Source organism: Durio zibethinus, chromosome 21 (assembly GCF_047325235.1).
Source record: "Durio zibethinus cultivar Kanyao isolate XHJ-2024 chromosome 21, ASM4732523v1, whole genome shotgun sequence".
Classification (NCBI taxonomy): domain Eukaryota; kingdom Viridiplantae; phylum Streptophyta; class Magnoliopsida; order Malvales; family Malvaceae; genus Durio; species Durio zibethinus.
Genome location: NC_143182.1, coordinates 6,808,274 through 6,869,221, shown reverse-complemented (window position 1 = coordinate 6,869,221; position 60,948 = coordinate 6,808,274). Strand labels below are relative to the sequence as shown.

Here is a 60,948-nt window from a genome sequence, read left to right as displayed (position 1 = left end):
TTTAAAAAAATAATTTTATTTTTTATTTATCAATAAGTCATTTTTTATTAACCATCTAATTTTTTATTAAATAAATACTTGAAAATACGAAAATTATTTTTAAAAAATTATTTTTCGTAAAACAAATGAAATCTGAACGGGGTTGTTGGCTGGAGTTTATTTACAAGATAGTTTCATCAAAGGTAAAAGCAATTTCTTTTGGGCAACTGGATCAATCAGGATAACTCAGAATGAGCCATGCCATTGTGAGCTCAATTTGGCAGGTTGGTGGAGCCATTTTCAGAGCTATGACTCAACCAAGCCAGTGTAAAAAGGCATATAACTAGGAACATTAAAGATAAAGAAATTCTATATATATATATATATTTATATATCGAAGATGCTAGGCACTTAACTGATGGGTAAATATAAATTATCATGAGGTTTATTGATGTTCATTCCTACTAGAGATTGAATACACCTAAAATAACCGGCCAATTAGAAGTATACAAGTTGCAAATAAGGATGACTTGGCCGATGAATCACGTGGCATTTAGATGGACTAATCAATGGTTTTCAAGTGGAAGAATTGGAACACTTCAGCCACTAATATTCTGTTGAGAGACTTGTTGAATGACATTTCATTTTTAAATAAATAGGCATCCGAGTCAGCCACTCAAGTGCCTATTTGGATTAATAAGGGAGCTACGCGTGGCGGAAACCGTTAAGAGAAGGAAGCGGTTGTCAGCCAACTTCCTAAAGTCTAGTGAGAAATCTGGAAATGGAGATTTAAGCAGCCGTTGGGGAATCTACTATAAATAGAAGGAAGCCCCCAGACGAAGAACACACGCAATCACCAACACCACAACCATCAGCTCAAAACTCAAAGCTCCACCAACTTTTTTCTTCATTTCCAACTCTTTTAATTTGTTTTATGTTTAGTAACGCTCTCCATGACCGAGTTTCCTTGTAAACAACTCTTGACTTGTTCGATTGAATTCTAAGCTGTCTAATCATTTAAACGATCAAGAATTGCTTCTTAGCAAAGTTTCTTTATCGAGTGCAACATTTCTGGGAGATCTAATACCAATAAGCTTTCTTTTTTCAAGTTCAATCGATTATTAAGTTGTTTTTAGTGATAGATTATTACATTCTAATTTCAACTTTTGATGATTTAAGCAATTTATTTGCAGCTTCAAAAAAAAAATAAAAATCCATAGATTCATAATCCTTGAGATGACCTTAATCCAGTTTCAGCCTACCATTTCGCTTCAAAAGATAAAAGTCACCAAAACTACACTTTGAACCTTCGTTAATTTATGTTCAAAATTCATTGACACAACTGATCAATTTAATACAAGATATCTTATTAAATTATTCATCCATACATTATACATGAATCACATGTAAAACATACAAGGTGGACATGCAGGACTTTTGGCCAGAGTATATTTGAAAAATATAGTCGACACTATGACGTGTAATGTTACATGTTCTCGAAATGGGACAGTTGGAATCACTAAAATCCGAATTTCCTTAGATTATTGTAAGACCAGAGTACTTAATGCATTTGAGTTCTCACTACTGAATTTTGGTGTTAGATTGAAGACCTGATTGAACTTTGCTGTGGAAATGTGCTTCCAGTCTGCAATCAACTTTATTAAAGTCAAAATCATGATGAAAGGTAAATAAATAAATATATAAGGTGAAACAGATGATCACAAAGGAAATGATATCATGCCTGGTTGCACATTTTATAGTCCTGATCAAAGAAAAATAAATTAAAAAATTGGAACAGATAAGCACAAGGAAGTGATCATGCCTTGTCGCACATTTATAGTGTATAGTATCAGGAGAATTATATGTGCGTGCATTGGCAAACATCCTCTTGACATCTGCTACAAACATCTCAAGTGTTACATAATATTGCTCTGATTCAACTCTTTTCAACATAGTCTTCAGATCTGCATTACAAGGATATACAGTCAAGCATAACAACATTTACATAAGTTATCATGAGGTATAATTTGATGATGGTATTACTATACCACCAGAAACTGTAATAAGCTTGGCTGGTGGTATAACTAGGAGTTGTTTATGCACAAAAGAGCACTTTAACGACTCACTAAGCTGCAAACATTTGGAATGGAAACTTGAAACTTCAGTCAAGCTGCTAGATTAAAGTTCATGTCCCTAAATTTGAAGATTCTGATTTCCAAATAAACCATGAAAATTATAACATAAAATTAATTCCAAAGTCATCGAAGTCAAAATAAATGACATCCACTGCTTTTATATAGATTTATAGTTTTCCGCTTCCATGTGAGATTTGGCCTTTGAATTCCATCACTTGTAGTTTCTAAATGAAAAATCACAAAGTAAACAACTTTCTCACTTAAACCAAAACCCACAGAACAGGTATACCCTCCTATCTATGCTGTTTACAAGACCCATAAACGATTATTCCTCTACTCTCATTACAAAGGTTCACTTACGCATCATTCAGGTAGGTCTAGTTTATAACTAAAACACTTGCCTCTTCAGTAGTTATTGCACTATATGTACCATCTAATGTTCTGTGGAAAAGGGAACGATAGTTTGTAGAGATGTGTTTTTTTTTTGGGTGTGTGTGTATGTGTCTGTGCATGTGAGTGTGCACACAGGAGGAGACAAAAATTTGATAAAACCTTACCCATGGGATCTTTGATGATTTCACAATAATCAGGGACATCACGGGCATCAACTGGCTCCTTGAATGGCCAAGCATCAACATGTTCATGCATTGACTGCTTGAACAAAATCAATTTGCTTAGGATCCAATGAAAATGTGCTGGCAGGAGCTGCTCACATACACATCTAATGCAACCAATCATTCGTGGAGAACCTAGCTACATGAGAAAAAGGCAAAGGGCAACAATCTGTTAACACTTATGCTGTAATTAGACCATAACAAGAGTCCTGAAAGTTTCCTTCAAAAGGCAAGTGGAGAATAGCTTCCCCTGCATCTTAGACACTGATCCATTGGATCCCAAAGGTATTTGAAGATAGAAAAAAAGTGTTTTATTGCTAGAAGAAAGGCACAAACATGCTCCTTTCACAAACCTTCTGATCAAATTCATTTTCAATATGATGAAACACCATAATGAATATTCAGAATTATACCTGACAACAACTTTAATAGGAAATTAATATGCGTACCGATTAAAAGTTTAGAAACCAGCCCTTAGAAGTAAGCGCATGAAACCAGTTAAATGTTTCTGATTTGTGGCATTGTCTGGGAAAACAATTATGGCTCTGAATCTTGTATGGCCACATTGATCAGGAGTCCATCCAGCTTCCTCTGTTACCAAATAAACCACAAATTTAGAATTCAGTTAGTTAAAACTTACTGTATGCAGACCCAGTCCTTGTATATATATATATATATATACCCAACAACAATAAACAAAGAAAGGGAAAAAAATTGCAAGTTGTTAAACGAAACATAAACTTAAGATATCTTCCTAATTGGAAACTGAAAGTTTATAAGGAAAAAATATATATTAACCCAACTTCGTTAAGCTAGGAATATGAATACAATTGCAGTACATTATCAGATATAACATAATACTTATAAAAACACACAGAAAGTAGTAACAGACAAATTACCTAATACAATGTCCACCTACAGCCAAGAATGAATAAGCAAACACACAAAAAGAAATTAAATGATACAATAAGAGGCCAAAGAACTTACTCAAACCAGGGATATCCTCAACTTTGATGACTTTTTCAGGAATACCAGCTTCTTTCTGAATCAAATGAATTTTCATTACAGCAATGTTTAAAATATTAAATTCATCATTTGCAAAGACTCAACCATAAAAACATTATTACAAAGAAAAGCAAAGTAAGAAAAATGAAATAATCTTGATAAAAATTTTAGAAACCTACAACTGAAGTGGGAGATTTGTGCATTTCACTAGATCTAACTTAAAATGATCTGTTTCACTTACTGATTAGAACATTAAGAAAAATGAACAATAAAGTGACAAGAAAACAGAGCCCAGCGAATAGCAATGCAGTTTAAGAACAAATATAAACAGGCACGCAATATACATAGACAAAGTAAAATACACAACTAGAATACCGAGAAACAAGTACCTCCTCAACAAAATGAACTATGATAGCCTTGGATAAAATCTAAAATGCAAGACAAACATGCAAAACTTTATATTGTACATTTGACATTGAACATGATTCAAGGCCTGATAATAGACTTCAATACAAAATGTAATTTATTAACAAACATTGGATCTGAATTAAATCTAAACTAACAGCACACAAACAGCAAGAGATCCATGTTTACCTTCTGAAAATCAATTCCTGGGTAAACAATTTGACAGTTTGAGAGCTCCCTAATCCTTTCAGCAATTGCCTATTAATCCCAAATAGCAAAGAATAAAGCACATCTTAATAAAAGTTTAACAAAATGAAGTCAGAATACACATGCGAATAGCAAGAAGGAAAAGATACACATAATGGAAGGAAAGAACTTTGGTTAAAAGTTCTCAACTGATTGCAGATTGGTTATCAATTTCTTCACCCACCACTGGAACTAACATATTAAGTTTTGATACACCGTCTCCATTGGTTTTTGATAACCATCTTGTTCAGTTATCCATCCTCATTGACATCCCAAAAAGTTCAACACTGGAACCTAACATGCATGCAAGGTATTACTGAAGGTCAAATAACGGGAGTAGAACACTTTGGACAGTGACAACAGTGTTGCAGGCCTATCCCAGATTTGACCCAAGAAGTGAGGACAATGTGGCTTCCAGGTGAAGACAGCAGGGTTTGACAGGAAGAGATTTCAACCCTACATGGATCCCGCATCAGATGAGCACTAGGAGGATTCAGTGTTATTTATAAAGGACATTAAACCCAACTTGTTAGGTGACTTTTGAGAACAAAATCATAAGATCCAACAGGCAAAAGCAAACAATACCTCACAAGTTAAATTGGGTCATTGACAGAAAAAAAAAAAAAGGTTCATTGACTGAGCAAATAATAATTTTACCTGCCTCTGACGACGAATCATGGTTGATAAATCAGTATATGGAAGCTTTGGATCAATTTTACATTCAATAAGAATACCTCCAGCATAGTCTTTAATATACCTAGAAAAGTAAAGAATTATTTACATATAGCCTAGAAAGATATCAAAGACATATTTAACAAAGAATTGACCAAGGAAAGGGTCCCATTACAAGGTTAAATAAAAAAATCCCCCCCCCCTTCCCCCCCCACCCAGCAAAAAAAAAAAAGGAAAAACAAGGCCAATAAGGATCATCTCATTTTAGTTCTCAAATATCCCATATTCCATTTTTACCGCAAGCCATTCATCCTCTGCATCCCAACACTGGAAATCATATATAAGAGGGAAAAGGTTCCATCCACTCCTTGATTTCTTGTTAATAGCATAAACTAACTGGCACTTGAGCTATAAGGAGGAAGAAAAAGAAAAACGAAAGGGTGTGGTTGCACATTAACCATACCCTTGCCATTGATCCTTCTCCAAGTGAATCTCTTTGGTAAAACCCTGCAAGTAGATAAATTGACAAGTCACTTTAGACCACATTTATTCAATTCAGATGATGAATACAAATGATAGTAATAAAAGTAATAGTTCAAACTCAGCAAATTACTTATATAAAAAAGAAGTGACAAAAAAATCATAATTCTTTTGCTATATCTAGCAAGTTATTTGCGTAGAAGATTCATGGTGTGACAAAACAGAACCATAAAACACCTCCAGCAAATTCATTTTTGATATATCCACAAAAATAGTTTACAATTCCATTCCAGCTGGATAGATCTATCCTCTTGAAAGCTTACTAAAGCTTTCCTGTGTTATATATTTTCTTTAACCTGATTTTCTTGCAAAAAGAAGCATGCCACATACTTATTCACTTTATATAATGTATCTTAGGAAGATAAATGTTTTAGTGCAGTAAATTTATGCTATGGCAAGCATGAAAAACAATAAAGCAGGACAATCACAAGAAAGACACATTATCAGACCTGTTTGATAAAATAGCCAACAGCATTATTGTCAGCATATGTCAGAAAATGTGTTAGTCCATCAACATGCGCACATGCTGTTTTAAATGATTCATCAGTCTGGTGCGATAACCTTTTACTTGTTCATCTGCTGTAATTGCACAAAAAGCTATTTCCCCAAACTTTTGGCTGATGTTTACCAGGAAAACAGGTATCAGTGAACAGTGCAAATGAAGCATTAACTAATAAAAAAATCTCAGATTATCACATCCACTGCAAGAATAGAGCTGTAGAATGAATAAATAAATAAAATATATTAGAGTTGTTCCGAAACTGTTGAATGAGAGGAACAGACAGCCATACAGCCATACAGTGATTAAGCCTTTCCATTAAGAATCTCAAATTTTTTATTGTAATACCGAAGTAGAACTCAATATTTAGAGAACAAATAATAAACAAAAATTTAGCAAAGAAGAGAGGAACCAAAAGAGGAAAATATACTGTATAAGGAGCAGAAAAGTGATTGACTCACAATAACATAAGAGCAGGAATGCAAATGATACACAAGAACAAATCTTACCTCACATATGGGCGATATGTGATGCCGCCAACGACCTGATTGCATCTGATAACCATCACAGACTTATGGCTTCTACAAAATACAAAGTAAGAAGCATAGTGAGATCTCAAAACGCACAACAGCTCGTGGCTTCGTCAGCAAGCAAACTTAGAGGTTATTTAATTAGAAAAGTATAATAACTCAGCAAGATGCAGTAGGAGAATTAACCAAGATATTCAAACATTGAGTTTATGTCATTTGTACAGAACGTCAACCAGCAACTCATATTAAGATGCCTGAACATTTGAACCAACTAAGAAACCCAAACTAAAGTGAGGTTTCCCATTTAAAACTTATTAGAAGTGTGTGACTTCAAATTTTCTATCTGGATACCTGTCCATCACAAGGCGAACAATGTACTCTTTTGGCATGTTGGGTAGTTGTCCAAATATATTCTTCAATCCAATCAACCTAAGAAATTAACAACAATAGCATATATTTTTCAATCATCAGTTCACAATGATTGGTTATGGTGAGTTGCGAGAAAGCCAAAACCAAATCACCCCACCCCATAGTCATCAAAGGCTACTAAATAACTAAAGCAAACGGGCACAATAGAAGATTTAATAACACTTGCAGGAGAAAAATGTAACATGAACGCTTAAGAAAAAGAGAATACGATACCAAACCATATGCTCATCAACACCATCGTTTGAATAGCAAACAAACTTGAGCCTTCCCGCTTCCTCCTGCAAATTGAATTTTCTTAAAAAAAAAACCATATACCATAATTCACAAGCAAAACAACCTATTTAGAAGAAAGAACGTGCATCTAGTTTTTTTTTTATCAGTGCACCTCAAAAAGTTGAAAACTTTACCTCTCTTTTCAAGCTCTCTTCTCTAGCACTATAAGCTCCACTAGTCTGTATATTCTCGCTAAATATCTTAACGTCTTCCTTCGTTGAAATCCCCGCCACTGAGCTTCCACCTGTTGCGGCAGCACCCGTGGGACCAACCGACCCCAACCCCGACCCGGGGGCTCCACCGTCTTTTCCTCCATCTTCATTGTCAATCTTAACTGTGGAATTCTCGGTCTTGAGCTTCGTGTTCCGAGCCGAACGGGAGCCGCCACCGCAGGCGGACTCGAGGCGAGCGGCCGTGAAAGTGCGCATGGAGGAATCATTGTCGTGGTCGAAGTCGTCCTCATAGTCGTCGACGACGGCGTCCTCTGAGTCGTCAGCATCAGAATCAGAGTCGGCGCCGCGGACGGATATGCTCTCGAGGTCGTCATCGGAAGGCGCCGTCGCGAGTGTCGGCGGAGAAGGACGGAGCGAACGAGGAAGGGGGCGCGTGGCCCTCAGACGCCGCGGCGGCGAGTTTGCGCTTGTGGATACAGGAAGTGGCAAAGGCGGAGGCAGAATTAGACGGGGACGGGGTCTGGGAGCTGCGAGAGCGGTTCGGTGCGGTTAAGTGCGAGTCCGTCATCGCAAACTGGGACTGAGTAAACTCGATGCCAATTAGGGTTTTCTTTTCACTTTCTGAGTTGTGGATGAGAGTAGGGGAGAGAAAACATGCAAATTGGATCGCTAATCTCAGCTCAAAATTCGCTGGTTTCAGTATTGGCACTTCGCAGCGGCGTCGGCTGTCGTCTCCTTCCGTGTCCAAAAATAATGAGGCCATTACAGTGAGCCCAAAAAGATGGGTCAGATCTGTCATCTATGCAGATGTTTAGGTTGTAGGTTTTGGAGATAGCCTTTCATTATTTATGAGCCTGGAGTAGCGGATCTTTAAAATCTTAATGGGCCTAAGAAAATGGCCTTTTGGCCCAATTCAATTTTATTAAACCTTCGAATTATTCTTTTCCGTTTCCAACTTCTCTTCTTCTCGGATAGATGAAAAATTAAATCAAATTAAAAAAACAAATTAGCCCTATACACATCTCGGTGAAGTTAATACTTGATCATTTAGAATAAAAAAATTTAGATAACTTAAAATTGTTTTAAGCTATAAAAGAGAGAAAAATATAAAATCTTTTTTTCTAATAGAAAAAAAAAAAGTATGAAGTGGATTTTAAAATTGGATTCTTTCTCTTGAAAAAGAAAGTAAATTTTCATTATAACCTCATTAATATATATTTTTTATTGCATAATTTATCTTTCTTTTTTTTTTTTTTATCAATCCATCAAGTGAATTTGGTGTCTAGTTAATTTTTGGGAGAAAACTTATGAGAAATTTTTTATGTGAAGTTTGTGAATTTTTTTTTTAAATAATTTAATAAAAACTTTAATAAAAATTCTAAACCAATAAATGGATAGAATTTAGTATAACAATCAATAATATGAAAATTATTAAAAATGTTATTTATAATTCAAATTTAATTGATTTTTAACGGTAAATATTTGTAAACATTTTTACTAAAAATATTTATATAAAAAAATATATAAATTTTTTTTCAAATTTTGCATATTTAATTTATGTAATAAGATTTTTTAATTTATCGATTTTAATTTTAATTTAATTATTTTTAATTAGGAATTTAATGATTTTCGTATAAGAAACTTCATTTAAGTTTTTCTCTAATTTTTGACACCATCTTAAATATAGTATAAAATAGATATTTAGTTTTCAAAGTTATTTAACTTTTTAAAATAATGACTTTGTTTATTATATAATTTATCTTTTTCTGTACACACATACACAAATAGTGATCAATAAAACTATGCTAATTATTATCCAATTGTTTGATTTGATAATTTAACCTTTTATTTGCTCACTTACCTACTAAATACCAAGACAATATAGCCTTTAAGAAATCAAATCCATAATATCTCAAAAAAAACCCCAATGCTAAATAGATTGCATTGTTCCAAACAACAAAGACACATGAAACTAAATCACTTGAAACAACAAAGACAGAAACGACATGAGAAACTGAATGGAAAAACACAAGAGCAAGCTAGGTTGCAAAGTTGCAATTGATAGATAAGACGGGATCTCTTGTTTTCAGCATCCCCAAGAGCTTAGTTTTGGTTCAACCTACACATTAAAAAAAAAAAAACCATTAACCCCATAGTCAAGATCGTACCTAAGCTAAATGACCCCAAAGCAAAGGATAATTGTGAAACTAACCGAATTGCAGCAGGTATATATTACTAATATTAATAATAATAATAGGCATCTTTCCTTGTCTCTCTAAATGCCAGAGGTATGTAGGAACTGGCTGAACCACTTCCGGCAGGTTTTTTGGACTTCCTCTTTTTAGGTTCCGGCTGCTGGACCGGTGAGTATCTTCTTGGATGGATTGGTACTTTGGTGTCCGACTGATGCCGTTTCTTCTTTTCCTTTTCAGTTTCACTAAACCAACTATAAATATATTTCGTTTTCTAATGATCAGTTCAAGGCTAATGTTGCAGAGATCATACGCACATGCATGGTAAAAACTTTCAATCCTAGCTACTGATTAAGAAATATATAGGGTCATTTTGAGATGACAAATACATATGTAGTTGTTAAAAAGAAAAAGAAGTAATTATATATAGAATCAGATTGTCCATTTTTAATCAAAACCCTTCATTAATATGTAACTAAATTCGGTACTGTTTTTTAGGGTTAATCATAGAAATAGTACACTGTGGACTATAATTCACTGTTTAATTTGGTATTTCATTGGAAAAAAAAAAGGGTTTAGTGTTAAATTTAGAGAGAGGTTGTTTATATGTGGTTGAGACTACAACTGAGTTACCTAGGATAAATGCGTTGGAGATACTCAGAAACTAGCAGTGCAGGGGCCACAATTTGTTGTAATTCTTGATAATCCACTTCCTCAGAGACATCATTGTCGTAATCTATCTGCAAGAACAATTATTAAGATGTTATAGTACTGCAATAACATTGTAAAAAACCCAATAAATCTGTCATGTTTGATGATAAATGAAGGATAAACAGATCCCCCATTTCACAAAATTTCTACAAGACGATATTGGTTTGGAAATTAGCATTTTTTAGCTATTAAAAAAAAAAAAAAAGGAGAATCCAAACCTTGTACAATTTAGTTTCACCAAAGTAATTTACAACCCGACCCATGTATCTGTTGCCATCCAATTCTCTACATACCAGAACTCCAATCCATTTTCTAGCTTCGACAACCATCTGTTCATTTAATATTAATCAATTAGTTAGGAACAAATTAAGCGTCATATTGATCATGATTAAGAAGTGATAAGTAGAGTAAAATTAGTACTAAAAACATACATCGAGGTCATGGACAATGATTTGTTGATTTTCATCTTTGTTATTTGCATTCGATGGGGAGGGTTTCACTGCACGTGATCTTGATTCAGACTTTGCAGTTTGCTCCAAGATGGTGCCCCGAGCTTGATTTGGTGCAATGCTCGAGCACTCTACCAAATTTTCAACTCCATCTATAACAAAAAAACAAACAAGATTGATACAAGATTTTGTTAGAAATTTTAGTGGTTATGATAATTAACAAGTATTAGATAATGAGAAATTATTTGATAACGAAAATATCCCATTTTCAACTTCAAAAGGAATATTTTTTATTTCTATATATAATTGATGATACCTTATATGAACAAAAAAATTATAGATCTTAATTGATTTAGATAATTTAATCATTATCAACAATATCTTATTATTAATGTAGATCTGTAAAATAGATATAATTATATATTGTCATGATATTCATGCACTAATTAACTATTAATCAAACAAAAATTTAAATTGGCGGCAAATAACTATTATTCAAATAAACCGTTAGAATATATTTGTGTTATATTATTGTGATATTCACGTGTCATATATTCACATACCAATTAACTATTAATCAATTGACGCCAAATAACTATAAATCAAATAAACCGTTAGATTATATTTATAACATATTATTGTGATATTCACACATCACATGTTTATACACCAATTAACTATTAATCAAATAAAAATTTGATAGACAGTTAATTAGCGCGCAAATAATTATTAATCAAATATATCGTTAAAATATACTTGTTACATATTATGAGTTAAACAGAATTAAACCAAAACTTAGACAATCCAATAATAGTTTTAGGGGGGAAATTAATATATAATCTTTGTATCTACAAAATTTATTCACGGTTCAATCTGTGAGCACAATAGCCGGCAATTATATTTGATCAGAAATTTCGAACAATGAGTACTCATCAAAAGACAAAAAAGGATAATTTTTATATTAAAAACAAAAAAATTCGATTGATTTATTATTTATATATATATGAGCATTTTATTCAAGATTGCTATTTTCAGTTAAGAGTCTCATATAATATAATGATCAGAGCTTTCAAACAACAAGATGTAAATCAATTTAGACAAAAGTATCACACATGAAAATGAAAAAAAAATGTAGACGTTTAAAACCCAAAACTAATCAAACAGTGAACTAAATCATTTAAATGCACTGTGGCATCAAGATCTCACCTCTAGGGTTGCTTTTAACATCCGCAACTTCAGCCATTTTCAGATGAAAATCTCTTAACAAGTCCCTCTACAGCACTATAATAATAAACCAAATCAAAATTATCAAACGATTAGTAATAATATATATCCATTGTGGCAAATTATGGGGAAAAAAAAGTTTGAAAGGGGTAGTTGAAAAAAAACTTATGCTACAAGCTGAAACTTGCCAGAACGTTGATAATTATGAGAGTAGTTTGTTTCGGCAAAATGACACCATATTTATTATACTTGGTTTCAAACGACACCTGCAGTTGAGATTCGTTGCAAGAGTGGGCAAAGGCATGTATTTACAACTTCACTACAAAAAATGAAAGGTGGATTTAATTAAGGGAAATTAAAATTGACAATAGAAGCCCCACCTACTCACACTTGGGTTGTCAGCTATGTCATCTGTAAATTTAAGATGGTAAAAATTTTGTAGTCAATGAATCATTTTGGTAAAGGATTTGGTCCAAATCCAGCGACGTCCAAAAGAAGAAATATTGGAAGCAAATCGCACAATAGTAAAATAGGAAAAAGGTAGCTGTAGTGTCTCCTCGCAAGATACATGAATTGGTGACGTTTTCGAAGCGCGCCTTCCTGCTCAATATGCTTTGTAGAGACTATTAGTATCGAATTTGAACGTCACAGAAACATGGCGCTTTTACCGACATTTTTATTATATATCTTGACGTTTTTCAAAGATTATACTATAGTTCGAAATTCGGAGAGGAAAAATAAAAATAGAGACACTTTGATTCGTGTAAATAATGATTGTTAAGTTCACATTATATAAATTATCAAAAACAAAATTTATTTAGTTTGAACATTACATTATATGGAAACAATTTTGAATAAAGATTGATATCAAAGTTTTAATTGAAATACTATATAAATGGGGTCCAAATATAATCAACAAAATCTATTCAGAGATCTCAGTTTTATTTTCCTATTTTTTCTAATCAATCAAAAGTAAGTGTTAGTTTTGTTGCTTCAAAATCAATTTAGATTGCCAAAATAAGTGTCATGGATAAGATTTAAGGTGTTCATGGGTTGGGTTCGGGTTGGGATCATGTTTAATATTAATAGCTTAAATGCTTATTTAGGCTTAATCCGACCTAAAATTTCGAATATAAAATTTTTTTTCGAGCTCAATCCAAATTAAAAAATAAATTTAAGTCCACTTATTAAACTTAATTTATATAATAAAATTTTTTTAAAAAGTGTGATTAAATTAAATTTAATGAGATTATATTTAATTCACATATATATAAAAATTAAAAATAAAAATTATATAAAAAAAATTAAATTTGTAGACACCTTATTTAATCCGAGATACTTTTTAATTTAATTTTAGGATTTTAGTATTTTTGTTTAAGATTATTTATTTTGTTAATTAAATGATTTATGGTTTAAAAAAAAAAAAAAGTTTGATTCAGTTTGAAGTCTAGTGTTCTAATTCAAAAAAGAAATGTATTAATTTGAGAGGTGAATTTGGATTAAAAATCTAAAATTGACTTTGATTAGGAGATTGAAACTAAGAATCCTATTGCGATTTGGATTAAAGGCATATAAAAAGACCCCATTAAGATCAATTAGAGACAACGAAGAATCAATAAAACAAATCAAGAGAGAAAAAGTAAAAAAAAAAAAAGAAACAAAAAAATTAAGAGTTTTTTTATAGTTTTTTTTTTTTTTTTGGTGTTTTGGGTTTAAATAATTAGGATTTTCCTTTAAAAGTTTTGTTTTGAAAAAAAAAAAGTTGAGAAGAAACACAAAAAGGAAGCATTCAACAAAAGGTTTTGATGGTAAAATTTTTTAAGGTTTTGGAGAAACAAGAAAGAAGACAAGGGGTTGAAAAGCAAGAAAAGTAAAAATGTATTGACCTCATTTGAAGATCCAATCCAATAAGAAGCTTAAATTATAACTGGTTCTAACAACCGACAAATTGAAGTAGGTAAGCGTAATTACAATGGTCCACGTACTTTGGAATCAATTATAACCTAATTTATTTGGTAATTTCTATTTTTTCTTCTTTATTTGTATATCTATTTATGTTACTTAGTTGTTTCTCTTTCTTCTTTTATGCATATTTAAAATAAATTTTTATAACAAATTCATAATTATTACCAAGCTATTAAAAAATTTTCATGGGTTTAAAAATTTTAAATTAAGTTCTACCAAACGATTAGAGTATTTAATAAGTTTTTTAAAAAATAATTTTTCAATCCTACCAAATGATTGAAAGATTCAAATTTCTATTAAATTTTATCAAACTATTGAATAATTTAATGACCTTTATTTTTAAAGAAGTTCTAAAAAAATCTCACCAAACGATTGGGAGATATGCATTAATATAAAATCTTACCAAATGTTTGGAGAATTTTATTGATTGATTTTTAAAAAAATAATTTTTTAGAAAATATGTTAATGAATCCGATGATGGAGCCTCTTCATAATGAAACACAAGTTTATATGAATACTCATGAGATGAGAAAATTATCTTAAATCACTACCAAACGATTGGAGTAATTTAAAATCAATTTCTAATAATTAAATTTACTTGGAAAAAATTCAAAAATATTTTAAGGCTTGGATAATATGAAATCAAATTGGTACCATCCTTCGATAGGCTTTGTGAGGGTACTATAACCTTTCTCACACGTAAATGTACTCTCAAACTTAGATATGATTTCATGAATTAAAATATACCTTTTAAAGATACTTAAGTTAAGTTTGAAATTTCTCTTTAAAAAAGGATAGATTCAGTTAGATAACCAATCACATCTAAATAAAAAAGATTGGTGGTGACTCTTTAAGTTATACATTATTACAGTTTGGCAACTCTATTGGGGATAGCCGAAAGTCAGGCCAATAAATGAATTTGTGTTATCCAAGCCGAATGTTTTCCCTAAAAAGATTTTTTTTATTTATTTGTCAAGCTTTTAATATTTATTTTTCAAGTTTTAAATATTCTATTCTCTATTTGCATGTACATAACTTGAGCTTTATATCTAGGCTACATCCCTTAGGAGGGAGTAAAGTACCTATGCTTTTATGAGATTTTATGTCTCTGTTTGGGTTAGTGAAATGCTCTAACTCAAATTGAACTATTTTCACTTATAATTTATAATGGGCGAAGATTTGAGTGCCTTACTAATCTGTGATGGATAATTATGTAACAAATAATTTAAAATCTTTATATTTCACTTTAACCACATGTAGTTAACCCTAAAAAGCCAATCCTAGATTAAAGCCATGTCCACCCATTGTTAGAATGTAACCCAAGTTAGAACACATGAAAAAACTTTGGTAGTGTCATTTGTATGAGTTTTGTGATAAAGTTGAAAGAGTTTGAGTTTTATTCACTCTTTTATGTGTTGTTATGTGGCATTCATACATTTATTCATCCATGCATCATTGAATTTTTATGTATCCAGCATTTAATGCATGTATTCATCATTCATGCATCATTATGAGGTAAAAATTAACTCATGCATCCATTCATGCAGTCATTTGTCAATCCATGCATCATTAAATTGCTATGTGAATGTATTTATTTATCCATTCTTGCATCATTGAATTGTTGTATATTACATTCAATATGTGCATTCATTGATTCATTCATGCATATAGAAGAATGTTTTTAATAAGTTCGGATGATTCTTGGCATCTAGCAACATATCATTCTAATTATGGTAAAAAGATTCGAAGATAGCTCAATCTCTGTATCAAGCCAGAATTATGGTAGAAAAACAAGCTCTTTGTTTCTAAAATATGAAAAGGGCATAAGAAGAGATGAAAAGGTAATTGAAAGATATGGCTGAATTGCTGAATAATTTGAACAAAGATAAAACAGTGACTGAACAGATTAATGATCCAATATACCTATCTGGCTTTGGCACATATTCCAAACAGATATCTTAAAGGGCTTAATATCAAATGTCATTTATGGTAAGCTACCTTTACATGTATACTGACATGCCTGTAACTATTGTTCTTGCTCACACAGCTATTATTCTTGATCCAACTCAAGTTTTTAATTTGAATGATCCAAAGGACAAGAAAAGCTGAAGACAAACATATTAGAATTAATGAAGGCTTTGAATCTTAATAGAAAATGGATCTTATTGAAAAAAGGTTTCAAGTTATTGAAGGGATAAATTTTTATGGTTCAATGGATGTTGTTGAACCATGCTTGGTTTCTGATATAGTCATTCCACCCAAGTTTAAAGTTTTTAAATTTGAAAAGTATGATGGAACCAAATGCTCCATAATACATGTCACTATATACTACTGTAAGATGATCGCACATGTATATGATGAAAAGTTGCTTATTCATAATTTTTAAGATAGCTTTATTGGATTTACTTTAAGGTGATATATCTAATTAGATAGGTCTCGCATCTATGGTTGGAAAGAACTAGCTAGGGTGTTACATCACACAATACAAACATATCATAGATTTGGCTCTAAATCATTTATCTTTATAAAGCATAAAAAAGAAAGACACTAAAAGCTTTAAGGAATATGCCTAGAGGTGGAAAGACGCAACTGTCAAAGTTCAACCATCACTCATTAACAAAGAGACCACGGTTCTATTTTTTAATACTCTTAAAGCTCTATATTATGAAATGATGATTAAAAATGCCACTAAAATTTTTACTGATATGATAATTTTTTTAGAGATAATAAAAAATATAATCAAGAATAGCAAACTTAAGAGAAATGATACAAATTATGCAAAGAGAAATGATGTGTCAAAGAAGAAGGAAGAAAATGCTCAAGTTATGATTTATGAAGGGCAACAAGCTGGAGGCTTCACCCCATGTCAACCTTATTCAATATACCCACCTTATTACCCTTTTATAAAAACCTCTCCCAAAATTTTTATCTTTGCCAACCTATGCAACAGTTAGGCTTTTATACAAATCATTGTCCTCAAACAACAATCACTCAATTTGCTACTTAATTAAAGTGCAAGCTAAAAAGGTTAAGGAATAATCAAGAGAGAATTCTAATCCCAATTCTTGACCTTTTGCCTTTATTAATAAAACACCAATTCTTCACCCCTATGCCTTTAGAAACAACCCCAAATCCATCAGTAAAAAATTATGATATGAATGATAAATGTGATTATCACATGAGGGTAATTGGGTATTCAACTAAAATATGCAGGTAATTGAAAGAGAAAATTGAAAAACTTATCAATAATGGCACTTTAACCATAGAGCTTATAGAGTAATGAAAATTTGCTTTATAATAGTTTTTCTTTTGGATATGTGAAGTATCAAACAATTTATGGGAAGATTTAAGAATTTTGAGTTTGTTGTCTAATTTTTGCTTTAACATATGCATGAGTTTTTGCCTAAATTTTGCTTTCAATTTTGTTTGCATATGAATTCCTGCATTACATGTGAAAATAATCTCGAAAAAATTGATAATTATTGTCAAGAATGAACATACCCAATTATAACTAGTTCGTACTCCAATTTAGTTGAGAATTACACCATTCTAAAGCCTAACTTTTTAAGTTTCATAAACTTGATTTTCACTTGACCGAAAGGAATTTTAATGATGATAATCTTCATTAAGGCTATGAGCAATGAAATTTGTAAAATCTTTATAAGCCAATACATGAGGTATTCTCTTAAAGATTTTGAATTTTGGGTAATTTGATAAGTATCAAGGCAAGCTTAAATGCAACCTAACTTTTTCAATTTTTTTCTTGAGATATAATCACTAAAAAGGCCATATCCCTTAATATCCTTGTTTCATATCTTGATATATATAATATCCTTTTTATTTCATTGTCCTAAAATTTTCTTTTGCCCACATTTTGGGGCAAGTTTACCAAAAAGTCAAATTATCTAATTTTTCATTATTTTTTCTTTTGGATGGTTTTGATTTTATCTTTTGATGTGAGTTGTGAAAATCAAGGTTGTTGCATTGGGACTTCATTTGATGCAGTAATTTGAGCTTGAATTACAAAAAGAAAAAAAAAACAAAGAAAAAAAAAGAATTGATTGTAACATTATGATTATGAGATATTTAAATTATTCCAAAATTAAAGAAAAATCTTCTCATGAGAATTACTTTTTAATAAAGGTGTCCATATCTGATATGATAAATGGCATATTTCATATTCTTTTCACGAAAAAAAAATTCATTTGCTACCCTTTTTTAGTTTATTAAATTTTTTTGGAAGAACCCTACCTAAGGATCACCCTCCACACTGAGGGCAAGTATGAAATAGGATATATTTGATAAAGTAGTTGATACAAAGTTAATGGCAAGGAAAGAATGCCCACAGTCAAAAGCAAGTTTTCAAAATTTTAGGCTCAATTTGTTTGAATGTGAAAAAATGAAGAAAAAAGAAGGAAGAAAATGAAAATGCATGTTTTAAGAAGTGGAATGAAAATTTTCATTAAAAAAAGAAATGATCTTTGGTTTGATTACCATTAAACATATTTCTGGGTATATTTATCCTTTATTTTAAAATCCCAAACCCTGCCATATGTTATGTCTTTTAAAATACCCATTTTGATCAAGTGTGGATATTTAAATTGAAAAGTTTTTTTTTTAAATCACTATTATTTTTTTATTTTGGATGAATTTTGAGTTTTCAAATACATGATGGCATAACAAAAAAAAAAGAGAAAGAAAAGAAAAGAAGATTGAATAGAGCTCTAAGGTGAAAACCCGAAAAGATAGTTTAGAGTAGATTGAAATCAACTTAAGCAATATCATTAGAGGAAGGAACTAAATGAAAATCTTTAAAAAATTCAAAAAGATGAACTCTAATATGAAATTTGTTTTGAAATTTGAACCTTTCTTTCTTTCCTAAAAATTTTGAGCTTATCATAACTAGTCTTTACATTTGTTAAATTACCAAATGAAGAAATTAAGAGAGTACAAAAGTAGATTGTGCTTTAAAAGATGATTTTTCATTGGCAAGCCTAAATGAAGACATATTATTTTACTTTTTCTTGTCCAGTGACAAAATCTCCTTTAAAATCTTGGTGTATCGAACCATTTCATTCCTTTAAATAAACTAAGTTAAGATTCACTTTCATTATTCTATGCAATAATCATCAATTTCTAAGAGATTCAATTACATATTTTCAAAAGAATATGCATTTTTTGGATCATAGAATAGTTATATAAGCAATTTCTTTAGTTGTCATGAACATTAGGGCATTTGTTGTGAAGACATTTATATTTGAATTGACATAAATTGGTATGGATAAGAGATAGGTATTTTTTATCATCATGGTAAGAATGTCTTTTTGGAATAAAGACTCTGGTCAAGGTAAAAGGTTTGAAAAAGATTCATAGATAAGATAAATGGTTTGAAAAATGGAATGGTCACAGTCAAAAGAAAGGAATTGAGGATTATTATTGAAAACTAGCTTGTTAGCTAGTGCTAAAGCTCTGTGAAAAAAAAATAAAAAAGGGCTTAAGGACCTATTTACCATAATTAAAGATTCATGACATTTATTTTTGCATTACATGCATAACATTCATCCCATTCATTACATATTCAGTTGACTTTGGATTTTGATTTTGAAAGGTTAAGAATTTGAAAAATATGAGATTTTGACCCTCGATTGAGGAAAATTTGTTGAGTATGAGATTTCAATTTTTGGTTGAAAAAAAAATTTTATAACAAAAGTGATAAGTTTTAGGCTAAGAAAATTTTCAAAATGAGATTTGTAAAAGTGTTTAGCCTTGATTAGAGGGTGAAACCTTTTCCAAGATGAGATGTTTTTATTTCAAAAGAAATTATTTTTATAAAAGTTTCAAAACCTTTATTAAGGAAAATATTTTTCAAAGATAAGAAATGATTTGTAAAACCTCCAGATATAATTTGTAAGGTCTTCAGGCATAATTTTCAAGACTTTCGAGCATAATTTGTATGGTTTTCGGATATAATTTTCAAAACTTTCGAGCATGATTTGTAAGATTTCCGGGCATAATTTGTAAGACCTCCAGACATTATTTTTAAAGCTTCCAAACATAATTTATAAGCCTCCAGGTATAATTTATAAGACCTCTGGGTATAATTTAAAACCTTTAAGCATAATATCATAAAAACTGAATTTTGAAAAAATAAGACTTTTTGATAAGATTTTGATCCTCGTATAAAGAAAATATTGTGAATACTAAGTTTGAAACCTTTGGATGAAGATAATGATTTCAAGAAGAGTTGTTAAACTTAGTTAAAAAATTCTTCCAGTTTTAAAGATTCATAGTCTTTGTTTAGAGGAGTTTTTTAACTACAAGATAAGAATCTCATATGCGAATCCTTGAGACATTGAATTTTATATTTGAATTTTTCAAATGAGAATATTTGAATCTCGGATGTATATCTCTAAGATTTTTAAATGTGAATCTTTGAATCTTTGATGAGAATCTTGAAGACTTATACAAATCTCAAGAATCTTTTGGTGAGAATCCTGAATCTTCAATTTGAATATTTGAATGAACCTCCGATCTCCTTCAGATAAGAATTTTTTTTACATTTTCAAAGTTGTGAAACCTCTATTTAGAGAAGTATTTAAATGTCAAGATTTGTAAGACCTCCAGGAATAGTCTTTAAGTCCTTCAAGCAAAATTCGTAAGTTTTTAAAGCTGAATTTGTTTTCGTATTAAGATTTGTAAGACCTCCGAGCGTAATCTTAAGTCTTTCGAGCAAGATTCGTAAGTCATTCGGGTAGAATGTTTTAATTTTTATATTTTTCAAAATTGTTGAGCCTCTAATAAGATGAGCATTTTATATTTTGAAGTTGTAAAGCTTCTATTGAAGAATAACTTTTATAATTTTATTTTTTTTATTTTTCTAGGCTAAACAAAATAGATGTCTTTTATCTTTGCATAATTTTTATTTCACAGAAAATACGTAAAAAAAAAGTAACTATAAACAACTCTTTTAGTTCAAGATATTTTTTAATTTAATTTTAGGATTTTAGTATTTTGTTTAGTTTAGGATTATTTATTTTGTTAATTAATTGATTTAAGGTTTTTTTTTTTAAGGAAAAAGTTTGATTCGGTTTGAAATATAGTGTTCTAATTGAAAAAAGGGAATGTATTGATTTAAGAGGTGGACTTGAATTAAAAATCTAAAATTAACTTTAATTAGGAGATTGAAACTAAGAAAATCTTCCTTTATTGTGATTTGGATTAAAAGCCTATAAAAATACCCCATTAGAATTAATTAGAGACAATGAAGAATCAATAAAAAAAATCAAGAGAGAAATAGTAAAAAAAAAAAGATAAAAAAATTAATAGTATTTTTATAGTATTTTTTGGTTTTTTGGGTTTAGATAATTAAGATTTTCTTTTGGAAGTTTTGTGTTTGAAAAAAAAAAAGTTGAGAAGAAACACAAAAGGGAGGCATTTAATAAAAAAATTTGATGGCAAAATTTTTTAGAGTTTCGGAGAAACAAGAAAAAAGATAAGGGGTGACGAAGCAGGAAAAGTAAAAAGGGATTGACCTATTTTAAAGATTCAATCCAATAAGAAGCTCAAATCATAACTGGTTCCAACAACCAGTAAATTGAAATGGGCAAGTGCAATTACAAAGGCCCACATACTTTGGAATCAATTATAGCCCAATTTATTTGGTAATTTTTATTTTTTCTTCATTATTTGTATATATATTTATGTTACTTAGTTGTTTCTCTTTTTTCTTTTATGCATATTTAAAATAAATTTTTATAATAAATTTATAATTCTTACCAAACTATTAAAGGATTTTCATGGATTTAAAAATTTTAAATTAAGTTTTACCAAATGATTAGAGTACTTAATAAATTTTCAAAAAAATAATTTTTTCAATCCTACCAAACAATTGGAGGATTGAAATTTCTATTAAATATTGCTAAACTATTGAAGGATTTAATAACCTTTATTTTTAAAGAAGTTTTTAAACAAAAAATCTCACTAAATGATTGAGAGATATGTATTAATATAAAATCTTACTAAATGATTAAAGAATTTTATTGATTGATTTCAAAAAAATGTTTTCTTAGAAAATATGTTAATGAATTCGACGATAAAGTTTTTTCAGAATGAGACACGAGTCTCCATGAATACTCTTAAAGTAAAAAATTTGTTTTAAATCACTACCAAATGATTGGAGTAATTTTAATATTTTCAATAATTAAATTTACTTGGTAAAAATTTAAAAATATTTTAAGGTTTGGATAATATGAAATCAAATTGATACCTTCATTCGATGCGCGTTGTGAGGATGATATAACATTTCTTACACGTAACCGTACTCCTAAATTTAGATATGATTTCGTGGATTAGAATTTATCTTTTAACGATACATAAGTTAAGCTTATGATTTCTCTTTAAAAATGGACAAATTCAGTTAAATAGTTAATCACACCTAAATAAAAAAGATTGATGGTGATTCTTTAAGTTATACGTTATTACAAAGTTTAATAAAATATATATTTTATTTTTAATTTTTATATATGTGAATTAATTTTTATATAATTTACATATATATAAAAATAAAATTATATATATGTGAATTCAAGTTAGATTGGATCGAGTTCGGATTTTAAATTTTTTATTTAAGATTCGACCTAAAATTTAAACGAATTTAAAAATATATCCAAATCTATTTAACGAATTTTACTTTTTATCTAATCTTTCTTAAAACTCGAGCAAATCATCGAACTTGAATAAATAGCACAATCCTTAAACAGATTTAGATAAAATAGCATTTATTATTGTTTTTTAGAAGATATTTATCGCAAATTATTGTTGGTCTAGTTCTTGATTAAATTTCTGAGCGTATGTATGATCAGGAGTTGAGATTAATTGGGTTGTGCAGCCATATGAGTTGGTTTCAGCTTAGGAGGATTGAAAAACATTAAACATGAATCTATCATTTAATTCTCACCTAAAAATAAACAAAATGGGCAATCATATGAATTGATTTCCATTCACTTAATTTACTCTAGCACTACTGCTTTTTTTTCTTGTTTTTAAATATTTATAATAAAAATCAATAATTTAAATGTGTTTTTAAATTTTGGCCAAAAAAACAATGTTTTCAAATTTAGCATGCTTTTTGATTTGAAATTAGTTATTCTTGATTATGAAGGCTTTGTCTTTTATTCTTGATTCATGCCCAAGTTATAATTCAATGTATCATATGTAAAAAGCATCTTTTTCCACCCTTTTTTTTCTTAATAATTATTTATTGGAGAAATTTTAAGCATAATTAACATTGTTCTATATTTTATCGTAAGAGGAAGGATGAATGAAAAATTAAAAAAATATTAATGTAATGCAAATAAAATATAAATACACCTATAGTCTTATCAAACTTATCAAAGAAAAGTGTTTTAAAACTCGTTTAGCTTAAATCAAGATAAGACAAATTCGCGTTGAAAAACTTGGATAAATCCAAGTTTTTATATTTTCAAAGATTTTGAAAATGAAATAATTGATTGAATAAGATTATTTAGTAAAAAATTAAAATTAAAGAATTATTTTACACATCCAGAAGATATAGATTTTTCGTTTAGTCATTCACGGAAGCACGTCTTATGGGACCCTATCCTTATACCTAATATCATAATAATAAATAAAATATATATTATATATGATGTCTTTTTAACTATAACACATTGAAATTCATCAAAACCGTAATTTACTATACTTAATATAAAAATATTATTATAAATAGAAATTTAATAAACTTTAAAAGAGTGATCTTTAAGTCACTCGCATAAAACCCGATTTTAAAATACTCAAGATGATAAACCAAACTTTTCACCCTGGATTCTCATTAGGTGATTCATGCATAGTTCATACATTTTTTTTATTCTCAGTTCTTTTAGACAAGAGAGCCAAATTAACTTGTCTCATTCAAAACTCAAAGACAAACCAAGAAGTTTCGACAATTCAGATAGGAAGGCAGGCAGGGCAGGCCATCCAGCTGCAGTCACCAACATCCCATCAGAGGCAGACCCTTCAGATTCTTCCAATTCCCCTCCAGCCATCTTCACCATAACCTTCATCCCTGGGCCGGTTGCACATCTCTTCCCCTGAAGATGATTAATAATTAAAACGCATATATAATAATATAGTTAAATTACTTTGATTGGTTTCAACAATTTCTAATTTATAGCAATTTCATGATATTCATCGACATAATAAAAAAATAGTAATAGTCACCTTTAGAATACCAGCAGCAGCTAGAAGCCATTTCCCTTGCCCGATACCAGCAATGACCCTGTTTTTTTCAGCGAATTCCTTCACTAGAGTGACTGCTTTCTCGTTCATCACCAGCAACTCCGGAGACCTCCCACCCGGTACGATAACGCAGTCATAATCATCAACATTAATATCACCCCAATTGGCTGTAATATAGAAGTTATGACCACGCTTCTCGCTAACAACTTGGGCTCCCTCATCATCGTAGATAGCTGTGACACAGGTTTCTCCCTTTTTCTTGCTTGGGGTGGCTGCATCAACCTTGCAGCCTAATGCTTGTAGTGCCCGGAATGGGATATTGATTTCATAATCTTCTACATAGTCCTTGGAAACACCAAAAAAAAGAAGGTTATTTTCCTACATCCTTGTGAAAAAGAACCAAGTTGGAAAGGGGACTTCACCATAATTGCAGTTTTTAGTTAATAATTTAATCAAAGAATTTCACAAATATTTGTTATAGAACCTAATATTTTGGCCTTTAATCTAAGGCAGTCTTACCCCACATAGGAAAAGCACTGAATTATTCGTCTTAGTTGTATGAATTTTGGCTCCCATGGATTCAAACAGAACTTTTAGGTATTCAGCATGCGCCGGCCATCCTATTGAACTTAAGATATTTCCATCTTTAAGACAAGCATTAATGTCAAAAACTGATGTAATTCCAGGTTGTTCCCACCAAACGCCACCAGCCATCTCAATCACAGGTTTCATGCTTGCAAATGCAGTGCATTTCTTGCCTTTCAAAAGCCCAGCCGCGGCCAGAAGGAGTTGGCTATGACAACTTGTGGCAATAGGCTTTCCTGCTTCAGCAAACCCTTTAACTATACTCAAGACCTTGTCGTCAACACTGAGGAGCTCCGTGAACCGGCCTCCTGGAATAATCAGGGCGTCATAGCATTCGACGTCCACTTCATCGAAGTTTGAATTCAGAGTAAAGGAATGGCCTGGCAGTTCTGTGTAAAGCTGGGGAAGAAAGAAAAGTAAAATTAACCATTCAAATTTCAAAACTGAGGAAACAAAATGGCTTCCTTGTGTATGGTGTGAGTTAATCAAATAGCGAAGCATTTTACCTCAAATCCCAAGAAATCATGGATGGCAGTGATGCATTTGTCACCAGGTAGCTTGGTGGGAGAGACACAATCAACACGAACTCCAAAGGCTTGCAGCACATGAAAAGGAACCATCACTTCGAAATCTTCCATGTAGTCACCACAGATTATCAGTGCAGATTTCTTGAAAACTGATCCCATGATTTTGAATCCCTGGTAGAATAACTGACCAAAAATAGACCCTGTGTATATGTATTTGGATTTGGACAGTCAAAACAAATGGAAATTATATTAAATGAAAGCTATCCTTTACTGAAAAGGGGTAAACGACAAAACGGAATTATAAGAATGAAATGCCAAAAGGATGGCATACCTCCAAATTTAATGATAATGCTAATTCGATGGATTCAGAGAAAATATTTCACTTGCAAGATTAAGAGTGACTTGTCATGTGGTTAATAAGGAATAAGAGGAATCTAGTCCCATTGTTCACTCGGGTTTAACCCAATTGGGTTACTCAGTTGATTTACTTGCAAGGTGAATTTTGGTAAGGTTAAGATTCAATTTCCGATGTTTACAAATTTCTCTTTCTTAATTCTCCTTAGCCTCCTTTGGAAGAACAAAAAAAAAAAAAACCCTGAGCTTCATAGACTGAAGAGAATTCGGATCGGAGTTTGTTGTTAAGAGGTTATCATGCATTATTAGCTACGAAACTGAAGTTTTTACACACAACTTTTTAATTTTCCATCTTTTGTTTCACCTTCTGATCGGCGGGCCATTTAAATGATGGTGATGCTTAAGGCTAAAGCAAATAAATGACAAGGTATCTAGTCATCTGTTCAAATAGAAGAGGAAAGCTAAAGCCATTAAATAATTGGCATTTGAAACAAATCAACAGATTATATATCGTAAATAATTGTATTGATTAATACAAATGATTTGTGTACAAATGGTGCACTAAAAGATATCGTGAGTGTGGCTGGCTGATCATCTTCTGATATCTTCGACGAATCTCAAGATTGAAGGAGACCTATTGAGAACAAAAAATTGATTGGCGGGCTTTCATATGTTAAAAAATGGAAAAGCTCGCCCAAGATGATTAATCAAAAGCATACCAAACCAAATGGCACAGACAATTCTCCATTAATCTGATCTTGGTCTATTTGAGCCACTTTTACGAGTATTGTACATAGGTAAAAGCCATCGCGACCCATGTTTCTGTCTCCCATAACATCGCCAATACAGTATCCATAATGCTAGTATACAACCAACTGGAATGGCCCATCTGCCAAAACAAATAAACGCATAAGGTAAACAGAAAAGGAATAATATCTATATTCACTGTGACTTAAGAGAACGATTCGAAACAAAAATTGGTCATTTTGGGACACTTCTGCTAAGAATGCATGACCAAGTAGTTACAATAACAAGCAAGTTTGTTTTAGGATGCAACAAAAAGTGTTATATTACCTGTCCAAATCAAGAATGGGACTGTAGACAAGAGTTTCCCAAGTGGCTACAATAAAATGCCACACAGGATTGTAGTAAAGAGACTCTGCTGACCAGAACATCCTCGTATATGTCTCTAAAAAGATAAATAGTATCCATGCTCCCATTTCAATCAAAATGAACTTTATGATAAACCGACCAACCACCACCATGACAAGGGAGAAGGCCACCAACCAATTGAAGAGCCTTTGATTGTATTCCTTGATAAACAGAGAACGTGATTTTCCCATCATCTGCAATATATGGTAAATTCAAGCACATATTATTTAACAAATACATAAGTTGACACAAATTGTTACAATGTTGACTATAAAGCAACATAAATACATCTTTTACATTTAATAGGCAAGTAAAAATGATCTGGCCCCCTTCTCACCCACAATTCCTTCAAAACCATGGTGTTAAGTTAAATTGAAATTATTTAGGTTTCAGCTCCACCTTCAAAGCCTGAAAGTAATTATTCTACAAGGACAAAGAACTTAACTTCATTAATTCAAGCATTAAACTCAGATTCATTTTGAAATGCTCTCTAACACTCTTAATCGGTAAAACTGAATGGAACTCCATCTTTCCTGCTAAATATTGCCACAGAAGGAAAACAACCTTTCATAGAAAAAGGAAACTGAAAATAGAACTGCAAAGACTCCTGATTACCTTCGTCATCCGTTGCTCGTAGTTTGCTTTTGAAGGCCCAATGCACCCCCGTTCAAAGCTTTGGTTACATTGCAGGAAACCTGCATTAAATTTTGCCATAGAAGGAAGTCTGAGAACTTGAAGCTGGTCCATTCTGTCCTCACATTGGGTATATAGTGCCTCACAGAGCTTTGAGGACTGGTATTCATTCGCCATAATGACATTCTTATATACCTAAACAAAATTTTCAGCATTAAGGACATGAGAATTACAAAGGCTTCTCGTCTACTAGGTCAGAATACATACAAAACATATATAAGAGTAGGATTTATATTTATAGATATATATATCTATATATATGATATAAGAACATGCCTAGCATGACAAACAGTTATCCACAAAAATGTCTATGTATAAATTTTCTTCTTGTTTGCAGTAGCAATTAATCAAATAGCTGAAATCAGATTAACCCCTATCTGGATTTACCAACAAAATAGGAAATTCGAAAAACTCAAGAAATTTAACATTTAACATAAGATAAATGTGATATCTTCTAGAGAAACTTCTCATATGGTTGTCTATTTAAATTTCCCACTTATTACTGACTTTCAAAATCTCCTTTTCCCACTACTAAACAAGAATTTGAAACATTGATAAAAAACCAAGAATTTGAATGCCTCAGGTAAAAAATTTAAACGTATGAATAGATAAATTATCATTGATAAAAAAAGAAAGGAAAAGGGTAATGCCCCTTAAAGTGCTAGTCAATACCTCCTTCACTTCTTCATCCAGTTGCTCCGCAGATCTCTTTGCATGGTGACGGCCAAAATGTTGTTCATCAAAAGCCTTCATTGCTTCCTCTTGGGACCTTTCATGGGCATCACGTAAGGATTGCTCTGGCATAGGTAAACCTAATTTTCCCATCCTTTCACTGTATAGCTTCAAACATCGCTCAAGAATACCTTTATTGAAAACCTCTACAAGAGAGCCTGTTGATGGGATCTCCCCCTTATTCAAAGCTTCAAGTATCTATAAGATTAAAAATAAAAATGCATATTAATAAAGGTAAGTTTTGGACATGTCACCAATCAATCACCATCCCTAACAATGACTAGTTTAAGAATTCTCACAATAACTCCAACTAATCCAACAGTGGAAGGTCTAAGAATGTGATCATAAACTAACCTGCTCCAGGAATGAAACAAACTCCTTTCCATTTAAAGGCTTTCCCTGCACAATCTTTGGGCGTATAACACTAGCTACAAGCTCTTTCAACTGCTCTCTTTTTTTAACATACATGGGATCGAGGTCATCATCCTTCAGGTCACAAAGCTTTGTTCGCATGAGATGAGGCTGTAAGTTTCAAGCAATTAGATACTAAAGATTTTGATATTAACAATAACTTTATTTGCAAAAAAATAACATATATCTACAGCAAATCAACAAATAAGCAATAGCATAAATGCATTCCATCATCCCAACTCTCACTGTAAGCATGCACAAATACCTCTTTGCCTTCTCTACCACCAAATAAAACAAAATACAAATATTAACCATAACCATGACTTGTAAAACGTCTACCCAGATACATGGTATCAAAAGTCTTATGCTCAATTCATGTTCACAAAAGATTACATATACACATCAAAAATCCATTTATGTTTCTGTTCAGAACGACAACAGCAAAAGGAAAGGGGTGAAAGGGGAAAGAGCCAAGCTAATATATCAGTAATAAACAAACATATTTGAAACACATACCTGTGGTAGGCTAAATGCTGTGCTGTTATCACCCATTACAGCTAAGGAATCCCGGATCTGGTTAACCTGATAAAGTTCCAAAAACTGTAAAATTCTGATCCAAGAATAGCATTACTCTAGTGATTGCCTACAAGTATGGTCATGAAGGAGTACCTGATCAATATTTTTGTCCCCTGAAGATACAACAGACACACAACATCATAAGATCATCCCAAAAAAAAGGCTAGATTAACGCAAATAAACATCTATCCAACAATTAAGCATGACCAAGTAAACTAACCATTAGTGTTAGGGACATGTCTAAGTGCATCGTCCACCATTTCTTTCACTGATTTCCCTTCTGTATAAAACCAAGAAAAACGTAAGTGAATTGCCCCTGAATTGTGGAGCAGAGGCAAAAGTCTAATGTAGCCACACACTCTACTTCCAAAAAGAAAGTATTGAGTTCAAATCCCCTCTCCTTAACAATAAAAAAAATTCCATCTAAATTGCAGAAAAATAGAAAAGAAATGCACCGAGGAAGGAATGTCTCCCAAATAAGAAACTTAGCACCATCACTTCCGCAGCATTTTAAAAGAAGCTTAAGAGTATAGTGAATGAATCCAAAGAAAAGTTTAACCAGACAAAATACAAGCACATAAAATAAATAAGAATTTCACGTAGATTAGAAGCTAGAAAGCAATAACTCTATCACAGATAAAATATTAAAGACAGTACTATATAAGCTGGCATGTCCAAGGCACATTGAACTTTAAAGCATCAGGGCTTATGAAACTTCGTATCATACAGTGGAAGGAAATTATGAACTTACGCAGAAAATCACGCTGGATAAGCCACAAAAGTTTTGCAGGTTCAAACGCAACATCTTGCCCCTACAAGAAATTCAGCTACTTGTGAATCTCCACAGCAAAACAACTTAATTGCACAAGCATAAAGACAACAAACGCTTTAGGGGTCATAAATTACCTTCACTCTGTTCTCCATGAAATATTTGTCAAACAAACCACAAAACAAGTTAGTGTCTATATGAACAGGCATTAAAAAGTAAAACACCACCAAGCTTGCTTAGTGTATGTAACAAACTGATAATACTTTCACTCCAGTATATGGCAGAGGTGCAAACCTTCCATAAAATTCTTCAGCGAGCTCAACAGCAAATGACAGCCGAGATATGTCAGCTTCACGGATCTAATGACAGAATAGCACAAACAAGTGTATCAATAAAAAAATCAACCCATCAAAGGCAGCAGCTAAGTCTAGGCTTCAAGACTTTTGACCCACAAATTCACGACCTGATACATAGATTGTGATGCTAAATTAAGAACTAAAATCCTAAAATTCACAGCACCGCTTTTATAAATGTAAAATAAGAGAAGCCCTTCTAAAACACCTGGATAGCACTTTAATTTTAATCAAGTAAGAGAAAGAGGCAGCCTCTAAGACTTTCTTATATCAGAAGACATTTTTTCTATTTAAAAGAATATTCATGCAGATAAACCAATTTTCAATTTATCAAAACCCAAAAATCTTTTTTGTTTTAAGAATAAAACTCATCTTAACCACGAGAATCTCACACCTAAGTAGCATTTAGCATTTAGCAAAACTAACCTTCATATATAGTGCCCTAAAGTTTAGCAAATTTTTTACTCAAATTTTTTTTCAAATCAATAATTTAATGCATAATTCTGTTGTCCTAATTTTATATCTGAAGAAACATTTAGCTTCACGGATTAGCTTGAACTATAGGGGTTAAAAACACTGGCCTTTTCAGCTTCCCATGTCAATATTTCAAATAGAGAATCTTAAAACAAGGAAAAATTATAGAAAAAAAAAAACTAACCGTCTCAGGCAGGTTATAAATTAGTACAGAGCTCATAACAGTTGCCAAAGCAAAAATCCTGCATGAACAGACATCAGAAAGGCAATATAACTAAATATATACTATATAAAGCAAGTTGAAGAACACGTAATGGGATTACCTATCATCATATACATTTGACTTCCCAATGCTTTCAAAACCCTCAGTATCAAGGTAGAAAACAGAAGTTCTTACTCCATCAATATCCAATTCTAGCGGGGTTCCCCAAACCCAAATCCCTGGAATAGACAAAGTGTAAATATCACCTATGTAAAAGTTGTGCATAATTGTAATATAATTGCTGTCTTACCCTTTGTTTTTGTGTCACGCATGTGTCCAACACCAAATCCTGAGGGGCAAAGGGGAAAAAGCATAAACAACAAGTCACTAAATTGATCCCATTTAAAATGTCAAAAATGTTGAAAGAGACAACAAGGTCTACAAAACAACAAAGGAGCATATAGCAGTGAAGAATACACCTTCATAACACGACAGCGAAAGAAGTTGATTTAACAGAAAAGATTTGCCAGAGCGGTAGGGGCCAATGACCTGGATATACAAATCCAAAAAAGACTGCATAAATGTGGGAGAACAAAGACCAAAGGGATTATTCTCAAGAGACAAATTAGGTTCAACTTCAAATTTGATAAGTTATGTTACAGGAAAAAACCAATATTGTCAACCAGTATTTCACCCAGAATAACGTGTTTGAAATCATTAAAGAAATAGGTAAATATTGCATGATTTGTATCTTATATGTAACAAAACTTTCCACTGAGAACCATAAATCATCAAACTGATTAGTGCATTGATTTTCCCAAATTCACCACCCATAGAGATTCCAACAGTCATATCAATATTTACATAACATGGGCAAATTTTTTCTTTCTTTCTTGGGTTGGAAAAGGGGGTTACCTACTTTAGCACTTTACATTTTGAGACTAATTCATATTTAGAGTCAGGTCACCAGAATAAAAGTAATGAATTTCAAATAAATACTTGATGTTTTGGAAGGGTATCTGAAACTTCCTCTTTCTTATTTCTTTGTTGAGTTGGTATGGAAACGTGGCGTAGGTACCCCAGCTAAAGCCATTGGATTTAGAAATTCATATTTTGAGTCCAATTGATATTTTGAGTCATGTCACCAGAATAAAATCAATAAACTGAAATACATACTAGATGTCTTGAAACTTACAGCAACAGCTGCAATTGGGGTAGTTATTCTGCTGATGGCTTCCAAGCCTTCCCTCGAAAGGCGAAGCTTTGTATGACCAGGATCAGGCTCCACGATAGGAAACCTATATGCATAAATTTAAGTAAAATAAAAGAGACCAGCATCAGATAAAGTAAAAGATCACTGTGACCTATTGAGAATGTGTGAAGTTATTGCAAAGGCACAACTACCAGGACAGTGCTAAAACCAAATCAGGTTCCAAAAAGGCATCGACTGTCACACTTAAGGCATTTACATGTACATTTTACAATTGAAAAAGGAATTTTCCTATAGAAAGCACATATCTTATAGCTAATATTCTGGACCACATGCCTAAAAAATTTCCTTCAAGTGCATGGAAAATTTTATTGGAAAAATGCCACGTCTTTGCATAAGCATAATTTTCACTGAAAGAGCTGGAGACCCACGCATCTAATGATTTATTTGTCATTCTGCAGAATGGATTAAAAACACTCCCCTATATTAAAGCAACAAAAAACATAATCTAGATAAGATGCAAACCAATCATGCTTATATGGATTGCATCCTATAGCTTCACTTGTTTAGTTGCACTACTAAGGCACAAAACCTATAATCTATAAAAGCTTCTTTGCTCTCCAAAAGAAAATTTGGGACTTCATAGATAATTCCTTTTTATGCTTCCAGTACATAGCAGAGAAACATTAAAAGAAATTTTGGAGTGTTCACATAAACCAAGATTCAACATAATGTTTCAACTTCCAACAAAGCCTGATGGAAATCACCATCAAAACTAATCATAAATAAGAACCCACCAGCAATAAGTGATCTAAAGACAACTAAGGAACTGCCAAACCTCTACAGAGCAAGCAAATTATGCATTAGTTCAACCAAAATAACTGGCCTCTCAAAATCATCACTGCTGAGCAGGAACCATTTTAACTGTAACCAGACTTCCTGAATCTCAATGCTAAGAGAAGATAACTACCATGATCTATTCTAAATATGCAATTGCATATTAAATTTGAATCAGGCTGTGGCCCTTTTTTCTTTTCAAGATTTTTTTTTTACGTTTAACTTAAATTGTCAATACCTAAGATCCCATATGATATCAGGAAACTGCTGACCTACGTTATGAATAAGCCAAATGGTCATCACACTGAGTCAATGAACTTAGCAGAATCAGAGAGGTCAACAAACTTGCCTCAAAATTGCCCCTCATAACATTATTTGTAATTAAATTTTGACATGTATATTAAATTAGTAAAATTATTGAGAGCCCCTGTTAAAGCTCAATTGTATAAGACCAAATCAGGAACATATCCAAGAAAAAAAAAATTGGAGGTAATAACCACCAATAAACCAACAATGTGCCAGCTAGATCTTAAAACCATGCAAAAAGGTATCTCATGTTAAAGCTAACAATTGACAAATCATATCCTAACCAAATCTTAACTACTCCAATAGCAATAAATCAATTCGACAAAGCATCAAAGTTTAAATATAAGCAAATAAACAAAAACAAAAACTTACGCTTGGTGAAAATTGTCAATTGAGAAGGACCCAGATACCAAAAAGAGGAGAACAATCGAAACAACAGAGACCCAATAAGAAATCTCCATCGTTAGCTAAGATCGCTATTTTTCAAATGCAGATATAAAGAACTGTACAAATAAGGCAAACATGAAAAAGATTGGGATTTGAATAAAAAGGGTAACGGCAAGAATGGGATCTAAGGAGACCCCGCAGATGGGTGTACGTTAGGAATCGTTAACGCTCGCGGGATGAGATTACTGTTGCATCTGTTTTACAGAGAAAGAAAGAACCAAGAAAAAAAAAAGTGAGGGAAAGGAGTTTTGGAATGGAAAGTACGGGATCCGCGCCTCCCCGGAGGAGATTTTCCTTTCTCTACTTCTAAGTTGGGAAATTGAAGGGAGCGTTTTTACCGTTCAGGGTCGCGAATAAAAGAAGGTCAAATGTATACGTTATGAGGACTCGAAGGTAAATACGTGGCTTGTTTTTATTGGTCGGTTAACAAAAGTATAAGTCGTTGGTACTTTGACCTAAGCCACAAGTAACCCAGACAGATCTCCGAAGTACATGCTCTAATTTACCCTCCGACCTTATTCAACTCTCAGTTGTTTTTTTTTTTTTTTTTTTTTTTATTCCTATCTTATTATTTGCTTGATTTATAATTTACTTTATCTACTTGGGTTAAAAAAAATCCTAACAAATAAATTTCGTTATTTACACCTTTTAATAAGACAATAACTTGCATAGCCAATTGAGAACGATTCAACTCATGGTGACATTATTATTATTATTATTATCAAAAATATATATTTATCCCATACATCGTAATAAGTCTACTCGTGAAACAAACGTCTGAATATTTCTTTATATAACTCATGACTATAACCATGTATATATCGCATAAGTTGCTGTCACATTAACAATTTAATAAAGATGCATTACATTAGAATGGTGGTGATAGATAACCTCATGTTTCATAATACAATATTATGCGGGTCCAAAACAACAGCTAAGCAGGGAAACCATAACCAAACATTGAAACTCCAAGATATGATTTGTAAGAAAAAAAAAACATAAAGGTCCATTTACAAACAAAAGAAGGAAAGGGTTCAAACTGGACTGAGAAACCCACTGAAAATCTTTAGCCCAAAGCAGAACCCAATTCGGAATAACGAGTGATCAGTTCAGGTTCATGCTTAGTTCCAGCCGATCACCCTCTCTTGCCCAATGATTATCTATGAATTATGATTCATGGCACTCCTCATTTTTCCTTAACTTGATTTTTAACAGTATCTACCAAAATAAGTAGTAGTATTTCTTAATACAAGTCTATGTCAAAACAATCGTAATACATATGAACTACGGAAAACAAATTTGAACAAAAAAAAAAAATAGAAAAACAACAACAAAGTACCAAATCAAATGAATATATTCTTTGCTGGGTTGTCCCAGTATATATGGTGCAACTATGAAGATGTCATATCATCTTTGTTTTAAAAAGAGGAGTATATATAATTTTTCATTGACTATTCCCCCTATCTTTTATGTAATCATCTGATTCTGATGCTTAATTTATTAAGTATGAAGATAAGCTAATTTTCCAATGAGACTTAGTTCACTTCCATGGCAAGATCCTGGAGCTTAGCCATCATACATCACTCTCACTCGTTAATAAACAAATTAAATTATAAAACTGAATAAAAATATTAGCAAAATCGACTATCCCTATTCTGTAGAACGGTGAAAAGTGATGTCTTAGACCCTGTCTCACAATCTTTTGTTTATTACTTGAGCTGTGTGATGTCAGTGTTTGGAACGTAGTAATGCATCTTTAATTATTCCCCTTTCCAAGGATGTCCCCTAAATTGATTTTAGATGCAATCTTTCACACTTTGTTGTAAGCTGATTCCTCCTTTCACAAAGGAGTTTGCTATATCTAAATATGATCTTACCCAAATTTTGATTGGAATATCAACACAAATAGGAACAGATCATTTCTGGAAATCAACAAACAACTTTTCGTTGACAATACTATGAAAGCAATAGCATATATATGCGTGTATAATTTGTGTCTTATCCTTAGGGAAAAGATAACAAAAAATTGAACTATTAAGGACTGAACATGCCTAGAAAAAAATTTTCAAGTATTCAAGTCGATTGATTTGGGTAATGGGGTATGTCCAGGCCATTAATTAATTTCATTTCTGAATATAGAAGAAAGAACTGCACTCTGGCCAAGCTCCTCACTTGCTTAATATATGAATCAATACTCACAGCGTCTTGTTCAAGTGCCATGTCCAATTTATGTAGTACATCCTCTATAGCAATATCTGCAGCCGAGCTATCAAGTCTCACTCTTGACTTGTCATCAATTTCGAAAGCATCCTCAATTTCAACATCTCCTGCATCCAAGGCCAATATTGGTCTTCGATCATTTACTCTTAGCCAGTTTTCCATCCTATCTGTTTCTTCTGCCCAATTGTTTGCTCTCTCTTTCAGCTTCTTCCTTTCCTGCTCCATCTCAGAAATCAAGCTTGTGGTAAAATGATCACGCCTCTTCAGTTCTTCTTGCAATAAGGATAGCTCCTCTATTTCTCCAAAGGTACTGGCCTGCAAAGCAACCATGTCATAGTAAAGCATACCTACAAGTCTATCAAGAGCTTCCTTCGGAGAAACAAGAGAAGGGTGAGTGAAACTAGTCGTCGGTGTATACGAGAAAGGATGATCATGGCTAAAAAGATGGGCAAGATTGCGCAAGAGATCAGTAAGGTTGCATGGAGGATATTTCCAGGTTAGGATATAAGGTGGGGATGTGGCACCAGAAGTATTGTCAACAAAAGGATGATGGCGATGAATTGGGGTCATGGGATCAAGTGAAACAAAGACTAAAGGTGCCTTCCGAGGATAGTTTTCATGGAGCCAAATGATGAGGGGAATGGGAGGTGTGGAGTTGGAGACATGGAGGCAGCCACTAGCATATAGAAGGTTCACTTCGGTTCCATCATTGTGCATGAATCTACCAGTTGAGGGCCTGAAAGTAGGGTTTTCTTGAAGAAATGAAAGGAGGTGTCTTAGTATAAGCGATTTCTGTTTAGAGTCCGAGTAGGATAGAGCGTAAGGGCTGCTGGCAAAAAGAGCTGTTTCTATATATTCCTTCGGGGATGGTGGTGCCATAGAAAGAGCTTGAGATGGAGTGCTTAGCAAACGGGAATTCTGCAGTCTTAGATATACACAAATCAATCTAATTTAAAAAGACCTGAAAGACAGCAAGTCAACCAAGAAAAAATTTGCAGTTGTCGTTAAATTCGTTGGCTGTACTTTTCTTGTGACCTTTTAGAGGTTTCCTATGGCCTTTCCGCTTGGTATACCGGTCAACAATATTGACTCAACAACCATTTTTTATCTTTTCTTTATAAGATAGTTAACGCATACTAGAATCTTGACGACTTTTATGGTAAAGTATGGACGGGAAGGAGGTTTTGTCGTGGTTATGGGCGGTGAAACTGAAAACAACATATAACATGTGCTAGTAAAAGGGATAATAATCAAGGAAATTTCCATCAAACTTCTTTCAGAGTTCCAGCAGGGCACCTCCATATATATCAATATATTATATATGCTTTGACTTTGAACGTGAGCAACGGAGGTTGTGAATATAATAATATTATGAAGGGAAGAAATCAAAATCAAGAGATCCCCTAAAGGCCTAAACTTGGTGCCTAGAAATTCAGCTTCAGTTCCAGGGGATGGCAATGGATGTCTTTACATTCAGTTAATGCTAAAAAAATGTCAACTGCATACAATAAAATAAGCAAGCAGCATTTTTCTTAATATATACAGTATTTCCTTTAAACTGCCCGGATGAGAACGTAGGATTAGTCTACACTTACATGTTTTACTTAAGCTTCTGACATACTCCTCTTAATGATGAAGATAGTTTCCTAGTTGCCAAGCTGATTTGCATGAGGACATATAGTTTAATATAGCTTTCTTGGAGAGTAAGGTTGGAGTAATATACTTCTGAAATTCAACCCCAAAGCCCAATCCATGGCAAAACAAAAAATGGGTAAAAGCCTAAAATGTTACTTGTCCAAGGTCAAGGTTCGGTTCTTCTAAAACTATTCTTAACCAACCTTTTTTTTTTTAATTTTTTTATTCCTAGCAAAGCAAAACAAACTTGAAACTTCTCTCTCTCATTTGCCTAATTCCCTTCCTTTTTTTGATTGTTACTCTTTCGTTTTCTTTCTTTTTTGTTGAGGAATCTCTCTCTCTCTCTGTCTCTCTCTGGACCTTTGGCGTGTTAAACAGGGTTTCCCCATCCCCTTATCAAGCCACATTCTTTGCTGAAGGTGATCCTTTCTATCCCTGGTTAGCTTTGCCAACTTAAGGCAAAACCAAGGTTTGGAAATTGATTAAAATCCAGTTTTTGGAATCGAAAAGGACTGATAATAAAAATTTACAGTTTTTTCAGTTTATAATTGTGAGATTTTCCTAAATTTCAGTTTAACGTTGCATTAATCTAATATAAAGTGGAAATGCATACACATGCTCAAATTATATAATTATTCACCTAACGGTCTGTTGCATTAAATTAAAATTTTGGTTCATGGAAAGTGAGGTCGAATCTGATAAATCGAAAAAGGCTCTTCTTTGAGTTTTGGGTTGGGGAAAATATCTTTTTTACTGCTTTGAGTTGCGTAATTCAAATAAAAAAAAAAATTTTCGTAAGCATATAACTAATAGTAATAAATAAATAATTGATTCAATTAATTAAATTTATAATTTTTAATAAATAAATTTTTTGTTTAAATTTTATCGATTGTCACTTATTAAAATCATTTCGAATACATGATTTATAATTATTTATTTTAAATTATAAAATATCATACATTTTATTTTAATTTAAAAAATTAAAAAATTTATTTATTTTAAATTTTTTTCGTACAAAAAAAATAATAACTTATTGTGAATTATACGAAAAATGTACTCACTGAAACGTTTTATGTGTGGTCCAAAAATTATGATTCACCGTGGTGAATCATAAAATCTTTAATGGAATGGGTGGTCCAAAAATATGACAGGAAAGAGGCATTGATTGGAGAAGGGAGTCATGTGTTTGGATCATCAGACACGGAATGAAACTGTCGTGTCCTTTCGACCGACAGAATCACTGTTTTTTTGTTTTGTTGTTACAGTCATACTGAACGGAAAGAAGAAAGTGGCATTGAAACTTCGAACTCTCCCTCACGAAGAAGACTCCTATTTCTTATTTATTCCTTCCTTCTCTCTACTCTTTTAGTACCAAATAACTAACGTTGGCCGTTACTACAGCTTGATCTGGTCCCTCTGGTTCAGAGTTTTAAGGGTCTGGTCTCCTTTGTTATTTTTATTTTGCTAATTGTAGTTACCGGATAAAGTTAATAATTAATACATTGATAATATATTATTTTTATATACTGTCAATCAATATTAAAATTATATTTTATTTAATGAATAAAAATAAAAAATTTAAATTTTTAAAAATAAATATTAATAAATTTATTTAAAATTAATTAATTGTTAAAATTTCACTCTCTTCTAATTTTAAAATTAATTAATATTAACATTGCAAATGGGGCAAAAGACTATATTGATTCCTCAGTGTTTTAATTTCTTTCATTTGCCAGCGAAACAATGGAGTAAGAATAGGCAAGAAATCCAGTAACAGTTGTGATGTTATTAGCTTTACATCTTTAAATATGTTTTTTATTTTCTTAACCCGCTCTTCAATGATCTTCGCACCAAAATATAAATAGGTTAAGATGCTACATACAGCAAGCCCTTTGGAATAGGGCTTCATGGATAAGCTTGGAATCTGCAACAATCACATAGTCCGTGACCCATTTTTGACATTAATATTAATTAATCCTAAAATTAGGGGAGAGCAAATTTTTTATAATTAATTAATTTTAAATAAATTTATTTTTAAGAGTCTAAAAATTTTATTTTTATTCATTAAATAATATGTTATTCTATCATTAATTGACAGTGTATAAAAATGATATGTTATAAATGTATCATATTTTAACTCATATATATATATAAAAGAAGATCAGTGTAAGTATTAAAATTAAATACTCTCATTTCATACAAGCTGGTAATGTAATAATTGCATTAACAAAAATACTTTAAAATTTTTAATTAAAGATAATAAAAACCTCTAAATTATAATTTAAAATTATTTAATTATTTATTTTTTATTGTAATCAATGAATCTTTCTAACATTACTTGCATTCAATTAAGTTTTTATTTAGATAAAAAAACTAATATCGTTAAATTTTTTATTATTAAAATAAAATTTTATATGACATTAATAAATAAATAAATAATTTTTCATGTGACCTAATTAATATATATATAAATTAAATTAAAATAAAAATTTTCTCTATTTTTTATATCATCTCTTTCTGAAATCCTTTAAGAATTCAATTGATTTTAGTTAAAAGATTAATTGATTAAATATTGTCATGTGATTAAATTTTATTTATTTAAGAATTTATTAAATATAAAAAATTAATTAATTATAATAAATTTTAAAATTTTAAATCAACAATATTTTTAACCTTTAACCAAAATATTTATTCTAAATTAGAGTATCATATTCTAGGCTTAATGCTACTGTGAATATTTTTGGGAAGTACGTTTTTAGACTTTACCGGGGCAACTAATGGCGAAAGGAATCAAAGGAGCACAAAAATTATTGACTTCTGAAAATGCCAGAGTGACATTTTCTTGATTAAAAAAATGACACCTAATTTAAAAGCCGACCACTTTAAAAAAGGTTTGTTGTATATACACTTTTTCTTTTAATATTCCGTTTTTTTTTTTTTTTGGGGGGGGGGGGGGGTGGGCTTTGTTTATGAAGCATGTGATAAAACAGACTCCATATAAAAAAACGTTATGTTTTAGTTTCTAAACAAACAGTTGCTTTTGTCAACTTCAAGAAGCACGTTTACTCCATTTGTTAAGGCATTTGTTTTAATTTTTTTTGGATTATTATAATAAATAAAATTGTTGTGTTCATCATTTTTTTGAAAAAACTCTTTGTAAGGAAAGATTATTAAATATTATTTAATATAATTTCAGTAAAAAATCGATAAAAGATTGATCCCAAAGCAATGATCAGATTTGTCTTTTTACAAAAAAGTAATAACCCAATTTTTTTTTATCTCAAGAAAAAGTCAGACGCAACGAAACCCAGTGTGCATCCGTGGACAGGCTATAACTGATGCAATAAAAATAGAAGTAGAGACAGAGAGTTTAAAAGTGGTTCGTGCGAGGTTGCTTTCACAAATAATTAAGCACATAAATAAATAAATAAAATACTACTACTGTAGTACTAAAACTAATGTAAACTTTGGACGTAACAGCAGGATTTGACCTCAAAGAATCTTTCCACACAGAGAAGCGGAAAAAAGGAGCTATCAGGTTTAATCTGGAGAAATAATAGTACTAAATTTCACAAACGCAATGATTGTTTCTGGAGTTTTTAAACACAATAAATAAATAATCAAACGGCTTTTGTTGAATTATTAAATGGCTTTTTCTCTGCTGCAATTTCCTAGTACCAGGTGGACCCCCGGCGTCAGTACGAGGCATAGAAACGACAAGTTTTGGTGCATGTTAGCATGAGTATGAACACTAAAAACAACTGACAAATGTAGATCTCCAGTAAGAGATTCCAGTGGATTTATGAACAGGCCTTCGAGTTTTGGTGAATGAGCTGACAAGTGTAGATTTCCAGTAAGAGATTCCAGGCTTGAGCCTTGATCCAATAACAAAAAGGTGTTTTCAAAGCTATTAATCTTGTTATCAATTGAAATTTAAGTCCTGTGTTTGTGCAGGGAGGAAGCTCATGCATGTCGCTGCATTCCTACCAACTTTTTTTTTTTTTTTAATTTTGCCCGTACTGCAAGTAAAAGACATTTTCAACACCCCCCACCCCCCCCCCCCCAACTGTGAAATTATGTCCTTAAATTCGGAATTATCCAAAGATTCAACTTTCCACAAAGTTGGAAAAGAGGCCAAGCTTGTACCATAAGCAGTTTCATAAATTCTTAATTTTTCTTCTCTCGCTGGACCATCTCCCAGCTCTGGACAAATGCAGGTCTAAACTCCTACTCTCAAATGCCGGGGAGGGGACCAGCAGCCCACCAAAGCCACAATGGCTCGGGCCTCAAGGCTAACAGAATGCTCCAAACCCAGTCATGGATATATTCCCCTTGTAATTCAACAGAAGATGATGTTGTTTTCAGTTTTCACATCTAGTAACTTCCATTACCTTCATTTTGGGAGACAGATAAGAAAAAAAAAAAGAGAGTAAGAAACCAACACAACGCCAGATTCATCTGGCAATATATCAGAATCAGAATATATAGAAATGCCAACTACTACATAGACAAAAAAACGTCATTCACAGGCCAATATTAAGCAAACATTAGATTTGGACCGAAAGAAATGAGCTAAAATTTTCAATTAGAATATCTTTTCTTCTAAAAAAAGAATATTACTATCAAAATTATCACTTTTCCATTTATGCTTTAATTACCATACAAAGTAGTTCTCAAATTTCAAAGGCTTATCTAATTCTGACGTAGCCATAATTGACCTCTGGTTCTGGTCCATCTCCCCACTAAGCAATCGAAGTTAGGGAATGGAATTAATCCATCAACCAAAACCGTGGGTCATAATCAGAAAACCAGTTAAAAAAAGGTATTCCGGCCACACCAAAACCGGTGAATAAATGTGAAATCATTTAATACCATCAATAAAATACTGGATAGAATAATAGCAAAGATGAATAAAGCAGAGTATCAGTTGAGCAATTAAAAAATAGCTTAGGCCTAACCTCACAGCGCTCGAGACTGCACGAGCCCGCTTCCATCAACATAAAATTCAGTTCTACTCCTTTAAGAAAACAACATTGTTAAAGATCAGAAACTGATAAATTAGCTGAAAAAAAAAAAAAGAGAAAAGGGCAAAGCACAAGAGATGGGGAATTACCTTTTCCCTGTATGTTTTGATTCCACAATTCAAATATCCCTCGCTGCAGAAGATCAAAATAAAAAACACCCAACAAGAATAAAAAGAGATAAGAAAAAGAGAGAGATAATTGGAATCACCGAATCAGTTTCAGGACTTCCTTGCAGGTTTAAGTAAGAAAAAATAAGAGGCACCGGCTTAAGAACAAATTTACTAACTTCTCTTCATAACCATTTCTATAACAATCTTATTTCATATTAGTAGTAAAATCAGATCAACCCTTACATAAAAAACAGAAGGGGATTTAAACAGTTAAACCATGTACCATAGTATTTGTTTCTCTAATAACCCAAAAGAGTAGAGAAAAAAAAAATCGAAGTCAAAATTTTCTTGGCTCATCTTCAATTACAGAGGCCAAACCGGTCACGATCTTAATCCCAATTTGTGAGCTCTTAGGCTTTATCTCAGGTGGCTTCCACACTTCTTTCTCCATCTTTTCCTTCCCTTCTTCTTCAAAGCTCTCAGACAAAGCAAATATGGACTCCCCCAACTCAGCATCTTCAACTGAGTTTTTCTCATCAGGGTCCAATTCAAACAAAGGTTGGCCAGTTGTTTCTTTAGCTATGGTTTCGATTTCAAATTCTTTGAGTGGTCCAATTGTGAATGTGGGTGTATGAGTGGGTGAAGGTGAAGGCGTGGCTCGGTTATGAGGAGAGAGCCATTTGGCCTTGACATACTCAGCTTTTCGCCACGGAGGAATATGCATTCCTTTCTTCTTCAGGCTTTGTTCTACCGCCTCGGAAATAATAGCAATTATCTTCTGGAGACGATCAGGTTTGCCTACGAAGATGAAGGGTAGCGTTTGGAGGATTGATTTATATGTCTTTGTTGATCGGGCGATTTCGAATTCTGATCTGAAATCGATGTCGATCAGCAATCTTTCCCCGTCAATTATCACATCTATGTATTCATATTCCCCTGCTTGTTAAAAATAAACAATTATTATGTCCATAATTATTAAAATTCAAGCCATAACAGAGTAATTGATAGCATAAATATCTGTGTAACTAATTTGAAGCCATAGATAATCTTCTTTGTTCTTGAGAGGAAGCAAATTGAAATGTAGAGATTCTTTTAGTAAAAAGATTGGAGAGAGAAAGTACCGGCGGGATAAGAGGGGGATTTTTTCCAGCGAGATTTGCAGATAGAAGCATCGTATCCAAGGGCCAGTAATCCATCAGTAACAATCTTCCTGCAAAAATCATCTTTACGCTTACAGATATTGTTCTTCTCCACAATCCGCGCTGTATCCGCCAGTAAATTCCTTTCACTTATACTCGGACAAGAAACCAAACTCTGCTCCATAAAAAGGGCAAAACAAATTAAAAGAGAAAAACTATATCTTACAGCAAAAAGTACTTTAGAACAAAAAAAAAGTGGAAGTAATTGTTATACCATTAGAATTTCAGACGCTTCACTGGACGAAGTGAGATTAGAGACACCAAAATCGAAATCATCCATTTCGTCTTCGGAGCTGTCGCTGCAGTTGCGACTGAAGCAGTTACAGCGGTTCCGGCTACACCTAACCGCACCAAATTGTTGTTTCTCGTTGTTATCTTCGATGAAGTTCTGCACCATCTTCGCCAAGCAAACAGAGCTCGGCTCGAACTCAGCGGTGCATTCTTTGTTAAAAGGCAGATCATCGGGGGCGGCAGCGCCGACCTTCTCTGCCTCGGAATTCCTCAAAACGCTAGGGAACTGCCTCTCCAAAAGCCGCTTGAAACGCGATTTCACAACCGGCTTTACTGTCTCCAACCGAGGCGGCGACACCTCTTCTAGCGTGTTGAAATCGATCGGTCGGATCTTCATTGGGAAAGGCATGTTTCTCAGCTTTGATTAAAAAAAAAAAAAAAGCGCTTCCACCGTTACCACGGCTGCTCTTCAAACTCTAGTTGATTATTCTTTTTGATAACTGGAAAACATATTGCTTTGTGATGAGATCCGCAAACGCAATCGACACAGAAATTCCTAATATAATTTTTGGAAGGGCAAAAAATCAATGCGGTTTACCAAGACTCAAGACTCTTAAGCTTGATTGTTATATATACTTATTTGCCTCTGATTTCCCAGATAAAGCATGGAATAACTTCAAAACTCTGCCAAGTAAAGTCGCTTTTGCTTAAGGGTTTTTTTTCAGTTACGGTTCAAGTTCCCGAAATACGCGACGGCACGAGGACGTAACGATTTTGCCTGGGAAATTCACGCGAAGATCATCGGTAGCCGGTGACTCCATCTTTTTCCCCGGCGAAATGCTTCAGTTTTCCGGCGAAAATAGCCGGCAACGAGAACGAAAAAAAGGAAAAACCGATGAAGTAAGAATGGGAGAGAAAGCGTGAAAGTGAAAATGAGACGAGAGTGTTGCGTTTTCCTTGGGTTTTGGATGACGATTTAGCAGGGGAAGTGGTCCGGGGCATTATAAAGGGTAAGGGTAGCGATTGCTGACTAGGATCGATGGCCACGTTGAAATCCAACTTGGCGGAAGGTCTAATCCTTTGTTTGGGGGTACGGATGAACCCGGTTCGTTCCTTAGTCGTGTTGACACGATGCCACGAAAAGGAGCGTGACGATAAGGTTCCAGTTTGAAATGTCGTAATTACCCCTTTTGTATTATGCCCTGAGGCCCTGCTGGTTAACTTTACCCCGCCTCGTGATACGGAGGTCTCTGAAACGGCTTCATGATCGTCGCCTAGGGAGCTCCGCTGGTTCGGTAAACTATCCTTTCGAGAGTCTGACGAGAACACGCTCATTTCTATGGAGGATACTGAGAACTGAATACACGACAAAACAGTAATTCAGCATTTCACCGCTCGTCAAATCCCGAGTTTAAATGCTCTTATTGACTTGGGGAAGTAAAAATTTGACAGGGTGAATAATAAATTGCGTAGTTAGATTAAAATACCCTCGTTGCACCTCACAGGCTGTAGTTAACTAGAGTCAAACGGCCTACGAATGATATTTTCAATGGACACGATGAAAGCGGGTTTTATATTTGTTATTTGAATTCGTATAAAAAAGTTATTTCTTGTAAATACATTTAATTTAACATAAATAAAATTACATGAATCCACTTAAGAAGAAAATAGATGGAATAAAACTAAAATTTTTTTACCTTTTAAAAAAAATCACGATCATTAGTAAAGTTATTAATACCATACTCAATATATTTTAATTATTTTTTAAATAATATATATCTATATCAATTATTTTGATATATTATTTCAAATTTTTAAATTTAAGACAAACATATTTATAAATATGAATGAATTTGTATATAATAATATATTAATAATTTACAAAATAAATATATAATATTTTTACAAAACAAACAAATAAATTTTAAAATATAAAAAATAATATCATCAATTTATTATAATATTTTTAAATACTTAATCTAATCATATAATATTTAAATGAGTATTTTTTTATATAAATATTAAGATAAAACAAAGAGATGAAAAAAAAAAACTTTAACTTTATAATTATTAAATTTTAGAGAAAAAGTATGATTTTTTTTTAAATAATATACTTATGAATTTTAATTTTTAAAAAACAAAATATAAAAAAATTAGGTTTTAATGATTATTTTATCAATCAATTTTATTTTTATTAAATTAAAAATAATAATAAATTAATAAAATAAATTTAAAATAATAAAATCTGTTTTATATTCTTGTATCAATCAAAACAAATTAATGCGTCAAAATTAACTAAAATTAACAAAAATGATCGATATTATTTAATGTTAAAATTAATTTAAAAATATTACTTTTAAATATATTTTATATATTATATTACAACATATCTAATTACCTGATAGAATTTGTTGACATTGATACTTATGTGAATAGTTTCATTTTTTTACATATAAGAAAATTTTTAAAATGACATATAGGATATTTATTAATTTTAAATTATTTATCAAAAATATATATTTAAAAAATTATTGAATTATCTAAAATTTTAAATAAAAAATCAATTTAAATTTTAATAGAATTCTTATCCCTATATAACTTCATCTAAATTTAAAACTAATTTTACAATTTCTATATTATAATTTTTCAGGGAATCTCAATGAGTCTGGGACCATATAGCGAGCTCCATTATCCCTCTTGTCACGAACCTGCCAAAAGTGGCATAGTTGCTGGAGTTGGGGAGTTCCAATGTTATGACATCAACATGCTTAACTTTCTTAAGCAACATGCTGAAGCAAATGAAAATCCATTATGGGGACTAGGTGGTCCACATGATGCGCCCACTTATGATTAGTCACCTAACTCATATAGCTTCTTCAAGGATCACGATGGATCATAGGAAAGTCTTTATGGTGACTTCTTTATTTCCTGATACTCAAGCTAGCTTATATCTCGTAAAGATTGTCTCATCTCTCTTGCCTCTTCAATTTTCAGTGATATTGTAGTGAATGTGTATGGGAAAGTCTCACTGATGTACTCATGGTATAAAACCCGAGCACACCCTTTTGAACTGATAGCTGGCTTCTATAACACTGCCTCGAGATGGCTATGAAGTAGTTGCAGAGTTGTTCGCAAAGAATTCATGCAAAATCATCTTGCCTGGGATGGACTTGTCAGATGAGCACCAGTCACATGAATCTCTCTCTAGCCCTGAATTATTACTTGCACAAAACAAAACCACATGCAGAAAGCACGGGGTTGAGGTTTCTGGGTAAAACTTGGCTTCTGGAGCTCCTGGTAGTTTTCAAAAGATCAAGAAATAACTAGATTAAATGGCTCGCCTTGGTAGCCCTCAACTCAGCTAAACTGAATCTGTTTGAATTTTAGCTAACCCCTTGATATGTTAATAACAATAGCAAATTCTCACAATATTTTAAATGACAGTTACCACTTTGATTGATTTTAGATAGTAAAATATTCAGTGCCTGTTATTTTTATAATTAATCGAATGACTCTTGTATCCTGTTCTATCAAATTCAAAGCATGTCACCAAATTTAACGAAGGTAATAATAAAACTTAAATGCTTTTCTGGGTCATTTTATTCATCAAAACTTTAGGGCCAACAAAACCTATATGTACGTTTTTAGTTGTTTTAAGTGTAAATTTAAAAAGTACCACTTGTGAAATCATTGCCACTAAGACCTTGCCATGTAATGGTCCAACCTCCACATTGATAGCCCAAGTTACCAGTATGACTTCCAGCAAATAATATCTTAGTTGCTTTATTGGGAAGGGGTAATAGTGGCTTATCAACAGGTTCACCATTCTTCGATAGGACATGACTTTTGCTCACAGCTTCCCTTGCTAACTCCCTGTGTTTCTGTTAAAATCACGTTATCATTTAGTAAAGTCTATTTGATTCATTCTTTACCCATAAATGATGATAAATGAAGAGCATATAAGTCAATTTATAACAACAGAATATATGTAATTTACCGGACTCTCAAGTTGGTTAACCAGGCTGTTATTAGCCATTGGATTCTCAAAAAGACCCATGACAACCAATAAACTTATATAAAGCTCACTCACGCAAGGATAGAGATGTCAAACTGAACAAATTATTAGAAGAGTTAATAGATTATTCATATATTTTTGAAGTAAAATTCAATAATTATAATTTTTTTTCATAAAAATTAAATATGGATTAGTACACATGTTCATGAAATACTTTATATAGAGGATAGTCTGTATTTATTCTTGATATTTACTTTAAAATATACAAAAAAATAAGTAGTTTAATACATTTTATTAAATTTTTGTTTAATAAATTTTTTAATAATTGTTTACAATTTAATATTATTATTTACTCAAATTTTAAAATTATTTCATTTCAATTGTTATAGGAACATAATTTTACATCAAATGTCAACCTCGAAACAATTGAAAAGCATAAATATTTGAAAAGTTATACAGATGATAAAGATCACGAAATTACTAAAATAAAAAAAAAAATGTATGTGAATAAGCTATCATGTATATTATTTAAATATTTAAAATCATTATTATTCTTAAATAAATAAAATTTATATTAAAATTACATAAATTTACAAATATACAAAAATGATAAGAGAAGCAAAAAATGATGTAAATTGAAGAAAATTAATTTGAAGCGATAAACTTTTAGTTTCTATTTTAATACTCTGTTCGTATGCTTAATAATATTTTAGAATAATATTATTTATAATATTTTTTAGATTTTTTTTAATATTATTTATCATATATTTTAAAATTTATCAAAATTTTAATTCAAAATTTTATTTTTATTATAATTTAATAATTTAATTATATTATTTATATTTTACATATTTTTAATTATATAAATAATTAAATAATATTAATTTATATTTTTATTTAAATATAAATAAAATAAAAATAATATGTGGTAACAAGCTAGCTATATTTTAATATAACAGCAATAACTAATGAAGAAAGTGGGAGGTTAAAAATTAGGGACGGCAATCAAGCTCGTCCCCGATGGGTTTCGGTTCGACCCGATCTTATAGGATAAGGTTTTTTTTTTTTGAATTTCGATTTCGGATCAGGGTAGGGGTCGGGTATGCCTAAAACCCAACTTTACCCGACCCGATATTATTAAAAAATTATTTTTTAATTAATTAATTAATTATTTATATTTATATAATAATATTTTTAAATATTTATATTTAAAAAATAATATTTTATATTTAAAAAATAATATTTTTATTAATTTCGAATCGAATACGATTTATATAATATCAAATCGAATCGGATTCGAATATTAAAAAAATTCGAATCAAGTTCGAATTTATAAAATATGAAATCGAATCGGGTTTGAGACGAGCAAAATCCACCCCAAACCCGATCCGATGTCATCTCTGTTAAAAACTGCAAAGTAATGAATAAAAGAGGGGTCCACAATTTTTTGGCCAAGGGGGCCCACAAATCAATACTGATGTTTTTGATGGTTGATGGGGTTTGAGGGGGTGGTAAAGTAAAACGGGGATAGTGTGGGAGGGCCAAATAGGGAATGCAGTGGAATTTTCCTTCGGATGCACAAAAGCGTTTTATGGATGTGACGCGTCGCTATATCGACAAGGATGTTATGTCCAATGGGTTGATGTGATGTAGTTGGGCACGTGTACGGTTACTGGATTCTTAGAAACAGTTGGATTTGGGACGAATACCCCGCGCTTCCTTCAAAACTTGGATAGTTCCCTTCATCCTTGGCTTTTCTATTTCAGTAATTGCATTTAAAAACAAAAGAAAAAGGAAAAAGGAAAAACCCCAATTATTTTCTTTGTTTAGCAATTGAAAATAATTGATATGGGACACCTAATAACTACAGAATTCATCGCGGTTGTTATTTCAATTAGTAGTAGTTGATAACAGTAGAGCTGATGACTTCTGTACACATAAATTATAAATAAATAAAACAATAACAAAGTTTTCACCCATGATCGGTGGCGCTGAAAATAGATTTATAAATACCATATTTTATATAAAGCAATTCTCAATGAACAATGACAATAAAAAATAATTGTTGAAAGAAATTGCACAAATCGAATTACTAAATTTTTAAATGAAGTATTTTCGTAAAAGGAAAAGGCGCAGGTCGACTTTACGGAAGCAAACAAATCTCCTCTTACCAGTCCGCTCAATCAGGAATCTCCACCGTAAATATAAAATCTAAAATAAATAATTATTTAGTAGTAATATAAAAAGGAAAAAAAAAGCCTCAGTTGATAAATTACCCTGATTTGACATATGCCGTGTGCAAAGGGCACGTCCCGCATGATGCAGTTGAGGCGGGTACAAAAAAATGTGATGTTTTGGGACCTATTAGGTGAAACAGAAATGCCAAGAAAAATAATTTTCATATTTTTTCCAGTGAATCAGAGAGAGACTTATCTCTGTTTTTAATCCCTTAATTAATTACTACAACCTGACTAAGATTTATATATTTTTAATTCAATAAATCAAATCGATGATCTAATCAAACTTCTGTTCCGAAACATATAATAAGTGAATATAATAGTAGTATTATAGTACTACTAATATCTAATCCAGGAACAGGTTTTTGAATTTTGGTTGCCATTGCTACCAAGAAATACGGTTGTCGTTTCACTCAATGGTTAATGGTGATGATATCCATTTGCATAATTGCCAACCATTGGTGTTTCTTGTGATTTCAGTTTTGCCATGTGCTTGCTTTCTTCATGCTGTTATTTTGTCCAGTGTATACAGGAAAGAAAATCATGGAATCCATATTAAATTCATAATTAATTTAGTTTAAAATAATATTTATTTTAATATTTATAATTCAAAGATAAAAAAAGATATATAAAACTTATATGAGTGCAAATGAGTCTCTATTCATTTGTATGAATTTGCTTACATTAGTTTAAATTTTTTATCAATTGATTATAATTAATTTTATAAGTAATTTGAATCAAAATAATATTTTTAATCTTAATAATTTTTATCCAATTATAAATTTTTTTTTTGACTTATACTTATATAAGTGGATTCTTCCTTTAATTATAAAATTTTTGACTAAGAATATTTTTAAGAGTCCTCATATATCTAACTAAAAGAATATTTAAAAATCAAAATACAAGTAAAAATATTTATGTTTATTTATTAAAAATATACCAATTTCTTAAAAAAAAATCCATTTTTTCAAATAACTCCTTTTTCCCTTTACAAACACTAAAAATATTTTTTCCTTTTTTTTCAAATCACTCAGAGTGGGTAGTCAAATTCAACTCTTAAAAAAAATCCATTTTTTCATTATTATGTTATAAGAATAGGAGAATTTAAATTCGACTTTTAGTACACTAATACATACCCGACATGAGAACAACCAAAACTCAAATAATGAGGCTAGCCTCCGTAATAAAGCTGTCAGTGATAATTTCGGTAGATATTGCATAGACCATTCAAAAAGTAAGATTTTGACCCAGAATCAACATGATTCACACGATTCAGATGGGCTTGTTTCATAATTATAAATAATAATTGAATAAGAAAAACAAATCAGTTACTGTATGATGGAAAGCATTTTGTTATTACATGCGTGGATTGCATGGATTCGTTTTATCTTTGCACATATTTCTATCTTTTTCTTTGTGAGAAACATCACTCCCATGGGTTAAAACAAAGAGTGGTACTTTAATGTCTTTTGAGGTGTGTAATTATTATTACATAATATCGATTAAAAACATGAGTTAAGTTTAATAAATCCACCACAAACTTTTTGCATCAAAGGAATTAAAAACTTTGAATTTAAAATTTAGCTTAAAGGATTTATTAACTTCTCTCAAAAAATAAATTTATATAAAATTCAAATTCAAATTTTAAGACTTATAATTTATTTATTTTTTGTTGGTATCTTAGACTTTGATTTTTTTTAATAAAAAAACTAAAAACTTTAAAAATTTTAAAATTATAATTTCAACATCTATAAATTTTTTTTTTTTATATCCTCCTGCTGTAACATATTTTGTACTGAAAGAACTAAAACAATAAGGAGTTCAAAAGCACAAAATCTAAGCTTCATAATTCCAATATAGTTTTTTTGCATTAAATAATCTAAAAGAATAAAGAGATTCATCAAACCGAAAGACAGATATGTAATTATTAGTTAGCAAGCGGTTAAAAGATAGGTTTGAAACTCTAGTTAATTTGCTCATGGGAAGGCAAATTTCTTTGGAGGGTTCTTAAGACCGAAGCAAAGTGAACTTTTTCTCTGATGTGATGCAAGTGGAAATTTGAGGCCACCTTCATCAGAACACAAACAGATATATTTTGGGAAGATAATTTGCAGAAAAATTTTACCAAGTATAGGCAGATTTATTCATAGGCCAAATCGAATTTATGCATGAAATTAATAAATTTTAGGTTTATTCAAAATTTTGTATGATTTGAAATATAAGCTTAATTTTATTGTTCAAGTTCGACTAAATTTTAAAATGAATTGTTCAAGTCCACTAAATTATGTTCATATTTCAAATTAAAAAATAAAAATAATTTTTATAATAAATATTAATTAAAAAATAAATAATCAATTAAACATTATAAAAAATAACTTTATTAAATTAATTTGATGTTTGGATAGAATTGATCATATAGACATATTATATTAATGTAAATACCTATATTATTTAGTTACATATTTATTTATATATAATACAATTATAATTATAAAAAATTTTCAAATCAAATCAAATATTGGTCTCAAATATCGTATTTAAGATTTGATTTTTTTAAACAAATCTAAAATTAAAGAATTTAAAATTTATGTTAAAACTCTTTTAAATTTTGAACAAACTTCTAAATTTAAACAGGTAATCGTTCGACTCTTGAACAAGTACAGGTCTACCAACAACATAGTTTTAAGATGGAATGATTTCCTTTTCGAGGACATTTGAAACCTTTTAAAACTTACGGGGAACATGGTTCTGGGCTGCCCTCTTTGGTTCTTTTTAGACACTCAAAAATGCTCTGAACTTGTCATGATTTTCTTTTTGTGACAAAGAGAAGAAGTTACAAACTTTTGCAGTCTTTTTTTATTTGGGAAGGGTCCTACTGGGATAATTAGAAAATGAGAATAGGCTTTTCCTAATAATTCCCAAAGCTCAAGCTGCTTTCTTTCCAACTTCTCTGTTTTTCTATCATATGCATGAACCTCTTTGGGATTTACAGCTCTTTTTCTTGCTTAGTTCATTTGTGATTTATAGATGAATTAACCACTTACGATTTTGTTCCCTTTTTTTTTTTTTTTGTGCTTGCACCTAAAAATTTGTTTGCAATGGAATTAAACTTCCAAAAAGAACTCATGGATAGATTAGTATTATAAGGATAAACAGTAGTATTATTTTCTGATGATAGACATGAGGTATTGAAGTTAAGATAAAAGAAATCCCATAACTATTAAATTGAAAGTAATTTGTGCATATAAATATAATAAAAACTTTTTCTTATATAATCAATAGAACGTTCATATTTAAATTTAACATCATGTCGGAGTAGGTGTTATTTTCGTTATTATCCCCCTTCATTATTATGCCCACACATAAAACTTTATATCTATCGAATTGAGGCTTCACCTCTAATCAATTAATTTTTAGTCGGAAACTCTCAACAAAGCCATATAAATCTTACATGGGATATAAATGTCAAATTTGATTGAATTTAAGGGTTTTTTTTTTTTTTTTTCCTACCTCTTTGATCTGAAATATGATAAGATATTGGTGTAATTGATTCTCTACTGGGCCTTAATATTGGCGTGTGGGCTCTAAGTGGAAAAGGAAAAGCCATGTGTCTGAGCACTCAAGCACATCTCTCTCATAGTGGGCGTTACTGAGAAATGCTGTCTCCCCAATTTATGGGCTTTACTTTTAACAAAAAGGAGTTAGCCAGAGCCCGGAACATAATTCCTTTTTCATCACCCCACATCAAACTAATAAAGAAGGTTCTAGCTTCAATTACAACTAAAAATAGATAAAACCTCATGGAAGAAGTATTTATGTGGGGCCCTGCTCTTGAATCCAAAAATCATATAAATAAAATTTTTGTGGTGAGAAAGATAAGGTGTCAATTTCACCATCAGGACCCCACAAAAACGTGTTACCTGTATATTTCTGTGCCATACCATTATTATGCCTTCCACAAGCTTGGGGTTGTACTATGGTGATGTAATGGTCCCAAATCAAATCAACCCTAGGGCCTAAACTGTCCAGTGAAGCAGAAAAAAAAAAAACTGGTAATCCATTAGACCTTGGGCCCAGTAGTGCAAAATTATTATAGCTTTTTGGTAACTGGCCAGACTTTATTTCAATAGACCAACCAATGTATGCTTTTAGTTTTACCCTAGACCCTAGCTGGGAATAAAGTAATAAGCTTTTTTTTCTCATTTTGGCTTTCATGCCTGTGATCCCTGATGTTAGGTATCTTGTTGAAACCTTTTATCTCTTTGGGTCGATTTTGTAGCCAATAGAATATAAATTACACCACTTTGAGTATGTGAATTGAAAGCCTTTTACCCCTATACCATGTAATTACATTTCGTAGCTATATATGGTAATTACATTTGTACTCTTAACAAATCTAATGATTTGGTAATTGGATCCTCGTTAAACTAATGAAAGATTTGATTTTTTTTTTTAATTATGAAAGATTTGATTATTGATTAATCGATCTTTTTTGATTTTTTACAATATTGACTCTCTTACTTAAAAAAATAAATTTTGAGGTTTGATATAAAGTATTATTGGAATTTAGTTTCTGAAATAAAGTATAATTATTAAATGAAAATTTATGAGTTAAAATTAAAAGTTATAATTAATCAATAATTAGACATTTCTTTGAATAAAACTTTTGTATTAATTAAAATGTTCCATAAGGATTTTTACCAAACATAAACACAAGAATTTCATCAATCAACAGAGTATTAATAGTTTTTTTTTTTTAATTGCTATTTGGTAATATTTATGTACATTTTTGTTTGTTTCACTCTCAAGATAGGTTCTTTTTTGTTAGAACAAACATTGAAAAACTAGAATTATTAATTCTGATAAATCTAAAATTTTGAAAAAAAGCTTCAAAGCATGTAACGGTATCATTTTCTTTAAGGTTTTATTTGTCTCCATCGTATTATTTACTTAGTAAGTATGTAAAAAAGTTGTAGATAATAAATTTTGAGGATATAATAAAATCCAATGATTGACTACATTTTACACTGATGAAATCAATCCATCGAGCAATCATTGGCATATCACAAAATCATTGAACTTCTATAAAAGTTTTTGCAACAAAACTTTTATAAAAAATATATGGAGTTTGAAAAAAAGAAAGAGTTCTAATAATTGTTTTCTGTATATTTTTAAAAAATCAGGAGAGCTTTTTTATAAATAGATAAGTGTATTTTTTTATAGATATGACTCTTTATTTTAAATAGACAAAAATTATCTATTTTTGAATAATTGAACTGTTCATTTTGAACAGACTTATCTTTCTATTTTGAACAGACTTAACTATCTATCTTTAATTTTTCTTTTTTAATGTGAGATAATTTCTCATATTTTATTTTAAAAATCTTTAACAATCTTCCATTTTTTTCAAAATAAATCAGATATATGATAACTTTAGAAATCAATTGCATAAATAAAGATATCTTTCGATTTAAACATTTACTTAGTGAAAACAAGTTAAAATTAATCGAAATCGCATGGTAGACTATGCTTTGAACCAACTATTTCATTTGGTTAATCGAACTTGTCTCACACAATGATTTCATCACCTAATAAATACTCAGTATTCGGTGACACATTTATGGCCATGTGTTTGTATCATCTTTTTATGAGTGCTGTTAGAGCCTAGGTCTTAAGCTCTTAGAAGTAACCACACTTCACACTTACATAGGTAGCTTCCATTAAGAGTGTTTTCATAACTATAATACTCTAACATATTTATGTTATGGGTTTATTATGAGTATATTACTCATTATTCTTTTACCATTATGAATACCTAACACTTTACCTGGGATGACATTAAATATTACTAAAGTGTTAGCAGTCACATGCAAATGATGTACTTTGTCTCATTGAACTCAAGACTTGATGTTATACCAAGTGTTAAGTCGAGTTTCCATTATGGGGGACTTTATTTTATGAGCTTAAGCTCTATCTCTATTAAGGTATTTTTTACCAAGTTTCTAGAAAGATTTTTTTATTAAAGGATCCATCAAGTTTTCACTTGACCTTACATAATTTATAGTGATCACTGTATTTGAAATTAATTGTAGAACATAGTTATGTCTTAATTCAGTATGTCTAGACTTTTCATTATATACTTAGCTATATGTCTTCGCTAGAGTTGTTTCAGTATCACATTGGATAGAAATTGAAGAAATTGGTTTAGGCCATAAAAGTACTTCATATAATAAATTTTTTAGCCATTAAGCTTTTTTAGCTGTTGCGGCTAATGTAATAAATTCAATTGCCATGGTGAAATTCGTTATGCATATTTGTTTTTTGAAACCCTAAGAAATGGCACCTTCACCAAGTACAAAGATCCACCCGTTTGTAGAAACATGATATTCCATATTAATAATCCAACTAGCATTAGAATATCCTTCTATAACTGAAGGATATTCACTATAACACAATCCATAATTAATTATTTTCTTTAAATATAGAAATACTCTTTTAACTGTTTGTCAATGCAAGTTACTTGGATTACTTGTGTACTTACATAACTTTTCAATAGCAATTCTATGTCTGGCCTTGTACAAGTCATTAAATACATTAGATAACCAATTACTTTTGCATATTGTAATTGAATGATTGTTCTACTAGTATTATGCATTAATTTCAGTTAAGAATCCATGGGTGTAGATACTGAAATACAATTGAAAAGATCAACTTTTTAAGTTTTTTTTTTAATATAATGCGATTGTGACAAGGTTATGCCACTATTATTTTGGATTATTCTAATTTCAATAATAACATCCGTTATAGCCATATCTTTTATTGATAAGTTATTTGATAAAATTTTTTTTATTTCCTTAACTTGTTCTGAATTAGTGTCAAATATTAGCGTATCATCCACATATAAGTAAATTATGACTTCTTTGCCATTTTCAAATTTGCTATATATGCATTTGTCTGACTTTTTAATTCTAAAACCATTAGTACAAACAATTTCATCAAACTTTTGGTGCCATTGTTTTGATGCTTGCTTAAGTCCATACAATGATTTTACAAGTTTACAAACCTTATGCTCTTGACTTGGAACGATAAATCATTTATGGTTGTTCCATATATACTTTTTCTTTTAATTTATCATTTAAAAATGTTATCTTTACATCATTTGATGTATAATCAAATTATAAATCGAGGCAAATGAAATTAGAAGCCTAATTGTAGCAATTCTAGCTATTGAAGCACAAGTATCAAAGTGGTCTATCCTTTACTTTCGTGTAATGCCCTTGGCTATTAACCTTACTTTAAATTGACCTAAGGTTCCATCCACCTTCATTTTTTTTTTCAAAATTCGTTTACAGCCTATTAGATTAGAACTTGGTGGATCGTCAACCAAAATTCAAATGTTACTTCTTATTATTGAGTTCATTTCATCATTTGTTGTTTCTCTAAAAAAAGTAAAAGTTTGAGATTTCATTACCTCTTCATATGTAATAGAATTAGACTCCGCATTAAAATAATAAGAAATTTTATTGTTATGCTTTCACTAGTCCTTTTCACTTAAAACATAAAGAAATCTGGTTCAAAATTTTTTACCTTTCTAACCCTTTTACTTGTCTTTATTTATTGATAAGATTCATCATTAATTTCAGTTTGTTCAAATGGATTTGAAATTTCTTTTTCACTTATGGGATGAATTGCTTGTAGTTGTCTCGAAATAGATTTAAATATATTTTTATAAAAAATTGCATCTCTCGGTAATATGCATTCTAATCCTCTTTCACCCATTTTTTTTTTTAGATTCTGGAGTTTTAACTACAGCTCTACATTCCTAAACCTTTAAATAATTAAGATTTGATTTTCTTTTCTTTCATTGTTTTTATCGGGTTATTTTTGTTTCTTTATTAGAGATTTATTTAGTAAATGATAAGCTATTAATAAAGCTTCACCCTAAAATTTTTGTCCAAGACTTGAATATGATAACATTGCATTTACCATTTATATTAAGACTCTATTATTTCTTTCAGCTATACCATTTTATTATAGTGTATAAGAAGCAATAACTTAGTAGATTATTTCAGTGAATTCAAAGTAACTTGGACTATAATATTCTTTATTTTTGTTTGACCTTAAGCACTTGATAAAATATTCACACTAAAATTTAACTTCAGATTTATATATTTTAAACTTATCAAGTATTTCATTTTTGAAATATAACAGATAAACATAACAATATTTAGTAAATTTTATATAAATGTGACAAAATAATTTTTTTTCAGATAATGTAGGAGTGATATGCATATAAAAAAACATCATTGTGAATTAACTCAAGTAACCTTGTATTTATTTTAACCTTAGAAAAATGATTTTTGGTAATCTTAGTCAACATACATATATTACATTTATTAATGTCTTGACTAAATTCAGGAATTAACAGAAACTCATTAATATCATGCAATTTTCTATAATTTAAATGACCTAATCCATAATACCATATTTATGAATATTCAACCATGTAAGCATAAATAACATTTTTATTTTTATTAATAATATTGAGTTTGAATATTCCCTCATACATATACCCTTTTTTAACAAATTTTTTTTCTTAGATAAAATAAATTTATTTGTCTTAAATACAAGTTTAAAATCAAATTTATTCAACAGACTTTCAGACACTAAGTTTTTCCTAACTTCTGGTACATAATAAACATAATTCTAAATTAGAGTTTTTTTATAAGTGAATTCAAGGTTAATACATATACCCTTGTACACATATTTTGTTGCCTTAGAATCAAACCATAAAGATTCATCATTTTCAAGCATGTTGATCTCGAAAATCATGACAATAAAATTTTCAAAAGTATCTTATTTTAAGGAAGCATTTTTCTTTTGTAGTGATCAATATTCTTTCTTGAAGTGTCCTGACTTACCATAATGGTAATGTGAGCCTTTTTCATTATTCTTGAATTTAGGTCCATTAGCAATTTGCTTTAACTTTAACTTTTTTTTGTCAAATTTTGTAGTCTGTCTTTTCTCCAAAAAATGAACTTTGGCATCACTAGAATCGAAATTTTATTTTTGCTTTTGGTATTCATTTTCAATTCGAAAATGATTAGCCAAAGGCTCAATAGTGATTTTTTCTTTTTTATGTTGCAAACTTCTTTTAAAGTCCTTCCACGATAGAGGAAGTTTATTTATTACAGAGGACACAATAATTATTTTATCCATGTTCATGTTATACTGTTTAAATTGATTAAGCATTTTTTTAATTTCACTCAATTGTTCAATCATAGAACGACCATTAATCATATGATAATTATTAAAATGACTAATGAAAAATTTCTTATTTGTTGCATCATCGGTCATATATCTTGTCTCCAATTTGTCCCATAACTCTTTTGTAGTAGCCTTGGCTTGGTAGGTATCAAAAGGCTGTCAGACAGATCGTTCAGAATATGATCTTTACACATGTAGTTTGAATTGTCTTATTTTTATCTCTTTCTTGTTGCAGCAATAAATTTTTTTGTTTTATTTTCTTATGGCTTAGGAATAGTCAGAACATATACAACGTTCACGATTGAAAGCAAGAAATGTATCTTTTTCTGCCATATTCAAAAATTGTAACCATCAAAATGACTTAATTTGACAAAATTAGAAGCTAATTCATTGAACGTTGCTTTAGTAGCCATTGTCGAACCAAATAAAAGCTTAAGATTGTTACAGCAAACACTGAAAAATTGAAATTACTATTTTTGATAAATCTAAAATTTTGAGAAAAAGCTCTAAGGTGTGTAATGATGCTATTTTTTTTTACTGTTTTATCTGTCCCTACCGTATTATTTACTTAGTAACTATGCAAAAAAGTTATAGACAATAAATCTTGAGGATACAATGAAGCCAAGTGACTGATTGCATTTTGCATTGACGAAATCGATCCATCGAGCAATCACTAACGTATTATAAGATTAATGAATTTCTATAAAGGTTTTCTGCAGTAAAATTTTTATAAAAAAAAATCTAGAATTTGAAAAAAGAGAGAATCTCAAGAATTATTTTTTGTATATTTTTAAAAAATCAGATGAGCTTTTATAAATAGATAAATGTTTTTTGTTATAGATATGACCATTTATTTTGAATAAACAAAAACTATCTATTTTTGAATAGTTAAAATTGTTCATTTTAAACATATTTATCTCTCTATTTTAAAATTTAACCATCTATTTTTATTTTTTATTTTAATGTGAGATTATTTCTCATATTTTATTTTAAAAATTTCTAACACTTTTTGTAATTCATTGTTGGCATTTTATGTCATGTCACAAAACTCTATCAAGCAAGTTCCTTGGTATGCTACTTAAAG

At 31.0% G+C, this 60,948-nt stretch overlaps 5 protein-coding genes and 2 pseudogenes across 9 annotated transcripts; 1 reads left to right on the top strand and 6 right to left on the bottom strand.

Moving 5' to 3' along the window:
• Positions 1–1,329: 1,329 nt before the first annotated feature.
• On the bottom strand, positions 1,330–8,394 carry LOC111305241 (histone acetyltransferase GCN5-like; annotated as a pseudogene). Its single transcript, XR_016331033.1, has 13 exons — positions 7,462–8,394; positions 7,268–7,332; positions 6,977–7,054; positions 6,605–6,676; positions 6,046–6,213; positions 5,520–5,563; positions 5,042–5,141; positions 4,328–4,396; positions 3,716–3,770; positions 3,201–3,319; positions 2,672–2,765; positions 1,802–1,943; positions 1,330–1,624 (listed from the first exon to the last, which is right to left on the bottom strand). The product of XR_016331033.1 is annotated as a histone acetyltransferase GCN5-like (transcript).
• A 1,347-nt stretch (positions 8,395–9,741) lies between these two features.
• LOC149512820 (uncharacterized) lies at positions 9,742–12,095 on the bottom strand. Its single transcript, XM_089751089.1, has 5 exons — positions 12,059–12,095; positions 10,835–11,004; positions 10,622–10,732; positions 10,326–10,432; positions 9,742–9,937 (listed from the first exon to the last, which is right to left on the bottom strand). The coding sequence occupies exons 1-5, from the start codon at positions 12,093–12,095 to the stop codon at positions 9,742–9,744; spliced, it is 621 nt and encodes a 206-aa protein (XP_089607215.1).
• Positions 12,096–23,862: 11,767 nt separating this feature from the next.
• LOC111306104 (DJ-1 protein homolog E-like) lies at positions 23,863–25,634 on the bottom strand. Its single transcript, XM_022904010.2, has 4 exons — positions 25,390–25,634; positions 24,818–25,282; positions 24,281–24,643; positions 23,863–24,150 (listed from the first exon to the last, which is right to left on the bottom strand). Exons 1-4 carry the CDS (start codon positions 25,567–25,569, stop codon positions 23,968–23,970), a joined length of 1,191 nt encoding a protein of 396 aa, XP_022759745.2. The 5' UTR covers positions 25,570–25,634; the 3' UTR covers positions 23,863–23,967.
• Positions 25,635–26,248: 614 nt separating this feature from the next.
• Positions 26,249–34,269, bottom strand: LOC111305239 (uncharacterized). Of its 4 annotated transcripts, none has more exons than XR_016331030.1 (17): positions 33,852–34,269; positions 32,322–32,424; positions 31,606–31,675; positions 31,437–31,475; positions 31,248–31,365; positions 31,109–31,166; positions 30,235–30,456; positions 30,080–30,140; positions 29,549–29,608; positions 29,422–29,441; positions 29,269–29,334; positions 28,696–28,863; positions 28,282–28,539; positions 27,532–27,744; positions 27,214–27,339; positions 26,839–27,110; positions 26,249–26,653 (listed from the first exon to the last, which is right to left on the bottom strand). XR_016331030.1 is itself a non-coding variant. In XM_089749809.1 (17 exons), the coding sequence occupies exons 7-16, from the start codon at positions 30,304–30,306 to the stop codon at positions 26,512–26,514; spliced, it is 1,332 nt and encodes a 443-aa protein (XP_089605935.1). In that variant the 5' UTR covers positions 30,307–30,456; positions 31,109–31,166; positions 31,248–31,365; positions 31,437–31,475; positions 31,606–31,675; positions 32,322–32,424; positions 33,852–34,269; the 3' UTR covers positions 26,249–26,398; positions 26,484–26,511. The 4 variants fall into 4 exon arrangements, 3 of the variants coding, with proteins under 3 accessions (XP_089605935.1, XP_089605934.1, XP_089605937.1); XM_089749809.1 differs by lacking the exon at positions 27,214–27,339 and having other exon boundaries at positions 26,249–26,398; positions 26,484–26,653; XM_089749808.1 differs by lacking the exon at positions 27,214–27,339.
• Positions 34,270–35,885: 1,616 nt separating this feature from the next.
• LOC111306103 (protein ELC-like) lies at positions 35,886–37,098 on the bottom strand. Its single transcript, XM_022904009.2, has one exon. The coding sequence runs from the start codon at positions 37,023–37,025 to the stop codon at positions 36,000–36,002; it is 1,026 nt and encodes a 341-aa protein (XP_022759744.2). The 5' UTR covers positions 37,026–37,098; the 3' UTR covers positions 35,886–35,999.
• A 5,973-nt stretch (positions 37,099–43,071) lies between these two features.
• LOC111305238 (uncharacterized) lies at positions 43,072–45,318 on the bottom strand. Its single transcript, XM_022902576.2, has 3 exons — positions 44,329–45,318; positions 44,037–44,229; positions 43,072–43,851 (listed from the first exon to the last, which is right to left on the bottom strand). The coding sequence occupies exons 1-3, from the start codon at positions 44,752–44,754 to the stop codon at positions 43,253–43,255; spliced, it is 1,218 nt and encodes a 405-aa protein (XP_022758311.2). The 5' UTR covers positions 44,755–45,318; the 3' UTR covers positions 43,072–43,252.
• A 564-nt stretch (positions 45,319–45,882) lies between these two features.
• LOC111306434 (inactive beta-amylase 9 pseudogene) lies at positions 45,883–47,668 on the top strand (annotated as a pseudogene).
• Positions 47,669–60,948: the final 13,280 nt, after the last annotated feature.

Excerpts from the sequence above, each read along its gene's own strand:
- LOC111305238 (XM_022902576.2), bottom strand. The coding sequence starts at position 44,754 with ATGCCTTTCCCAATGAAGATCCGACCGATCGATTTCAACACGCTAGAA. Across the intron at positions 44,230-44,328 it reads AAGCGTCTGAAATTCTAATG|AGTTTGGTTTCTTGTCCGAG; the intron begins GTATAACAATTA and ends TTTATGGAGCAG. Across the intron at positions 43,852-44,036 it reads ATCCCCCTCTTATCCCGCCG|GGGAATATGAATACATAGAT; the intron begins GTACTTTCTCTC and ends TTTAACAAGCAG.
- LOC111306103 (XM_022904009.2), bottom strand. The coding sequence starts at position 37,025 with ATGGCACCACCATCCCCGAAGGAATATATAGAAACAGCTCTTTTTGCC.
- LOC149512820 (XM_089751089.1), bottom strand. The coding sequence starts at position 12,095 with ATGGCTGAAGTTGCGGATGTTAAAAGCAACCCTAGAG. Across the intron at positions 10,433-10,621 it reads GTGAAACTAAATTGTACAAG|ATAGATTACGACAATGATGT; the intron begins GTTTGGATTCTC and ends TTGTTCTTGCAG. Across the intron at positions 9,938-10,325 it reads CTCCAACGCATTTATCCTAG|TGAAACTGAAAAGGAAAAGA; the intron begins GTAACTCAGTTG and ends TAGTTGGTTTAG.
- LOC111306104 (XM_022904010.2), bottom strand. The coding sequence starts at position 25,569 with ATGGGATCAGTTTTCAAGAAATCTGCACTGATAATCTGTGGTGACTAC. Across the intron at positions 25,283-25,389 it reads ATGATTTCTTGGGATTTGAG|CTTTACACAGAACTGCCAGG; the intron begins GTAAAATGCTTC and ends TTTCTTCCCCAG. Across the intron at positions 24,151-24,280 it reads CTGCTGCTGGTATTCTAAAG|GGGAAGAGATGTGCAACCGG; the intron begins GTGACTATTACT and ends AATCATCTTCAG.
- LOC111305239 (XM_089749808.1), bottom strand. The coding sequence starts at position 30,306 with ATGCCTGTTCATATAGACACTAACTTGTTTTGTGGTTTGTTTGACAAA. Across the intron at positions 28,540-28,695 it reads TTGTTTCATTCCTGGAGCAG|ATACTTGAAGCTTTGAATAA; the intron begins GTTAGTTTATGA and ends TTAATCTTATAG. Across the intron at positions 27,111-27,531 it reads ACGAGCAACGGATGACGAAG|ATGATGGGAAAATCACGTTC; the intron begins GTAATCAGGAGT and ends CATATATTGCAG.